Source organism: Cenococcum geophilum (genome assembly GCF_001692895.1).
Source record: "Cenococcum geophilum 1.58 unplaced genomic scaffold K441scaffold_46, whole genome shotgun sequence".
Taxonomy (NCBI): Eukaryota; Fungi; Ascomycota; class Dothideomycetes; order Gloniales; family Gloniaceae; genus Cenococcum; species Cenococcum geophilum.
The window spans coordinates 1,217,381-1,288,539 of NW_027137604.1; the positions used below are offsets into that span (position 1 = coordinate 1,217,381).

Sequence of the window (71,159 nt, forward strand, 5' to 3'; positions counted from 1 at the left end):
ACAAATGCTTCTAACCACTTCTATTTAGAGACTAATCGCTAGTTCTTCTCTAGAGGAGAACTAGCTCCCTATATAATCTTTCTAAGACGCCAGTAAAACCCTTTACCCCTTATCTGTCTAATTATATCTTCTAGGACGTAGATAGAATATAGGTAAGACCTCCTTCTGGAATATAGATAAGACCTCCTTCTAGAATATAGATAAGACCTCCTTCTAGAATATAGATAAGACCTCCTTTTATCTTATCTAATATATACCTTCTAGGGAATTCCGTTATAATTGCCTCCCCTTTAAGGGTCTTAGTCCTCTAAGACTTTGCCTCTACTAAGCTTTTATAAAGTTCTGGCTAAAACCACTAAGGAAATTCTTAGTAGAAAGGTACTCTATAATGCGGCTTATAGCTAGTTCTTTACTAGCATAGAACCTTACTTTATCCTTAGTTCCTCTACTCTTTTCCTACTATAGTTCCCTATAATGCCTTTATAATAGAACTAAAATAATAATAATAAAAATTAGATAGGATTCACCTTTCTTATTATAAGAGTTTGTCATAAGTTAATCTAGAGGTTATCCTATGCAACACGTCCACAAGCCACTATCCCCATTCACCTAAAATGGATTCTAATAATAACGTCTTTATTTTAATTTTCTTCCAGTTTATAAGCTATCGCCTCTTACGCGTCTTTTTATTAATAACACCATTTATCTCGTCTTTTAGCAGACTATTTCCTCTATATCTCCACTTTTAGCTTCCGTGTCTCCAGCTATTCTTTTATAGCTACTTTATTCTCTTTTTATAACACGTCTATAAGTAATAGGATCCCTACCTTATCTTCTTATAATAATACTAACTTCTCAGAGTATTCTCTCACAATGGCTCATGGTCCCTAGACCGGCGGCAGTATTATTAATCTCCTAGTGACGCCCCAGATAGCGTCTGTTACTCCTACAGCAGTTTCCCTAAAATACTATTATTACTACGTTTATGCTCTTACGCAGGATCCTTCCTACGTCTATAAGATGCCTCGCTCTAGTAAAAACAAATCCAAGTACTTCTATTATCGCAGTAGGAGAAAGACCTGCGTCCTAGTATTTCCCATTCCGTCCTATTCTAAATTTCGCTAATTATATTAGATCCCCACTATCCATGTGTATGAGACTCATAGGCTCCAACACACTATCTAAGATTTCCGCTAATATCCTAATAGTAATAGGCGGGGACAAAAGGTGTCTTCCCTTGCTTATAGACTCTTTAATTCTATAAGGGTTTCTACTACTATAGAGACGCAACATTCTCGGACATATAGTGTCTAGGAGCGTATATACAAACAGCTTGTTCTTATTAATAATAACATTTATACTCTTGCGCGGGTTACTTTAGCTAGGTAAGTTTCTCTAGTAACTTGCTTAGGAACTATGCTAACTCCTTTAGCCAATATCTCTTTAATCCCTACTTAGACGCCAATTTAGAATCTAGGGATACTAAGGATAGCGATAAAGGTTAAGATAAACATTCTTCTTGCTAGTCTCCCGCCTATGCTAGTCCTTCTAGTACCCGTTGTTCCAAGAAGAATATTAGTGGAAGTACTAATACTTCTGGGGATAGAGGAGCTAATAATACCGTTAATAATAACGTTAAGATGGAAGAGGAGGCTCCTATTACTGCTACTGGTGTTTAAGTTATTACCTAGCTCTTTCCTTCTTATAGAATAGCTTTATATAGTGCCTCTCGGGTGCCTTCAGGATGCCCTATTATTAGGAATTAATTTTATACTTTAGGGATGCCTTTATTCTAAGCTTTAGTAACAATCTATATAAACGCAGTGTACTACTATAATCCCCATATATAATAAACGGGTAGTGTTCTTATAGGTGCCTTATAATTCCTTAAAATTTCTAATTCTTTATAGGCTGTCCTTTTACTCCTCTTCGTACCATTAACTCTACTATATATCTCCGGTACTAGGCCAGATACTCTCCTTTTATCCCTAGGGGATCTTACTAAATCCCTAAGGCTACTTCTTATGGTGCTACTACTCCTTCTCATATAGCGTCTTCTTTAAATAGTATCCCTAGTGGTTCTCCTATAGATCCCTATAGGCTTCCTCTTATAGGATTTTAGGATCCCTATTATAATAGCGAAACATTTCCGTTCTTAATGCCTGTACTTAATTCTATAGTTTTAATTTATAGAGTCTTCCCTATTGTTTTACCTATAGTATATCCGGAACCATTTCTAAGTCTTTACCTTTGGTTTTTAGGAAGGTTTTAATTGCGGTGTTGCATCCTAGCTAAAGGTACTCCTTAGGTTCCTAACTATTATACGCCTAGGAGTATCCTTCCTAATAAACTAAAAATTCGCGCTTCTTCTGGCGCCATTTTTGGTCTAGAATGTCTTTTATATTCTATTCTAGTTCCCTATTAATTTTGCTAGGTAAGGGCGGTTCCGTACTATCTCTTCTCCGGTATAGCTCTAGTAAGAAAACATAAAATATGGAATATATTAGATAAGATTTCGGTAATTCTAATTTATAGGCTTAGTTTCCTTTGGTTTTCTTAACTATCTTAAAGGGTCTAAGCCACCGGTAATCCAGCTTCTTCTTAATGCGTTTTATTTGGATATTTTTTATAGATAGTAAGACTTTATCTCCTATCTCAAATTCTTTTAGCATATATTTTTTATTATAGTACCTTTTTTGCATAGCCTAGGCGTCTAGCAAGTGCTTTTTAAGTTTCTCTCTACAAATTCTTATTTGCTTAATTCTTTCGGACGCCACTAGTGCCTCTCTTTTGGGAATGATGTCCTTAACGTTTTAGGGGTTATTTACTTTTACCCCAAATAATGCTTTATAAGGGGTCATTTTTATACTACTATGGATACTTATGTTATATACGTGCTGCACTAAAGCCAACTATAATGTCCAATCATCCTGTTAATAATTAATATAGCAGCGGAGGTAGTGTTCCAATAACGCATTTAGACGCTCTATTTACCCGTCTATTTATAGGTAGAAGATAGTACTTATCCTTTACTATATTTTTAATAAGAGACAGAATAAAGACCAAAATGCACTATTAAATACGGTGCCTCTGTTAGATATAATTCCCCTTAGCATACTAAATAAGAGCCACTATTCTAAAAACAGGTCTGCTAGTTCTGCTACTATAATCGTTATTATAACAGCAAAGTATCCTAAAAACTTTATATACTTATCAATGATTACTAGGATAGTGTTAGCAACCTCTCCAGTTCTTATCTTAGTAGGGGGTAAGCCTATAATAAAATCTATTATTAATTCTAATATGGGTCCCTACGGAATAGGAAGCACTAATAACTCACCATATAGGCGATACCTAGATATCTATATCCTTTGGCACGTATTATACCTTAATATATAGTCCTTAACCTCTTTAGACATTCCGTCCTAAAAGTATTTCCTTTAAACAGCCTTAAGGGTTCTGTTAGCACCGTAGTAACCCCTAAGAGGGTTATTATGGAAGACCTTTAGAATTTTATCTTAAATTGCTTGGTCCTTTAGAATATATACAGCACCCTTAAAGCGTAATAAACCCTTTTAGTCTTGCTGCTATAGCTTCTTAGTAACTTTAGCTAAGTTAGTCTCTACTATATCTTTCTACCTCTCCCTAGAGGCGAAGGCGTCCCTTTATTAAGCTTAAAGAAGAAGATCTAGAAAGGTTTTATATAGATCGCTTACTTCTATTTCGCCTGCCGCTATTATAGACTTAAGGCGTAGCACGAGACGTTTTAAACCATTAGTGCTAGCAGATTCTCCTACCGTTATATAGTATACTATGCTATAAATAGGTATCTCGCCTATCCCCCTTAAATCTAAGAACTCGCAGCTAATACGCCGTTGAGTTAAAGGTGCCGTAATACCTCCAGCACATTCTGCAGAATTTTTACTAATTCTAGGGTACGCTAACTTTGTAATGTCTACTTGGTCTATAACCTAGTCTATAACCATATCCTACGGCTCTATAATTATATTGCTTCGTAGCTGCATCACCAGGACCTCTGCCCTACCGCGAAATTCTATAGTTCTAGGAAAAGAGTCTTCTTTTTTCCTAAGCAAATTTTATAATATAGGGATTATTTCCCCTATGCTGTCCTAGATCCTCCCTATCTTATAATCCGGATGTCTTAATAACCCATTAGCAGAATTTATCTTTCCTAGGCGGTATATAATCTTAAAATCGTACTGCAATAGTGCCTCTACCCACCTAGCTTATCGACCGCTTAACACCTTCGTAGTTATAAAGTATTTTAGGTTATTATAGTCTATAAGGACTTTAATAGGATAATTACTTTCTATATAATAATGTCGCCAGTGCTTTATTACTGCAATTATTGCGAGCAGCTCCTAGTTGTGCGTTATATAACGCTGCTTTATAGGGGTTATTTTCCTTAACTAAAACGCCACAGGATGCCATTTTCCGTCTTTTAATTAAGATATAATTGCCCCTAGGGTAAAGCCAGATATATCCGTTTTAAGGTATATACGTAGCTCCTAGTAGAAGTATATTAGGATAGGCGCCAATATAAATAAATCCTTTAACCGGTCTATAGCCTACTTAGTAGCTTCCCTAAATATAAAGGGTCCTAACTTCCTGCCATTCTTAGATCCTTTTAGTAGATTGGTAATTAGAAGTATTACTTATAAGTAGTAAACAATAAACGTTTAGTAGAAGTTCGCCATGCCTAAGAAAACCTATACTTCTCTAAATGTCATAGGGTAGGGCCATTCCCTAATAGCGTCCACCCGACTTTTCTCTATTAACACTTTATTAACGCTAATAATAAAGCCTAAAAAATTAATGCTAGTAGTATAGAATATACACTTTTTTAGGTTTATATAGAGCTTATATTCCTATAGTCTTTCTAGTACTATTCGCACGTGGTGCGTATATGCTTTATAGTTATTAGAGTAGACTATAATATTATTAAGGTAGACTATATATATCGTGTCTAATAGGCCCAACAATGCCTTATTAATATAGGCCTGAAATATTGCTAGTGCGTTAGTGAGCCCAAATAGCATCACTAGGTACTTAAAGTGGCCGTACTATATTTAGAACGCCGTTTTCCACTTATCGCCGGCTTTAATCCGGATTTAATAGTATATATCTTTTAGATTTAATTTCGTAAATATCTTTACGCCTAATAGCCTGTTAATAAGCTCCCCTATTAAGGGTAATAGGTAGCGATTCTTTATAGTAATCTTATTTAGCGCCTAATAGTTAATATAGAGGCGAAGTGTTAGCGACTCAGTCAATCGAGGCACGAGCACGGCAAGAGGGGCGCGCAAGCCTATACGATTGGTAGTCTATAAACGAGGATCTAAAGCTAGAGAAAGGAAAGGAGAAGAAGAGTAGCGCTGGTTAAAGTAGGGTTCTTTTTATGCGGTCTTCTAGTTACATAACCGCGAAGTTCTGCCAAGTTCTGCCAAGTTCTGCCAGGTTCTACCAGTGCCGTAACATTACCCCCCCCTCCGCAAAAGCCTGCCCTTAGGCTTTATAGTCTGTATTATACTTATAGGGCGTTCTTATCTTTATATTCTTCCGGTAGCTTATTGTCTTCGCTATACTAGCACTCCATCCACTCGTCTAGGTACTTTAGGGGTCCTGGTTTATTAGGGTAGCGGTTATAGAATTCTTAAAGCTTATAGGGACTGCTAATAAAGTTCCATATAGGGTACTAGGTAGGATCTGGGTCATAGCCTTTCCAACTAACGCAGTACTTTAGCGTTTTCCTTACTAGTTTACAGGCCAGTACTTCTTCAATTTCCCATTTATTGTCGCTATTAACTTGAATCGGTAGGGGAGGTTCGTTCTTTTATCTAGGCAATAGGTCGTTCGCAGCTTTCCGTAGCTTATCCAGCAAGAAAACGGGGTGAACCTTGATCAAATCCGGGAGCTTTACTTTATATAAGTTACCTATCTTCTTAAGGACCTTATACGGTCCCGCCATCTAATAGTCTAGCTTACGGCTAGGCCGTTCCGTCTTCTAGTTCTTTGTTATAACCTAGACTATATCGCCTACAGTAAAGTCGGGTTCGCGCCTATACTTATTTGCCTACTATTCCATTAATTTCTAGGCCTTTTCTAGATTTATACGGGCTACCGTCTAGGCTTCCTCTAAGCGCTTAGCGTACTGCTAGGCTTCCTTATAAAACAGTTTCTTGCGTACAGTCCGTGGTCCTTCTAGTCTATCCCAATCAAAGCTTATTTGGGGTAAATACCCTATTTCTAGTTGGATAGGTACAAATCCTGTAGAGTTATAGGGTAGGGTCGCCTAGGCGTAGTCTATTAGGGGTAGCAGTTCGCCCCAGTTGTCCTAGAAGTAGTTAACAAAAGGCCGGAGTTTCTAATCTAAATATTGATTTACAATCTCCGTCTAGCCGTCTATCTAGGGGTAGTATACTATAGAGAGCTTTAGCCTAATACCTAGGATCTAGGTAAACTCGTTCTAAAAGGCCGATATAAATTGCGGGCCGCGATCGGATATAATAGTATCTAGTAGTCCGTAAATGCGGTAGATATAATAGATATACAGTTAGGCCGCCTCCTTGGCATCAATATTCTTATAATAGGGAATTAAGAATAGGCGCTTACCAAAGCGGTTAACTAGAATTATAACTATATTATATCCGTCGCGGTCTGTTAGTAGCTTATAGAAGTCTATAGAGATATGCTACTAGGGGCGGTTGGGTATTGGGAGAGGTTTTAATAGTCCTAGGGTCTTATCTCGTGGAATTATAGATCTACAGCAGCTATCGCAGTTCTATATATAACGGTTAATATCTATAATCATTCTGGGCCAGTAGTAGCGGTCACCAATAATCTTATAAGTCTTATTTTTTCCAGGGTGGGCCGTAAAGACCTAGGCATAAGCTTTGGCAATAAGCCAGGTCCGTAAGTTCTGTTCCTTAGCTACTACTAGCCGTTCCTAGTGCTTAAGTAGTCCGTTTTCAAGGGACCATGGGCTAGCAACATTCTTTGCCTTTTCACAATATTCCTATAGAGAGGGGGTCATTCGGTTGGCCTATAGTAGTTCATTAATAAGGTCAAGTTCGGAGGAGTTAATAGGACATATCTCGGCGCCTAAGGAGTCTATGCTTAGTTCTGCCTATATCTAGGGGTCAAGGTGTTCTAGTTATAGTAGCGTCTAGGTCTGTAGTGAGATCTTCATAGCCGTCTAGTCATTTAGGTCTTGCTTACGCCTTATAAGAGTATCCGCACGGTTTATAGCGCTTAGTCTATATATAATTAAGAAGTTAAACTAAGATAGGGTATCCGCCTAGCGTGCCTACCGGGCCATAAGGGCCTTAGTTATTATAAAGTATTCTAGGGCCTTATAATCTAAAACTACCTTAATCGGCTTAGGGGTCCCCTCTAGCTATACACGCTAGTGCTAAAAGCTAGAGATAATAGCCAGCATTTCTTTATCATGGATGTAGTAATTTAGCTTAGCATCTATTATAGTCTTCAAATAGTATACAATAGGGTACCACTCTCCGTCTAGTTACTTCTAGGAAAAAACACCAGCTATCGCGCCGTCTAAGGCATCAGTTTCTAGTATTAAGGGCCGTTTTAGGTTAAAATAGGCAAGTAGGGGAGCCGATACCAGCCGTTTCTTAAGCTTATTAAAGGCCTGCCTATATATAGCGTTAAAGTAAAAGGGCTAGTCTTTTCTAGTAAGACGGTTAAGAGGCTAGGCGATCCTACTATAGTTCTTAATAAAGCGTCGGTAGAAGTTACAAAACCCTAAAAAGGATTATACCCCCTTTATGGTCCGTAGGGGTGTCTACTAGTTAATTACAGCCGTTTTCTCTAGGTTAGTTTTAATTCCGTCTGTACTAATAATAAAACCTAGGTACTTTATACACTTAACACTAAACTCCGACTTCTTAATATTAACCTAGAGGCTAGCCTCACAGAGCCGTTATAGGACTTTATAGACGTGCTCCTTATATTCTAGCTCGTTCTTAGAGTAGATTATAATATTATCCAAATAGGCTATACAGAAATCGTCAAGGTAGTTAAAGAGTACATCATTTATATACCGCTGGTACGTAGCTAGTCCATTAGTCAGTCTAAAAGGGAGCACTTTATATTTATACGTTCCGTAACAGGTCCAAAATATAGTAAGATCTTTAGACCTAGGGTCCATCCTAATTCGGTAGAAGGCCTGGCGGATATTAAGCTTTATAAAGACCTTAGCTCTACTTATTTAGGCCAGAGTCTCATTAAGTAGGGGCAGCGGATAGCGATCCTTGTGGGTTATATTATTTAGCTTATAGTAGTTAATGCAGAAGCGGAGTCCTCTATTTAGCTTTTTGATAAAAAGAATAGGCGAGGCAAAAGGGGCTTAGCTAGGCTCAATAAAGCCCTTATTTAGGTTATTAATAAGATACTACTTTATAGCCTGCAATTCAGTAATAGACTGCTTATAGAGGGGGCTAAAGCTAAGGGTATTTTCTTTGCCCTGCTTAATCTCAATCTTATAGTTATACGGTCGGTGAGGTGGAAGTATATTAGACGCTACTTTAGAGAATACGTCCTTGAATTTCTGGTGTCAATAGGGCAGCTTTTGTTCTACTAGTTCCTTATCCGTAAGCTCGCTTTCTTATCCACTAAGCTTATTTCCCTTTTCCTCAATTATTTAATTAATTTTGTATAAGCTCGTTATAAAGGCAACGGTATTAGGCTAAACTAAGTTCCGGTAGAATCCTACGGCACTAATATAGCAGACATTAACTAGTGGGAGGTCCGCTGGTTTCCTTACAGCCGTTTTCTGGACCGTATTTTACGGTCTAGGGTTTATAATCTTTCTTAGCTCCTATTCTATCTTCTATAGGTTATCCCTCCGATCTATTAGTTTAGTATAATATCTAACGTCCCTTACTATTCTTTATGGCTGCATAGGGCCTAAGCTCTCTATAGGGGGCTTTTCTGTGTCACTACTAACTTCCTAGGTCTTTAATGCGGGTGGCGTAACATAGGTAGTCTGGGGGCGACGTAGTATACAGATCCGTTGCGAATTAAGCTATATATCTTTCTTAAAGGCCTAGTCCCTACGCATAGCATCGGCCTGGTAAATAGTATTAATCTAGGGCCGTATGAGGTTTTCCATTATAATACTGATTTCTTTTATAAAGGAAGGGGTTAGGGGTAGGGTTTTAGGCTAGGTAAGCCGTTTACTCCGTATATTAAGCTGTAAGCCTAAATAGGCTAGCTATTTTCGCCCTAAGATTATATTATAGCTACCTAGGTCCGTAATAAGGAAGGGGGCGTTATACTACCTTTATCCGTCAACACAGAGGTAAATCCGCAAGATAGTCGCAATAGGTGGTCCTATCCGCCCATTATACCCGCGGATAGGAATTAGTTTAGGTAGTTCTTTAATAGGTATATTTAGAAAGTTAGCCAGCTTTACGGCATACTAGGTGTCTATTAAGGCGAAGGTATTTACTCTAGAGTTAGCTAAAGCAGAGGTTAAAACTTAATATCTATTGCGGAATAAAGTATAAGGGATAGTATAGCTTCTTCTACTAACTAGCTAACCTAGATTAATATCTAACATATTAATCCCTTTTAACCCTAGAGAGGAGTCTTCCTCTAGGGTTCCTCTTTTTCCGACTCCGCGCTATCCTCCTAGATTAATAGAACCTCGTCCGCTTTCGCGTTTATCGGGCAATTCTTTATATAGTAACCTTTCTATCTATAAGAGAAGCAAGCTCCTTAATCACTAAGGGCCTATATATAGAGGTTACTATACATAGGCTAAGCATTCGCCGGACCCATGGCAGGGCTGGCCGTATAGCTAGCTGCTAAATTGGCGGTAGGCTATATGGGTGGTGCTGCGGGGGTTGCTAATTATGCCGGGGCATTATAGGCCATTCTTATATTGCTTATAGTCTGATTTAAAGGGTTTTTGGCTTTATACTGTTCGGCGCGTGCCTTAATTCGGTAGAGGCCTTAGTTAATAGCCAAGCACTAGTCTATAAGTTCCTTTAGCGTCTATATAGTAGTAAAAACTAGCAGTATAGCTCGCTACAGGTTTAGGGTAAGCTTATTAAATAGGTCTAGTATTAGATCTTCCTGGGGAATTTAAGCCTAGCTGGCTAGGTACAGAAAGCGGGTCTAAAAGGCCAAGAAAGTCTCTATCGTTTTTATATTTAGGCTTTTATAATTAAGTCAGGCATTTTATACTTTAAAGGGGTCCTTATAAATAGAAGATAGGTAAACGATTATCTCTTCTTTAGAGAGGAAGGGCTTTGCCAAGTCCTGTGCGTACCGTGAACGTAGGTGCGTCTATACGTCCCCGCCGGTACGGCCGAAGACATAGGCCATTTTAGCCTAAGTAGTAGGGAAGTAGTCCGCATTAACTTCAAGCTTATCCTGTAATTAAAGCTTCCAATTATTAAATATAGGGTCGGTTCCGTCTATAAGCAACGGGGGGTCTATGACCTTTGCGGACCGCAATAATGCTAATGCTATACGTTGGGCTAGAGCCTTAAGGACTATAGTAAGTCTCTAGGTGTCTAATAATTCCTTGCTAGGCATAGGGGGTTCTCTGGCTTTAAGCAGCTCTTAAAGTCGTTTAATTTCGGCATTGGCTGCTGTAAGCTCCACTTGGGAGTTCAAGTCAGTTGCTGTTTCACTATCGGAGGTATTTAAGGGTCCTGCGGCTGCTTTGCCGGCTGCTATATTTCTTAGCATCGTGGTATAGTTATTAGGGTAACCTCTAGTAGGATTCTGCAGGGGTTTTGGTCTATACATATTCTATAGGTCTTATTATTCTTTTCTATTCTTCTAGTTCTGGTAATATTCTTTAGGTCTAATTCTATGTTCTGTTCTAGTTTGTGGTCCGTAAATATATTTAAGTTCCTTTTTAGGAAGAAAGGGTAGTTAAGCTTTAGATAATGTTAGCGACTTAGTTAATTAAGGCACGAGTATGGCAAGAGGGGCGCGCAAGCCTATATAATTGGTAGTCTATAAACAAGGATCTAAAGCTAAAGAAAGGAAAGGAGAAGAAGAGCAGCGCTGGTCAAAGTAGGGTTCTTTTTATACGGTCTTCTAGTCACGTGACCGCGAAGTTCTGCCAAGTTCTGCCAAGTTCTGCTAGGTTCTGCCAGTGCCGTAACACGAAGGGTCCCGTCCTTCTTAGGTACAAATATAATTAGCACCCCTACCGGGCTTATAGAGGGCTAAATCCATCCTCTCTAAAGATTGTCCACTATATATTAATATAGTACCGCTAGCTTATTTTCTAATAGGTTATACAGCGGTTTAAAAGGAGGTTATTTATCCCCTATATCTATTTTATACTTAACTAATATAGGGTTAAGTAAGGTTTATGCAGCCTCTTTACTAGAAATATCCTCTAAGTCTATATATTTCTGTAGAATCTCTAGTTCCTTAACTGTGTATAGCCAGATATCCGAAAATAAATATCCTATATCTCCATTTTTAGTATTAAGAGTGGCATACATAGCATATACCCACCCTTCTTCTTATATATAGTTTAAGAAAGTCTCTTAATCTTTAACTATAATACGCGGTTAAAACTTCTAATGTTGATACAAGGCTAAAGGCCAATTAATATCCAGATTAACTTGGCGAAGCTATAGGTATCCCAAAATAAGGTTATACCCCTTGATTTCTACAGCATAGAAGCGCATCTCCTACGTATCCCATAGACCATCGCGGTCCTAGCTAGCCACGGAAAAAGCCTATTCCCCGTAGTATAGAATCCGGTGGCCTCTAATGCTTCAAATAGTGCGCACCTATAAGCCGCTAAGGTCTAAATCTAATTCTTTCACTAGTAATTAAGAAATAAACCCTATACTCGCGCCGCTGTCTATAAGGCAGTCTTATATTACCTATTCGTTATTAACTTAAATAGAGATAGGAATAACCATACGGCAGTTTACTCCCTCCTTCTCTTGCTAGCCTAATATAAGGGAGTAAAGATCTACTAGGCTGTCTCTTTTCCTAATTAGGCTAACTCTTACTTCTTCTGCTAGCAGAAGCGGCTTATATGGCCCTTTTTACTACAGTTATAACAAGTGCGTGTCTCCCAGTTCCCCTCCTACAGATTAGGTCTCTACTTATTATTATTTTAGGGTTAACTAGCGTTACTCTAGGGCTGCGAGGCCTACTTATATTGTCCTTCCATAGAGCGGTTAGGTTAGAATCTACCCCTATTATTAAAGCTAGGTCTAGTCCTACGCTCTTTATTATTAGCGTCTTATTTCTTTTACTTGCCTAAATAGTCTCTTTTAACACTCTTAATCTGAGTAGCTTCAGAGATAAGCTTTTCTTAAAAGGTAGGAATTTCGCCCTTTTCTTATATAGCCTGTTAAATCTTAGGTTATAGCTTAGTAAGTAGCTAGTGAAGTTATATAGCGTCATCCTATAGATCTAAGTAGAGTATATTATCTTCTAGTTCTTCTAAGTAGTTTATAAATTGGACTACAGTCTAACTATCCCGCTGTTTGGCGTTATAGTATCGCTGGTTATAGTCCATCCCTTAATTAGTAGGGTCTTGGACCTAATTAACCAACCAGGTCCTAAGTTCGCTAAATTTAAGGGGTATAGTAAGTTTCTTCTTATAGCGTGTCTATAAACTCTTAACAGTACCATATAGGAAGGTAAAAGCAATTAGTGTCTAATTATACTCATTAAAGTAACATTTCGGATCCAGCCGAAACTTAGTTTCGCATTATTAGATAAAACAATTACAGTTCCGAAGACTATTACTATAGTACTTATTAGGTTCCTTTATGCGGAATTTAGGTTTTTCTAACNTTATAGNATAGTATAGNGTTACCCCTTNNAGTCCGCTTNNTATCTAGGGTNTNTATACTTCCCCTAATTGTCCTTATAATTGTTCTTAGTAGTCTTAATATACTTATCTCAATCATATCTCTAACTCCTTTATTTTTTATAGGGTCTTATATAGCAACCGCTCTAATAACTCCCCAGCGGTAATCGTTTCTAAAGGTCTCGCAAGGTTAGACGGACCAGCCGTGGCTTCTTTATAGGAAGAGGGAATGCGCTCCTCTGGGGAAACTCTTTAAGCCTCTTATAGTAAGGGCGTTGCTTTATAAGATATAGGAGTATAGTTTATTATTATTAATTAATAGCCGTACGTTCCTAATAGATTATAAGCGATTAGAATTATAAGAGGCTAGCTTAACCAGAACGTATAATTATCTAATTAATAGTATTACCGGTAAGTAGAAGGTAAGTTAAAGGTAAATAAAAGGTAAGTTAAAGGTAGAATAAGTTTTACGTATTAAAGGACAAATGCTTCTAACCACTTCTATTTAGAGACTAATCGCTAGTTCTTCTCTAGAGGAGAACCAGCTCCCTATATAATCTTTCTAANACGCNAGTAAAACCCTTTNCCCCTTATNTNTCTNACNGTGTCTTCTNGGACGTAGATGGAACATAGGTGAGACCTCCTTCTGGAATATAAATGAGACCTCCTTCTGGAACATAGATAAGACCTCCTTCTATCTCATCTGATATGTACCTTCTAGGGAATTCCGTTACAGTAAATTGTATTCTATAGCTGTTAGGGATATATCTCTAAGCTAATAGCATTAAGCGCCGCGTGCTTTCTGTACTCTATAGGCTTAGATTAATTAATAGTTATACTACTCTAAATTGGCAGAAGGAGCGGGTAGCCTAGGAGTTAAGGTTTAGCCTATAATCTCCGCGGTACGGGCGTACACTAACCTATATATAGGTAAAAATCCATTTAATAGGTGCCGCTTCTAATACAATTATTATCTATAATAACTTCGACTACCTCTAATAAGTTTAGTATTAAACACTTAGGGATACTAGGACGTTTTATTCGCGTATAACTAATAAGCTTATTTTTGGCGTATATATACCTAATAGTGGGCTTTAATAAAGTATGCTTTATATAGATATCCTAATTAAGTTCTTAAATATTACAAAGGCTCTAGGTAATCTACAAAATGAGATATAAAAGCAGATCTTAACAGCTTTAATCTATAAAGCTATTATAAAAGCGTACCCAGGCCTTAATATATTACTTAGCAAAAACCTACGGTTTAAACATCTATATATACCTACTATTAATATAATACCCGCTACGCGGACGTCTAGGCTTAACCTAGAACCTATTATAACTAAAGAGGCTTTTATATCTAAAACCTATAGGGTACTAGACGATATCTTTCTCTATTAAATAAATCTATAACACACTAATAAAGTATTTAAGGAGTGACTGTTTCTAATCTATAGTAATTAAAAGACCGTAAAGCTTATTTAGTTGTGTTAGGGAGAACGTATTAAGTCAATATCCGCCTATAATAGCCTATGTTAGGCTCTACCTATTCTAGCTCTTTGGCACCTAAAGCTAAACTACCTATATATAGTTATACGGTATCACTATAGTGGCGAGCAATTAGCCTAAAAGTACTCTATGCTATATACCTATATAAACCACCTAGGCTAAAGGAATATCCTAGCTAAGCGCGCGCTATTTTATTATATAGAGGAGCTAATTCTCTATAGCTTTAACGCTCGTATTATAGCGTTGCTCTATACTTAAATTAAGGACTCCTGTAATACTAAGTCGCCTATAAATATTAAGCGGTACCTTAAGAGTTTATCTCCGCAACGTTTATTAATAGTAGTTAAGGATATCCGCACAGCTATTTTCGGTTAAGAAGTCTCTTAAATAGCTAACTATACTAGCTAGCCTGCGGAACCGCGGCAAAAGGGTTACCCTAAATAAACTAGCAGTGCTATATTCTTATAAATACTTCCTAAGCCTACTAATATAGAGTTTCTAACGCATGTCCGCTTCTTATAACTAGTAGAGATATATAAAGTCCTTAAGCACGCTATTAAGCTTGCGGATATCGGCCTGCTTAGCCGTATACTCCCCCGCATCTATATCTATTTCGTAGGTAGTTGGAATAAGAACTATCTACTAGAGATATTACGTTTTTTCTAGTTAACTTTAACAGATACCTATTCCCCTAAGCTCTAGTAAGCTATCCTAGTAAATAGTCTAGTAAATAACCGCGGCAAATAGAATAGTTACTACCTAATAGATCTTGATAATAAGTTACTTAATAGGGAGCTAAAGTAGCTTATACACGCTTATAGCAATTTAACGTTTAACCTAGACTCGCTCTTCCGCTAGAGTATTTATATAACTAATTATATAGGGCCACTACGTATAAAGTTTAAGATTATGTTTAGTAAACGGATGTCTACTTAATATACTATTAAATCTGCTACGGTGGATATTTAATCGCTTACTAATACAATTGCTATAGGCTCTATTATTCGCCATTAGGCATAGCAAGTAAAGATAAAAGCGCCGCCTCTATTATAACTAGGTATTAAACGGCTTAATTAATCTACCCTTAACGAGTTTAATTTACGGCTAGGTAGTGATCTTTCCGCCATATTTAATAAGCTTAATCTCTATAACGATAATAATAAGTTAAATGGCTTTATACTGCCTACCAACTTTGCTTAAACCTAGCTTTAACCTATATATAAGCTGCTTAATAAGTAATATAAGATATTAGCTATAAGCTACTACTATAACCATTTAATATCTGCTATAGTTAGTAGCACTAGTACATATTCCTAAGTAATTAATATTATTAATTAATTAATCTATTTAGTTTCTGGGCCGCGCTTACTAGGGGTATAAGGTAGGAGGGGAAAAAAGGGTTGTCCTAATAGATATTAGCTACTGTGGTTATAATATCCGCTTGGTGGATATAAGGTAAACTTACCTAGTATTAGCTAACCCCGCCTAATATTAGCTAACCTCGCCTAATATTAGCTAACCTCGCCTAATATTAGCTAACCTCGCCTAATATTAGCCCGCTATATACTAATTGGCGTTGCCGTTAATTTCCTATAGTGCTCTTTATATACGTTTACCTCTATTTAATCGCGCTAACCGCCTCTATAGTACTAATAAAGACGTATCTAACTGGTAGGTTGCTGGCGGTAGAGATATATCTAACGGCTGGTATAAGGGTAATAATAAAGTAGGAGCTGGAGACCTAAAAGTTAGCGAAGGTATAGGTATATCCTCTTTCTAAGTTATTAGCAAGAGGTCTATAGCTGACTGTTAACTAGCCTATAATATATTAGCGCTACGGCGAGGTGCTAATTACTACGGCGCTAATATTTTAAATCTCCTATCTAAAACCTGCGAAGCCTGTATAAGAGCTTGTGATAAGCGCTTATCCGCAGTAGCGTGCTGCTCTAATACTTAGGAAAACCGCTCTGATATCTATATAATTAACCCAGAAGGACCTAAGAGTTGCCCTATTTTTTCCTATTTCTACTTTTATTCCTTATCTGCTAAAAGCTTAATAAGGGACGGAAGCTCCTTACTAAGGATATTAGGATCCCACTTAGGCATTACTTACCTTAATAATGCCGTATCTGGAACCTACCCTATGTTATAGAGGCGATAGAGCTACTTATCTAGTATAACGCAATTAACTATAGGCGTTTATAGTATATCCTAATACCTAGCCTCCGCCTATTATATAAACTACTTTTGTATATTGCTTAATATAGGCTCCCGGCGGGTTTTCGCGATATCCGTATTATGGCTAGTGTGGATATTATACTCGCAATTTGTGAATATTATTAGGTTATAGTTACTATAACATAAGTCTTTACTAATAGTAGACTGTGGGTCTCTATAGTATATAAGTTATATCTTTTATAAGCATACCTAATCCTTATTAACTAGCCGCTATAGGGTGAACAGCAGTTTACTACGCAACTATACATTAGTTAACCGCTTCTTTAGGTATAGGGTTGGTATAATAAGCTCTTTAGGTAGGCGTACTATAGAACCACTAGGGCTTAACCTACGCTCGCTTCTTATATCTACTAACTGCTTAATACTAACTGACGCTATAGATAAAGCATTACCTATAATATCCGCAGTCTCTGCGTTTTGTCGCCCGCGGATATTATTATACAGCGCGCTTACGCGAAGATCGCCTATACACTAAGGTTGTATATGCTTAGAACCACCTAATTTATTATAAGGACCCCGCTAGCGGCTCTTAACTATAAAGATTGCTTCGCCTAAAAGGCCTTCTTCTTAGCCTACCTGGCTAAACCGCAGTGTTAGTATATTATAGGATTTATAGCGAGGTATTTTATATTGGATTAAACGGTAGATATCTAGGATATCTATACTATATGCTACTGCATCTAATATAACGAAAATTTAAATTCGAGACGTTGGGCGCGCGTATTCGGCGTATAAGTAGTCTTTATTAATATCCGCAAGCGTTATATAGTAGCTCTAAACCGCTTCTCTAGCAATAGTAGTATTATAGCCGTAATAGATTAACCAGCTGCGAATAGTATCACAATAGGCAGCTATCCACTCCTTAAAATTAAAGAAGATGATTATCTTTAGAATTAGCTGAAGTTGATTAAACTATTAGCGGTGTGCGGATATTAAGCGGCTTCTTAATTACTCGCCCTTTTCTTAGTTACTATTACTAGCAATATACAAATATACTAGAGTAGCAGCAATAGTAAAGTAAAGAGCTTAAAAGTCCTTCTTTTTTGGCGCGGTTATAACCCTCCGTATAATCTTTAGCTCTGGCCAATTAATTAGGGTTTTAATAACTTATATATTAGGTTTAAACCTAGCTAGCTTATATACAATCTAAAACGTAGAGGGGTCTAGCGTTGCGGTATATATAAACTAAGGCTTATTAACTAAGACCGAACGTACTTTAAAGAGTTATACGTACGCTATACGGAAGGTCTCTCCCTAATTAGCAAGTAGGTATACTTTATTAACCACTATAAGGGCAATATAAGAACGAAATATTAGGTCTATTAGAACCTTATATAGCTTATTACTAACTAAAAGCTCTAGGGAGATAAGGATATATGTGTAGCTGCCCGTACAGATATCCTTAATCAGCTTAGCGGATATTGTCTTCCCCTATATATAAACAGGTCAAATATAAGGTAGCTTTATAATCTTTTTTACTTACTCTAACCTAATCGCGTTAAGTGGAAGAATAATAATAATAACTGCATTAGGTATGAGACATAGTAGTACTTACATTATTATACTCTTACTAAAAGACGTCTTTGCCATAAGTATAAGATCTTACCGCTTAAATATTAGCACCCTTAGGGCCTTAAGCTGCTCCATATAACCGCGGTATAGATATATCTCCGTAATAGCTTTATTTAGCTTGCTTATTTAAAGCTAATAAAAGCTGTTTATAAGCTGGGGTAGCTCCCTTTATAGGCTATATAGCCATAGAGACCGCTAGGGATCCATTTTAATGTAATCCCTAGCCTATTATATACTGCCAGCTTATTAATCTGCTTAACTAGCTTGTGGTTTATAACCTCTTTGCCTTATTTGCTTTAATAGAGGCATTAGTAGATAGTATTTAAAAGCAGTAAAGGGAGAGTAGAGGGTTAAATAAAGTTAGGGAGGACTTAAATACGTTATAATAGATAGATCTTAATAGGTTTTAATTATTAGATTATAGATATAATAGATAGAAAGTAGGTAGTTAAGATTAACGCGTCGTTAGTGCAAATATTACTAATTATTTACTTTAGCAAACCGCGTCACGGCTATTTTAAAATTAATATTAGGAACGGGAAGGCGGGGAGACTTCTTACGTAAACCATTCAATTCGCCGGAGCTTAGTATATAATTAATGAATTTTTCAAGCTGCCTAAACTTGTCGTAAGAATAAGAAGTGAATATCCGTAATATTTGCTATGCGGATATCGCGACGTGCGTTACAAACGTCGGCTAAAGTGTCTCAGACCTTACAGGGACAGATGGCCTAAACTGGTTTAGTGCCATCGGGCCGGATTTATCCGGCCTCCCTGTGGTCTGAGCATGCTGAGACAAGGAACGGTAAGGAATGCTGCAGCGAACGCTGACTGGACCGCCATTTTGCAAACTCTCAAGGCTGTCGCATGCACCTATAAAATATCTCTATGACGTGGTGGAGAAGCTATTGGCGTGCTAGGGCTGCCCCTGTCGGTATGAGATATTGGGAAGTTAGTTGCATGAAGATAAAAAGGATTAGGTAAGTCTTTGAACTGATTCCTAGGTGCGAATGCCCGAGTATCTGGTCGTGCTTCGCTTTGCAGTCTAGACATTTCAGGCAGCCGTTGTAGGATGGATTCTAACCCTCGAGGGTGCAGATATATTCTGCAATATGATCAAAAATGCATCTTTCTTGAAGAGTTAAAAGAGGTGTGTGTGTGAGTGACGGAAACAAAAGTGGAAATCCGCTATTTTCTTACATCTGCCTCAGCTGGACCAGTTCGTTCTCGAGGCATTACCGAGCCTTTAAAGTCGTATTCAGTATTCGAAACGCGTCACAAGCCTGTATATATATGTAATTGAATCTATAAGACTGAAATGCACGATAAATTGCAAATGTAATAAAGGTTGAAACGGCGGGCCGAAATTTGCATGCACGCTGGTTCTTTACAGAACAATGGAATGATAGCTGATGATTGAACGTACCAAAGAGGCTCTGATTTGAAGAATATGGCGCTATATTAATCTTCGGCGAGTGCATCATGTATCGGGCGTCGAGGCTGTGACACGGGTCGACGAGTTTGTTTTGGAATCAACCCTGTCCCCGCCAACACCCAAAACGACACCCCACCTGAACCTTTTTACCTGCTCATAGCCTGTTCAACCGTCGCCCTCTACGGACCGGCTGTTCGCGCTCTCTCTCTGAACTTCTCGAAGGTAAAAGCTTTTGGCCACTCACCTCTGTAGGCAACAGGAGGCCGATCAACGAAAACTTGGACCTATCGTGGCTCAGCAGTAGCCCTTGTTGACATCACGCGAATACCCACGGTTACCTACAGACTATTTATTTGATACCGCTTTTCACAAACAGACCGACCCTACTGACGCAAGTCACACCGTTGCTACAAACGGCCATCTACCCTTCTCCCTTCTGCTTGGTACAACCAGCAAAGCCAAGGGCCAACGGACTTGCGGCGCAAGCCAGGCGCGGCACTCTCAACGACATTCGTCCCCCCGGAAGGCCCGCCTACCGGCCGCTATTGTCGTCAAAGGATCTGCCGAGCGGAGTTTTCGCCGGACAGCTCCTAGCTAGCTATCATCATGAACAAAGACGAAGTCGTTAGCAATGTCCACCGCAAGATCGACCGGGAAAAGGCGCTTATCAATGCCGCAAATGCTATGCGCCAGTCAACCAACAACCCGGCCGTTCTTTCGCGACTAGATGCCCAAATCCGAGATGGACGAAGAAACATTGAATACTTTGAGGGGACGTTGCGAGAGCTGGAGATGCGGAGGGATATGGAGAGTATGAATATTCAAGGTGGTGGGGGGCCTGGGCCTGGATCTGCTGGGCAAGGACTTCCTGGATCTTCCCAAAGCCAGCCGAGAAATCCTTTGACCCCTCCACCTAAAGATGGCTGGAATGGATACATGGGTGATGGTGGTGGTTACGGTGATTCTAGCCAGGGTGGATATAGCCAGATCAGTGGAGGACACGGCCTGATGCCACCAAGGGCTCCTTATGCCGCACCCGGGCCCAACACAGGACAACCAAAACGGCCGAATTATAGTAGACTTGGTGAGTCTTCCTTTTTTGAAGGCTATGGGATATTGAACTAATGGTTCTCTCCTAGATTTGATTAAATATGATACCCCGCATCTCGGTCCTCGGATTCAGCTCATGTTATCACAACTTGAATTTAAGCTTAGTGTAGAGAAGCAGTACAAAGACGGTATTGAGAAGATGGTCCGGTTGTATCAGCTTGAAGGAGACAGAAAGAGCAAGGCGGACGCCGAAGCTCGCCGGATTGAGAGCAACCAGAAGATACAGCTCTTGAAGCAAGCTCTAAAGCGGTACGAAGATCTTCACGTTGATATAGAAGTTGGTGGAGATGGTGGTGATGGTACGATCCCTGCTCCTCTGATTGTGCCTTAAAGATATGCTTATACATCCATTTACAGATGACAGTCTTAACATGCCAAGCCAACGGAAACCGCTCACGGGTCACTTATCTCTGCGTATTCATGCTGTCGCGGACGTAGATCACGCTGCAACAGGCCGATTTAGTAGAGGTCCTGAGACTTTTGTAATCATGAAAGTTGAAGATAACTTCAAGGGTCGAACAAAAGCAACAAGGACTGATAAATGGACTGATGAGTTACATGAGTTCGACATAGATAAGGCCAACGAAATTGAGCTCACAGTATATGACAAAACTGGCGACCACCCGCTACCCATTGGCATGCTCTGGGTTCGAATCTCGGATATTGCAGAAGAGATGCGCCGTAAGAGGATAGAGACTGAACTTCAAAACTCAGGCTGGGTTTCCGCCGACAAAATGGGTGATGGAGGTCAACCTCGACCTGATTTACAATTTAGTCCTCCCCCAGGGCAGAACTTCCAGCCGAGTGGCGGCGCTGCTGGTGGTCCTGGAGGAATGGGTCCGGAAGGCCCGAATTCTAGGCCAGTGCCTCAGACCGGGCCAATCTATATCGACGCATGGTTTTCTCTGGAGCCTGTTGGAAGGATTCAGTTAACGATGAGTTTCGGTAAGGAATGGTTTAGCTCATGTAGTCTTCTTTACTAACACTTTCTAGTCAAACAAAGCAAAGACCGACGACCCTTCGACGTCGGTTTGAACCGGAAAGGTGCCATTCGACAGAGGAGGGAGGAAGTTCACGAACAGTATGGGCATAAGTTTGTCCAGCAGCAATTCTATAACATCATGCGGTGTGCTCTGTGCGGAGATTTCCTAAAGTACGCGGCTGGAATGCAGTGCTCTGACTGCAAGTACACGTGCCATAAAAAGTGCTATGGCAAAGTGGTCACCAAGTGCATCACACAGTCTAACGCCGAAACCGATCCGGATGAGGCGAAACTCAACCACCGGATTCCTCATCGCTTTGAAAACTTCTCAAACATGGGTGCCAATTGGTGTTGTCATTGCGGTTATATGCTTCCTCTTGGAAGAAAGCAGTCTAAAAAATGCAATGGTCAGTCTTTATATTCAGATTTAGAGGAATTCTGCTAATTATTTCCCAGAATGCGGTCTCACTTGTCACGCACAATGTGTTCACTTCGTACCGGACTTTTGTGGCATGTCTATGGAAGTTGCTAACCAAATTCTCTACGAGATCCGGAATACAAAAAAACGACAGACCTCATCAATTTCATCTATGAGTTCACGAACTTTGAGGCCTAATACTGGTAGACCAACACCTCCACCTTCTCAACCTTCGTACCCACTACCACCAGGTCAGGAGCAGGGCGGACAGCCAGATCAGCGATATTCCTATGGGAAAGACCAGCAATATCAGCCGCCACCTAGGACCCAATCATACCCAACACCATCAGCCACGTCTGTCGATGCGGCTCGGGCATCATTTTCTACCACAAGTTCCAGTCCAACCCCAACATCCCCAACGCAACAAAGACCGCCATCTGTACGTACTCAATCATCTTCTCAAGCACCACAGGTAGCAAACATAGCAGCAACTGCAGCAATGACTGGTAAAACCGCAAGTCCTGGGCCCTACCAGAGGTCTTCGTCTGATTATCCCCCTCCGACCACACGAACATCCATTGGCTATCCCCCTCCTGGGGGCCTCGCAGCAGAACAGCGCATTCCCCAACAACAGCAACAATTACCGCCGCAACCCGAATATAATCCCCAGAACTATGCAAATATACCAGGTTACGGTTCGCTATACCAACAACCTGCTCCTGTAATTCAGCAGCCGAAACAGTCATATGCCATACCTCAGCCTCCACCGATGCAACAACAATCACCGCCTCCGCAGCCAGAAATGCAGCAGGCGGCTCAACTACCGCCTCAGCAGCAACAGCAGCAGCAGCAACAGCCACAACCTGCTTCGGCTCTGACTAAGGCACCTGAGCACAAGCCCACCCCACCTGCTCACACCCAGGGTACCGGAAGGAGGATAGGCCTGGACCACTTTAACTTCCTTGCCGTCTTGGGTAAAGGAAATTTTGGTAAAGTCATGCTGGCAGAAACTAAGAGCACGAAGCAACTGTATGCCATTAAAGTGCTGAAGAAGGAATTCATTATTGAAAATGATGAGGTCGAGAGCACGAGATCAGAGAAGCGGGTGTTCTTGATTGCTAATAAGGAGCGACATCCGTTCTTGCTCAATCTACACGCTTGTTTCCAGACCGAGACAAGAGTTTACTTCGTCATGGAGTATATTAGTGGCGGTGACTTGATGTTGCATATCCAGCGTGGTCAATTTGGAACGAAGCGAGCACAGTTAGTTATTTTCTCACTTATGTCTGAGAATGTTGGACTAAATGCACTCTAGGTTTTACGCTGCGGAAGTTTGTCTCGCGCTCAAATACTTCCACGAGAACGGTGTCATCTACCGCGATCTGAAATTGGACAATATTCTGCTAACCCTAGATGGTCACATCAAAATCGCCGATTATGGTCTTTGCAAAGAAGAGATGTGGTATGGCTCGACCACTAGCACCTTCTGCGGTACTCCCGAATTCATGGCTCCCGAAGTAAGCAGCTCCGCTTATTCTCCTTCTTCGCCTACTGCAAAATATGCAATTGACACTGACAATCTTTTTAGATTCTACTTGATAAGAAATACGGTCGTGCTGTCGACTGGTGGGCTTTCGGCGTGCTAATCTACCAAATGCTGCTCCAACAATCTCCTTTCCGCGGTGAAGATGAAGATGAAATCTACGACGCCATCCTAGCAGACGAGCCGCTGTACCCGATCCACATGCCACGCGACTCCGTCTCAATCCTACAAAAGCTGCTGACAAGAGAACCCGAGCTCCGACTCGGCTCTGGCCCCACCGACGCCCAGGAGATCATGAGCCACGCCTTCTTCAGGAACATCAACTGGGACGACGTTTACCACAAGAGGATCCCAGCGCCCTTCTTGCCGCAAATCACTAGTGCAACGGATACGAGCAATTTCGATTCGGAGTTTACCAGCGTCACCCCGGTTTTGACTCCTGTACAGTCTGGCATGTCTTCCCCCTTCTCCTTCTCCTTGCCCCTCCCCACTTCTCATACAACCTGTCGCTAACATACTATCCCAGTCCTCTCGCAAGCAATGCAAGAAGAATTCCGCGGCTTCTCCTACTCAGCCGACTTCGCATGATCGCGCTCTTCGATACCTCTTCACCCAGCCATACTTTTTATTTTCGGGACGCCTCTATGGTGCGGCGGCGCTTGGCTGCGCTAGAACCTTTGTATCTCGCTTCTTCTTCTCCTTCCTCTTCTATTTCTTCTCTTCTCTTTAATTGGCTTTTTCTTCTCCTCCTCATGCGGGCGCTTGGGGGCAGGCGTTGTTACCACTGTCGTTGAGGCCTGGTTTGCGTTTTTTTCCTCTTCCTCTTCTTCTCGCGTAGTGATGCCAGTGGAAAAGGGATGGGCTTGATGGAGTGGGGCGAGAAGGAGGTTTAGGAAGTGGTTTGGCGCGATGCGGGGGTTTAGGTTGTGTGAGCGCGGCGCGGTGGGGGAAGAGTCTGGGTTTGGCTGTTGTTGCTGTTGCTGTTGTTTCGATTACAGATGAAGCTAGGTTAGGGGATTGGAAGGGGAATGGAAGCGAATATGAATGGTGGGGAGGAAACGCGATATGACAGGGTGGGGATTGGCAAGGTGGATGGGAGGAAAACTGATATATCATAGACGAGACGACCCAAGTTTATTCTTATCTCACATGTGGATCCTGCAGTTACTTGGTTCAGGCATTGATGTTTCCCTTCGCCTTAGTTAATCTTCTAAGAAATAGCTTTGTTTGGACGGGTAAGTGCCCAAGTTTAATATACCGTCTATTCGGTTCTTCGTAAAGAGGAAAATTCAGGCAATGGGATGGATGGATGGATGGTGGAAGCAGCCGCTACTGCTGCTGCTCCAGCTAGATTTCCGGGGTTTGGCAAAATAGCTTTCTTTTTTTTCTTTTTCCTTAGACGCCATAAATGGCTCTATTTTAGATACCAGTAGATCATCCCTCTATCTTTCTCCATCTCTACCACCTCCTCCCTGCCACCTTCTCGCGCCATCGCTATGTCATCCCCTTATTCTCCGCCGCCGCTCGCTCGGCCTCCACCTCCGCAACCACAATGCGCCTCACGCCCTCCCAGCCCTCTCCTTTCTTCGCAACCGTAACCCGCCCCGGCTTATCTTCCAGCCCGCGGAACTCCTCCGGTAAGACGGCGTCGAAGCTAAAACCATACGCACCCTGCAACGCCATCTCAACCGCCCTGCTGAACTTCGCCGGGTGCGCAGTCGCAAGCGACACGTGGTGCGTCCTAGGCACCGGATTGCGAGCAGCGGAGCGCAGGGCGGCGGTGATGCCGACGGCGCTGTGCGGGTCGAGGGTGTATCCCGCGCCGGTGGTGCCGGCGGCTGCAGTCTGGGCCATCGCGGGGGACGGAGCATTGTAGACGGCGGAGGTGGTACTGAGGGTCTCTTCGTCGCTGACGCACTCGCTCTCGAAGTCGGCGCGGGCGGCAGCCACGATGGCCTCATCGACGGCGAAGCCGCCGTCAGTTTTGATGGCGGAGAGCCGGCTGCGGACGTGGGTGCCGGCGGTGGCGCGGCGCTCCGGGGTCGGGGTCGAGGGCGTGTTGCAGACGCTGTAGGCGAGGTACCAGAGGAGGCGCTCGAAGTTGGAGGATACGAGGATGTCCATAGCGGGGCTGAGCGTCTCTTTCACACCGTCTCCATGGGCCTGGGCACCGTCTTCCGGCAGCCCGCCTGCGGCATCCGCGCCGTGGAGTGCTTCTTCTTGTACTTCCCGCTCTGCCAGAAGCGGTGCAGGATGTCGTTTGCGTTGGTGGCGATGGCGAGTTTGGCGGAGGGAGGCATCCGCTTGGCGAAGTAGCCGGCGAGGATGTCCTAAATAGAAGCGTTAGTGATATATACCTATACCCTCTCGTAGGAGCTCGGATTTTAAAGGGGGGGTACTATTACGGGACTTACCCCCAAATTGCCTGTGGGCACGACGTAGCAGATTGTGGCGCCGGAGACAAAGGAGGGTGAGCGGATGGGTGAAGTAATAGGTTATTTGGGCAAGGATGCGGCTAAAATTTATAGAGTTTATGGCGGCGAGGCGGTGGGTTTTGTTAATTTTAGGGTCGGCGAAGAGGGCTTTGACGAAGTCTTGAGAGGTAATTAGCGACTTAGAGGGATGAAAGTAGGGAAGGGAGTGGGAATACCTGGCAGTCATCGAACGTGCCGTCTACGACGAGATTGTGCACATTCGCGTCCATGACCGTAGTCATCTGCGCCTCTTGTACAGGGCTAGCTTTGCCCTGGGGTGCATGATAAATACTGATACATCCTTCTTCCCTCTTAGACCGTATATAGCTGCTGAGCCAGTATCACCACTTGTAGCTCTAATGACGGTCAAATGCTCCCTGTCTCTGCCAGTTTTCCCTGATTCCTTCTGACAAGGAAGTATTCGAAAAGATTTCCCAAGAATTGCAGAGCAACATCCTTGAATGCGAATGTGGGCCCATGGAAGAGTTCCAATAAATGTATATTTTTTTCTTTGTCCAGAGTCACAATGGGTGCAACTCCCGGATCACGGAATGTTGAGTAGCTTCGTTTGATGAGGTCTTTTAGATCTGCGGAAGGTATTTCGGAAGGTAAAATGTAGAGGGAGAAGACCTCAAAGGCGAGTTCTTCGAAAGAAGTCTCCACTTGGAAGCCCAATCCTCTGGCAGGGAGGGTATCTATTCTGGAATGAAAAGACCGCCATCAGAAGCGAGTCCTTGAGAACAACCTCTTCGAAGGAGAGCTACTCTCATTTCAGCCTTGGCCTAATTGGAGAGATATTGGTTTTCTAAGACAGATTACAATGCCACTAACATCGTAAGAGCCTCCTCGGGTGCTGGGGTAGCGCTGTGAAGCGGTATGTGAAGCCATTTTCGGTAAATGATTCATCCGCGGGTTCTGGAATGAAACGTCCAAGGGTTGGTGCGTTAAGTCGTGGCGGTCGGCGCTGCTAAATTCCGGCCACGATTTAGCGCACTAACCCTTAGTCTATTGTAGAGTGTAGGATAGCACAATAGTTTTATGCTGATCGGTCAAAGCTGTAGTGCCCCACGGAGCCTTAGAGGGGACCGTGGGGAGTTGTCGAGGCTTCACGGACCATGCTCGGCCCTTGCAATTTTCTGCTCCGGTCCTCGGTCAAACTTTTTCTATTTCATTTTTTTCGGGCCTGGCTTCTCGCTTCTGCAATTAGCGCCTTGGCGCCTCCTACAAATACCCGTCGCACTCGCCCTTCTCTCTTTTTTTTCTTCAGTCGACTTTGTGAGTTCTACCCGTACCTCAATACTTTCCCCTGTCTACATTTGCTGACTGCTGCTCCCATAGACTTCATAGAATCACTTCTATAGTAAACGTCCTCTTCTGAGTCTCCTACAAGAGCCACAGAATCTCCAACCTGGCTGATGAGCTTTATCCTCGATGTCCCAGAGTGATACCTTATACTCTTGCTTCGGCGAGAGTGGTGATGATCTCTACCCAGCTCAGATCCTGACTTCGGTCGGTCTGACTGGGAGGACGTTGGGTGAAACCTGACAGGCTGTTGGTAATAAACAATTGTTTGTGTGAGCATCTGGTAGGACTGGAGGGAGGATTGGATGGCCGGCTTGTCTATGACTGTAGCTATAATATTTGATAATTTGCCTGATGCTTTTCATGCTCGCTGGTGCTGTGATTGACGATAGAATGTTATGTGAGTGATATTGTGTTTAACAACTTTGCCCACTCTTCATAGTTACCCGCCATACTGATAAAGTGTACCCTTCCAACGCGATATTGTGCTTCAAAGATGACATGATTTTTGCGCGCTGATTCTTGTGTTGGTCTTATTTAATAGTGCGGATGAGTCTTGGCGCAGCATGCTTGTATTCCCGCAGTTCTCTTTGGCAGGCTTCAGATCTATATCGGTAGCTAAGGTCCAAGCCAATTCAAAGACACCAGCTAGCCCAGTGCGCAGCTATCGAGGTTTTGATGCCATTTCCCTTCAAAACTACGTTACCTATGCTTTGGAGGGGACATTTTCCTGACCTGCTTCTATGTTGACAACGCCTGCAATCCGTCTGTCTCACAGATGTAGCAATCTACCTCTATTTCCATCCTACGTGTTTTCCACGAGCATTATGTCTTACTCAACGGCACTTCGCAACTGTTTCTGTCGCCTACCAGTGTCTTACCCAACAGCCCATCAGTAGACAGACGTCGCTCCAATCCACAAGCCCAAGACAGCTACAGAACGACAACGTGAAGTCCTGACAAACTCGCAATCCCAAAACAAAGCTACCAAACAACCATATAAAGCCTTGAAAAGTCCTTACGCTTCGGGTGGACATTAATTAGTTCGATGAATTGGTGTAACTCAGATTTCCAAGATCCAGATTCACACTATCCTCGAAACCGCCAGAGACGCATTGCAGACCGGAACAAATCCAAGCAGCAAATTCAATTGCTTCAGCAGAACATAGCTGCTGCTGGTGATGATGCCGACCGGTTGTTCTTAAGATTCAAGTCGACTATTTGTGAAGAAGAATTACACTTCCTGGAAATAAAACAACCTTTCGACGTCGTGGATGAAGATCTATCTCAGCTCAGGGCAATATTGAGGAGGGCCCCCACTCAAAAGCTTTATTTGATCTGCGAGTCTGTGCAGCTTCTTGCTAGGGATTTCCGGAAATATCGTAAAGTCACAAGACTTTTCTGACTCCAAACTCACCGTAATGACAGGCTCTTCCGACAGAAAGTGATTTCTGCAAGTATTCCATCCATCATGTTCGCCGACTCTATCAATGGCTGTGCATCAACAATTAACTTACTTGAAGCAAGTACAAGAGGTACTGCTGTAGCGCAAATGCGCATAGTACCACGTTCACCGCTTCAAACAAGATTCACGGGCATTGACTACCTTCAAAAATGAGACTATCAACATATTTATGGCGAGAAACCGAACAAAAGATTCACGCATGTGGCTACATGATTCGCTCTTCCCCATAGTTTATGTTCTTGCGAAATCTCGCGATACCCAGAAAAGTATCAGCTCTTTCACGCAGCAAATAGCCAGGAATAAATACATGGCACTACCATGGCGTTTTATTCGGATTTTAGACCATTTCCAGGAGGGATTTGCTTTGTCTGTACTCCGGATTTCTGACTGCACGAGAATCTTGCTGCGTCATAGAATCTCAAAGCTCTCAGAAAAAGAGCTCGCAGCTGAGATCGCATCTGCGAAAGAATACATGCTGAAATGGGAAAAATTAATGGAAATGCCATGCAAATGAACAACATAAATGACGATCCGATCGCAGCCATGCTTACGAACATGGCACCAAGAAGGACCAGAAAGGAAGGGTGGATTGTATGAGAGTCGCTTGCAGAATTGTAGCTTTGGCCCAGGAGTGAACGCGCATCATTCCACCTTCGGAATATCTTACCGAGCATGTCGACCACCGTGTTCTATTCTAACCACCATATTTGAGATCACCGCCTACAGTGGATGGGCTGCTCCCATCAGACCAGCCCACCAAGCGGTCGTCAAACCTACTCCTATCGCCCCAATTCTATCCCTCCTTTAAGCTAGCTACGGATATCGGAGTTAAGTTTTATAAGCCTAGTGTCAATTGTTCAGCACGGGAATGCGCCTTTATTCCGGGTCGCAAACGTACACTCGTACCTGAGACTTCACTATCACTGAAGTGGCGGACGTGGCCTTGGGCCTTTATCTTCGGTAACGTCTGTTGATATTGTGGCCTTCATATGGATAAATCTACCTTCCTGGGTCGGTGTATTGGTAGTGTTCTCCATGATAGGGCTTATGTTGGATTTAATCAGATATGGCATAGGATATGATATCAAGCCTGACCCGAAGATACTAGAGAAGTAAGAGTTTAGGGTTCCTCTTACGATATGGCTGCAACCTAGAAAAGTACTGTGAACGTGCGATGTAGAAGCATACTGTGATACCGGCTGAAATCTTGCGGCCGGCCCCGTCAAACGCATAGTTGTACTGGGGATAGGAATCAAACTCATCAAGACTAAGACTCTATGAATTTTCTACGCTTTGGTTTTTCAACCTATGATATGAAGATTAGTAAATTATCACGAGGGTCCATAAGCATGGTAGTGTGTACGACGAACCTATATGCCAGTAACGTCTCAGGAAGCGCCGGTGTATGTCCCTCAACTCATCAATAGTAATGCATATCTGGTTGTGCCGAGTAAGATGTTGGAGATCGGGATGCAGTGCTAGCGGATGGATATGAGGAGTTTCAGGACGGAGGATTACCACAATTAGGAGAGCCGACGCATGGGAGTGTAGGAAGAATTAGATTCATAAAGGGTCAGACGCTGAAATAGTTTAATCTACGGAGTTCCAGGATGCTTCATAGCATGGTCTAGTTCCGTTAAGCTCTTAGTCTTCTTCAAGTCATAGCCACCGTAGATGCTTCTCGTTCAGCCTAGTTGATGTTCTCTACCACCAGGCTTTTGGGTTGCAAATCGCAGTCCGTTCAACACCATCCATACTTCTCATTCCCGACCCAATCGATAGACTCTGCGACTAGCCCTTTGTGCGGCGGGTGCCACTTTAAACTGGCAATACTTTCTTCATCTCTGTTCACCACTGCAGTATTAGGATCCAATCGCTGAGCAGCAGACACCATTACTGAAGTAGGGTTCCAAGTCCCTATCTCAGCCATATTCCATTCTTGAGCCTCACGCTGCGCCATTAGCAGTAGAGAAACGATGGCGGATTCGTGGTACGAAGACCGCCCGTCACCATTTTGTTGGTGGCTTTTTCCTGATCCATTAATGTGATTCCCACCTGAGCCTTTCCAGCTTGAAAGGCCCTCGTCTTCAATCACCAACCGAAGCACATGCAGCGTGTTGCCTTTGCTCTCTTTGGGGTCGTTGTTGTACCACATTCTTGTCCAGTAGCACCAGACACGTTTACCTTTCTCGGACCCGACAATTGCACCTTTCACTTTCGGCGCCTTGCCGTGCAGTTCCTTACCGACATAGTCCTCTCGAGCGTGGTGCCACCGAATGGTGTCCACATTAGGAATTAGAGCGACGGCCGTGTTGCTATCCGCCGGCCGTGCCTCCAGGCTCTTCCGGAGCATTGCCTCATCGATCTTGCACAACTCTCCAAGATCGCCTTCATACAATGGTTGAGCAGTTGGCAAGTCCTTGGTATCTATGATTCTCGAGGTTTTTGCAGGCACGGATATGTGGGAAGAATTGAAAGGCTCCCATCCATGTGCGGCATAGAATTTCTTGCTGGCGTCAGATTCTTGAAAATATCACCCACCTTCACTTGTTTAGTATACTTACCTTCCCGATATCAGAGAACAGCACGGAGAATAGACATTCCTTTCCCTCGGTTTGCCACGTGCGCAGTGCTTCACCAAGTTCTTGCATCATCCGTGCAGTGTAACCCCTCCGCCTTAATTGCGGAGGGCAGAACACACTCCCGATTCCATGAGTAATGGTCTCTTCCACTTTCCCGTTTCGTGCGACCAAGGCTTTCTTTCGGTATGTCTCACAGCCAGACAGTACAAGACGATCATTTGCGGCTGTGTCAATTAGAACCCAGTACGTCAGACCGCCGTCTTTGGTCAGGTTTTGACTGGCAAGAATCTCTTCACGACGAAGATACAATTCGAGAGAGAGGGCCCCTCTCCAGGCAGCACCGTTCTGCTTGAACTGAGCAGTCTTCTCTTTTTCGGTTGGGTGAGCTAAAGCAAGGGTTGGCAAGCTGCTGTCTGGTAAGTTGAGAGGAGCGGATGCCATGATTACGGAAGTGGGTTATTAGGATACGTAGCAGTAAGATGCTTCGATAAAGGGTTTGGTATTGTTCTGGGATGTAGATGGAAGTGTCGAGTTTCTTACGAAATGGATTCGATTTGTCGCCGTAATGGCTTCAACGACCTTTATATACCTGCCCTGTGGTTCCCACTAAATACTTGTACGAAAGTTTGTATATCGACGGCCCGATGCAATCCGGCGGAAAGCGAGCCGTTCGTCACACGTTTGCGTCAAGTAAGGTCATGCGCAAGGCAGGCTGTAGTAAATGCTTGGATCGATCGGTGAGCCTAATGCTGACATAGTGCAGCATCGTCTCTGTTCGCAGTTTCGCGGCGAAGTTAACTGAGACCAGACCTGAGCCTCGAGTCTGATCTAGACGCCTGGCGGCCCTTGTTGAACTACTGGTCGCGCCACTAAGCATTGCGGGTTTCCGGATTGGGGAAGGTGCTAGGGGGCGTGGTGGGGACGTCGGCCTTTCCTCGCAGTGATGATTGAAGGCCAGGTCATTCTGCGAAAGACGGAAACAACTCATTCACACCTACCTACCACCTACTCCTTGAATGCTTTCACGCTTTACCTCTCGTTGCGGCCTCAGCCATCGCACCATTCATTCGTTATTTGTAGATTGCCAGCAATGTTCCGCCTGCCCTTGACTGGGGGGACATCACGCCAGGGCATCAACTAGAGCCGTGAGCATCAAGGACGATTGATTTAAAGTCTAGAACACTACGTGGCCTTCACTTCCACCCCAAGCTGTTCGGGGTAGTCTTTGTACTCATGCTCTGCACTTGTAATACTCACTCGCTATACCCTTCTACCTCTGTCAACGAGCTTCAGTCGGCGCTTCCTAAGACATCCTTCTTCTCCGCATCCCTGCACATTATGCTGCAATAGTCCCTTACGCATATTCTAGACCGCACTTCTAAACAAAACACCAAATTTCAACCTTCAACCTTTTGATCTGGACCGAACAATGCCCGATCATGTGACCACTGGGTCTACGGAGATTATTGTTCTGACCGATAGCGAGAGCGACGATGAAGACGACATCACCCTTAGACACACCCCTATGGAGGATCCCTACCATCCTGATGATCTCTATGATTTTGATGCGGACTGGGCTTTTGCCTTTAACGACCCCGAGGTAAACTTTCCAGATCCGGAGCCCGCATTCAGTCCAATGCCGGAGGTTTTCACCGAGCAGCAATGTCTCCAGAAGGTGTTAGACATATTCCCGGACATTGCACACGACTATGTCCTCAAGCTTTTCAAAGACGGTTCCCAGGAATGCATAACCGGTTCAGCATGGTGTGACAGGCTCATCGTTCAAATCCTTGACTCTGGTGCGTATCCTAAGGAGAGGGATCGTCGGCAAGAACTCAAGCGTAAGAGGAGGGACAGCCAAGAGGAAGATGGGATTGCAGAGTTTGAGAAGGCGGATCGGGAGAATGCTGGCCACGCATACTTTCTGCAAGCGTAAGTCCGATCTGTCTTGGATTATTTCGTTTGCTCTAGCTATACGAATACTTCATTGCATTGAGATGTGTCTCATTCACGATGACACCGTGTTTCGCGCGCAAGAGCAGAGCCGCCGACCTTTTTACCCCTTACTTCAACAACCTTTTTGGCTATCATGACTCCTAAACGTTCCACTACGAAGTCTCTCATCGCCTCATCAAAAATAGATGTCAAAACGACATACTGATATTCGCTTACCCAACACAGTGCCAAAATTCTGGGAGAAGAGTTCCCCGATATCCCCGTGAAACACATCCAAGCGATACTGAGAGCCGACACTACTCTCTTTAAAGCATTTCACACTCTCGACACCCAGTTAAGAAACTACGATCCCGCAAAAGAAAACCCATTTTCTAAAGTCAGAAGTCGCACCAAGCGAACACTAACGAAGACGCCTGCGGATATGACCAAAGACCACCTTCTTACTGATCTATGGAAGGAAGTCCAGGCCGCAAAGAAAAAGCGGGAAAAAGAAGATGGTCGGTTCCTCTTTCTCTTGTCCTTGTTTCACCACAACCAGCGCGGTTTTAGGTCGCCTTATACTTTTTCTACTATGAGTTAAACTCCAAGTGCTAACCCCTGATTTACTAGCTAAACGCAAGAAAGAGGCTCAAAAGGCGATGTCGGAAGCGCAAAATCTTAAACAAGCTCAGAAGAATAAAACTATGACTCAATGGTGAGTCCCAAGCTATGACGGGAATAATGCTCTGTCATTATCTTTGTGAATTAGCATGCCTTCAACAACACTTGGCAGGATTTTTGGAGATGAAGGCTGATCTAGTTGTAGTGGCTGTTGCTTTGACGACTATCCCGCCAACAGAATGACGTACTGCAATGGCCCCACGGCTCATTTCTTCTGTTGGGACTGTGCTCGCCGGTATATCGAGACTCAGATCGGCATGTCCAAATGCCGGCCCGACTGCATGTCCCAAGATGGATGTGACGCCGGATTCACCCGCCATCAGCTCCAGATTTTTCTTGACCCCAAGACATTTGATCGGCTAGAGCGTATGCAGCAACAGGAAGATATTAGACTTGCTGGGATTGAGAATCTTGATGAATGTCCCTTCTGCGACTTCAAGGCCGAATGTCCGCCTGTGTCAGAAGATAGGGAGTTTCGGTGCCGCAACCCGGATTGCGAGAAAGTTAGCTGTAGACTTTGTCAAGCGGAAACTCACATCCCACTATCTTGTGAGGAGTTTGCAAAAGAGAATAAACTTAACGTACGGCATGCAGTCGAGGAGGCCATGACGGAGGCGTTGGTAAGGAAGTGCAAGTATGTGACCACCGTTCTGAAGGGATACCGTCTATAACTATTATGCTGACGGTAATAGTAAATGTTCACACCCTTTCGTCAAGGAATTTGGCTGCAATAAAATGACCTGCTCGCATTGCAGGAATACGCAGTGGTATGTTTCAACTTCACCTCCCCTCCCAATCACAACTCTTCCCCCCAGTATCTAAAAATCTACAGCTACGTCTGCTCCACCAACGTGCAAAACTACGACCACTTCTCCAGCGGACGCTGCCCCCTGCATGACAATACGGAAGCGCGCCATGACGAAGAAGTCAAGAAAGCCGAAACGGCTGCCCTCGCCAAAGTCCGCGCCGAGAACCCCGACCTCACAGACGACGACCTGAAGATCAAAGTCTCGGAGACAGTCAAGCGCACCGAGCAGCGCCGCGCGCAGCGCGCACAAGCCGAGCAGCACCCGCTGGCTGGCATCGCGGTCCTGGGCGGCCCTCCCCCACCGCCACCGCAAGGGATTCACATGCAGCCGATGCAGCAGGTACNCATGCAGCCGATGCCGCAGATGGCCGTCGCGATGGCAATGGGCCAGCCGCAAGGTGGTGGTGGTGGGGGAGAAGGAGGAGAAGGAGGAGACCAGCCCGCCTTCTTCGCCGGCGCCGGCGCGCCCGCGTATCATCACTACCACCAGCATCCACACCAGCGCCCACACCAGCACCCACACCAGCACCCACATCCGCACCCACATCCACACACACATCCGCACACACATCCACGCACACATCCGCTCCCAAATCCGCACCCACATCCGCCACACCTCCACCTGCACCCGCAGCAACAAATGCAGCTGCAGCTGCAGAACATCCAGCCGCCGTACGTCCCCGCCCCGAATTACCATTTCCAACCAGCAGCTCCAGGCTTCGAGCCTCCGCGCGGCTTCCAGGCCATCGGCGGCCCGCTCGGCGGATTCCAGCCTGTCGCGCTGCCTGGCCCGTATCATCCTCCGCCGCCGCAGCTGCAGCAACAGCAGCAACAGGACCCGATGCAGCAGGTTTTTCCGGTGCAGCAGCAGCATCAGCAGGTGTACCAGCCGCGGGTCGTGCCGGTGGAGGCGCAGACCGGGGAGGCGATGAGGCAGGCGAGGCGGGAGGTGAGGAGGCGGCGGTATGAGGGGGAGGGGGGCATGGGGTATTACTAAGGGAGTTTGTTATTGACAAGACGAGACGAGACACGATTTATGACTAGCTACCTATGGGTGAGGTGAGAGGGCCTTCTCCCCGCCCCACCCCGATTTAGCTCCGATTTATTTATTTATTTCTCTTTGGCATTTTGGCGTTTGCATCGTATGTGTACCTGATAGCGTGGCACTGGGTTGGCGTTTTTTGGCATCTGGATCTTAAATTTTTGTACGTGTGCTTTGGGACTGGCATTTGGGTTGAAGGGGTCTTAGCATGGGCGTTGGGTACAGCGGAAGCTTTTATATTGCTGCGGTTGCGGATTGGGAAGTGAGCGAAGGAGAGAGAGAGTGAGGGGTTGGGGATGGGGGGGATGCTTGAAAGCTGGATTTTGCTCGGCGGGGTTGAGGGGAGGAGAAAGGGGTGCCCCGGGGGTTGAGTCGACGGACGCTTTTGATACCCTTATACTTTAGCATTTTATGAAATATAAAAGATAGCTTTCATGACGATCATATGAAGACCTTTTTTTTTACTAATTTGATTCTATTTTAAGTGTATCTTTTCGTCCTGGGAACCCATTTGTGGCTCTTTAGGCGGCTCTGAGCTTTCTGTACCGTTGGCAGAGGCGAAAGGGAATCATGTCTGTGCCCGTCCTACTTTGCGGGAGCGCCTGGGTTTGGCACAGAGAGCTATCTCATGGAACCTAAGTGCTATCAACTTCGGGAAAATGCCTTGAGACCACATGTGGCTGGCATGGGAGGACCCCAGCAATTGCATTAGCCCTCGGCTGATACCACGAGAGCTGGGCGTCGGCGGCATATCCGCTCTCGTGAAGTTATGCGGACCACATTTCCCATTCCTAAGTGGCAGAGCTTGATCCTGTTATCATCTGCAGCGTTTGGTGCCTGGTGCCTGGTGCCTGTAATTACAGGTCTGAACGCTCTCCCACTGCCCTCTCATCCCCCCGAACTCTCCACACTCCTACTCCCCTGCGCTTGCATCTCGAACTTCGCCTTCCCCTCCTCAACCCACATCTCGAACCTCAACACACCCGCCTCGACCGCACGAATAGGCGTCGTGCGCGCGCCACCCAGATCTGCCCCCTCCGCAGGCCCGCTGCTGCTGCTGCTGCTGTTGCTCCGTCCATTCTCGTCCGTCTCCGCGCCCGCGCTCCCGCCAGCCGCCGACCCCGCTTCCGTCCCCCGCGTCTTCTGCAGCGACGGCTGCACCGGGATCCACGGCTGCGGGTGCCCGACGGGCGGGTCCGCGTCGTCCTTCAGCTCCAGCGCGAGCGAGAAGGAGCAGTGCGGTGGGAGCGGCGCCAGGCGGCCGCAGCGCGTCGTCAGCTGGATGAGCGCGGCGCGGAACTGCTCGGCGAGGTCGACGGGGGTGTCGGCGTCAAGGGGCTTGGGTTTCGTCTTGGTCTTTCCTTTTGTCTGGTCGGGCGCGGGCGCGGGCGCGGGCGCGGGCGCGGGCGCAGGCTCGGCGGGAGCGAAGACGATGTCGGTCTCCCAGTCCTGCTTTGGCACGGCGGGGAAGCGTGACACGTCGATGAGGTGGCGCTCGAGCACTTTTGTGGCGCCGGATGGGGAGGATGGGGGCAGGTGGTATATCACGACGGCGATGCGGGCGACGGTGCCGGCGAGTAGCTCAGTGCGCACGGCGGAGACGGCGTCGGTGATCCAGGTGCAGAGGGTGGGATGGCGCGATTGAAAGATGGGCGTGTTGTGGAAGCGCGCGGTGAGGAAGGTGGCGCGCGGGTAGAGGTCGCGGAGGGCGAGGAGGGTGTGGATGTAGGCGGTTAGGAAGGTGAGGAAGTGGTGGAGATGGGAGAGGTAGCTTTGCGGCATGCTGTGAGGCGGTCGGGTCGGCGGGTTTAGCAATTTGCGGTGGGATTGGGGCGGATTGGAGGAGCGGAGGGCATGGTAGGAGAGGCGGAGGGCGGAAAGTGGTGGTAGTCTGGTGGGGGTAACGACGGTGATGATGGTGTTGATGGTGGTGATGTTGGTGGAGGGACATCGGAGAAATATTCCTATCCTATCGATAAAGCAGCAGCAACAACAACGCGCCTACCAATTTTGATAATTACTGGGAAAAGACGTCGACATCGACAGCTTGCCTTTCCTCAGTATCATCTCACTAAGTTCCCCAACGCCTATCCAATCCCGTCCTCTGCCTCCGCAGCGCATCTATCGCGACAAACAAACCAACACCCCGCCCTCATCCTTGTACCGTTTTCCACCCCTCCATTGCCATCGTCATTCGAAAAAAGACTCCTTCCTCCCACCGCAGCCTCCTCAGCGAACCACGCGTCGACGTGCCAACCCCTTCTCCACTCGAATTCAATTCCCCGCCGCCACCACCAGGCCCACCGACTGTCTTGTCCGCCATGGAGGAGCAGCTAGTGCAACTACTCTCGGCAACGCAGTCGTCATCCGAGGGCCCGCGCAAGGCGGCCGAAGCACAGCTGCGGTCGCTGTACGGGCACTCAGATTTCGCCATTGGGCTGGTGGCCATCGCCTCGCACGACAGCGTGCCGCTGAACACCCGGCAGGCCGCGCTGCTGTGCCTGAAGACGTTCGTGTTGGCCGCATGGTCATCGCAGCTGGACGAGTTCAAGGGCCAAGTGCTAGTGCGGGATGAGGAAAAAGCGCGTGTACGCGCCGCGCTGCTCGACCTGGCCACCAGCGAGCGCGAGGATAGGAAGGTCAAGAGTGCTGCTAGCTATGTCGTCTCCAAGATCGCCAACGCCGATTTCCCCGACGAATGGCCCGACTTGCTGCCCAAGCTGATGCATCTGATTCCCAATGGGACGGATGGGCAGCTGCACGGCGCGCTGAAGGTGCTGGATGAGCTAGTGGATGACTGCTTCAACGAGGAGCAGTTCTTCAACGTCGCTAGGGATCTGGTCAAGGTTGTTTACGATGTTGCCGTCAATGATTCGAGGAAGACAACGCTGAGGGCTCTAGCTGTTTCCGTGTTTAGGGGATGCTTTGATATTCTGGAGATGGTCATGGAGGATCATAAGGCGGCGGTCAAGGCGTTTGCAGACGAGGCGTTGAGTGCGTGGACGCCCTTTTTCATCCAGGTTATGAAATCGAGACTTCCATCTCCGCCGTCCGAGGACGATGAAAACCAGGACACGGGATCTGCGGAGGCGTATCGAGGACTTGTCGCGCTGAAGCTCCAGGTTGTGAAGGTATGCCGTTCGACTGTCATGGATTTAAGACGACGCTTACTCAAATCCATTTTAGGTCCTCATGAGGATACGGTCAGTGTTTCCAGCAATGCTATCACCGCAAAGCCCTGTCTTATTCACTGCAACATGGGAAGAATTATCGTCACTGCAAGGCGCCTACCATCAAATGTATATAGAAGAGGAGCGTCAGAGCCGTCTGGAAGATGCGGATGGCCTGCCATATACCCTGGATTTCCTCGTTCTGGAAGAGTTGGACTTCATGCAAGCGTGTCTCCGAGCGTCTCCTGTGCGAGTGGAGCTGGAAAAGCAACTGCAATCTCAAAATGGTACCGAAGGCACTTGGGTTACCGAAGTTATGAAGCTCGCTGTGGCATACGCTCAGATAACCACGGAAGAAGAAGGTCTATGGAATGTAGATGTAAACATTTTCCTTTCCGAAGAAACAAGCGTCACAGCAAACTATACCCCAAGGACAGCCTGCGGGGATCTAGTCATCAAACTAGGAGAGTGGCTGAACGCGGCTACGGTGGAGGGTTTGCTCTCCTACACACGGTCACTGTACTCAACAACTCAAAGCTGGAAAGCTAAGGAAGCAGCGTTGTATATTCTGAACCAGCTCCTGGGCGATTTCCAAGATGTGGATAAGCAGATCGGCCCGGAAGCCGCTAACGGATTTATCGATTTCATCCGCTATGCTATGCAGCAACAGGACATCTTCCTTAGGGCACGGGGATACCTAGTTGCGGGTAGTCTGACGAGGACTTCTGGTGATGCTCTGCAGCAGGTTGCAGCATCTTTCATGGAGGCATCGCTGCAAGCTATTACGAATGACGATTCCGATGTTGTTCAAGTCTCCTGCATCAGAGCACTACAATACTATCTACAATCAATTCCGCCGGCCGCCACTCTCCCAATGCAGAGCTCAATCATCTCTGCGCTTTCAAACTACCTCCAAACCCAGGATCTCCAGGAGCTTGCTGAAAGCGATGATCTGATGGTCACGCTGGTGGAGACTCTAAGGGATGCTATTCTGCTTGATACAAGAATATGCCTTACGGGTGCTGGCCTGGATCTCCTTTTCACCATTGCCAGTCACGGCGCTAGTAACTTTCAGTTGACTATGTTAGTCAATGAGACCTTTGAAGAGGCTACGAGCACCATTTCTGCGTTAGGAAGTGATGCATACGTGCAGCTGTGCGAAAAGGTCCTCCCATCCCTGACGGGAGCTTTTGATATTGGGAATCTAACGGAAGAGAATGCCCTAACTAACGTAAGTTCATCGATTATCGCCTTATATTAGATTAGTATATGGCAAAGATGTTTAGATTGTTAACATTCCTTCACAGCTCGCTGCCGAACTCCTCTCCGTCCTCGCGGAACACGGCTCTGAGCCTCTGCCGCAGGGCTTCGTGCAAGCTGTAATGCCGAAACTAAACCGCCTCCTCCTCGGCTCCAATGACGAAGAGCTGCTCAAAGCGGCCACAACTGCCGTCAAAAACATGCTCATGCACGACTCCAAACAGCTTTTCGACTGGCGCGATGAAACCGGCAAGGGCGGCCTCGAAGTCGTCCTCGTGATCATTGACCGGCTGCTCTCTCCTGCTGTCGACGACAACGCCGCAGCCGAGGTGGGTGCGCTGGCGGCCGAGGTGGTCGAGAAGGCCGGCAGCGAGCGACTGGGCCCGTACCTGATGCAGCTGCTGCGCGCGGTGGCGGTGCGGCTAGGCAGCGCGGCGCAAGCGCAGTTCATCCAGAGCCTGACGCTCGTGTTCGCGCGTCTGAGCCTGGTCAACGCGCACGAGGTGGTGGATTTCCTGGCCCAGCTGCAGGTCGGCCAGGATACCGGGCTGCAGGTCGTGCTGGCCAAGTGGCTGGAGAACTCGGTCACGTTTGCCGGGTATGATGAGATCCGGCAGAAGTAGGTGCCCCCTTATCCGTTTTCCTTTATCTATCTTTCTTTAGGCGTGTATTAGAGCGAAGTATGTTTGCGTTTGTGGAAGGATGCTAATAGCTCTGACAGTGTCATCGCCCTCTCCAAACTCTACGACCTCAAGGACCCGCGCGTGGCACAGACCATGGTCAAAGGCGACCTCATCGTCCCGCAAAGCGACCGCATCATGACGCGCTCGCGGGCACGCAACAGTAAGCACTTTGTTCTTACTTCCAGCTCTGTTCCCCTGACGCCGTACCCCACAGACCCAGACCAATACACGCTCGTCCCCGCGCCCCTCAAAATCCTCAAAGTCCTCGTCGAAGAGCTCCTCTCCGCATCCGGCGCCTCCCGCGCCATGGATGCCGCCGCAGCCGCCGAGCTCGCCGAAGAGGGCTCCGACGACGGCGACTGGGAGGACGAGCCTAACGTGCTGGACCTGGGGCTGGGGACCACGAAGGCGGACCTGATGGCGCTCACGGAGGATGGGGTTAGCGGCGTGGGCGGGTTCCGCCAGCGCGACGACGAGACGCAGGCGTATCTGGTGGGCTTCTTCAGGGATGCGGCGGCGAAGCCCGGGTTTGCGGAGGAGTTTGCGAGTCTGACGCCCGAGGAGCAGGAGAAGTTGAGGGCGATGAGTTAGGAGGGGGTGAGGGGCTAGTGGGCTCTGGGCTGGGACTAGGGTTGGGGCTGGCTGCTGCTGCTGCTGCGATCATGACTTGGGCTAGGGCTGAGGTTGCGAGGGCGAGGAGAGACAGATGGATGGGTGCGGTTGCATGGTTTCGCTTCATCAGCTTTTTTGTTTTTCCTGGACGGCACGTCGTTCGTCGCGTTTCAGCGCTTTTTTTCTCTTCGTTCCCACATTTACTCCCACCACCTTCACCGCCACACCAAGATGTTTCTGCGTTTTTGCATACTGAGGAGTTTTGTGGATGCTGCTACAAGGCAGAGCGAGGTGGAGTGGGTGGAGCGGTAAAGAGCGTGCATAGTTGGGCTATATAGACTGGGCGAGTAAGAACGAGGGAAGGGGGGCGGGGTGTGTGGCGAGAGTGAGAATCAAAACCGGAGTTTGATTTGTAGGCTTAGATTGGTTGTAGGGATGTGATAGTGTTCTACGCCGTGCTGTGGTGTTAGAGGTAGAGCTGGTTATTCAAGTATCCGGGAGCATATCTGCGCAAGATGCAGTTCAGGGTGTGGATCTGGCGAAAAGGTCTGCGAATTCAGGGGGCCGTAGAAGCAGATATCAACCGTGATACGCATCGATCAAATGTAGACGTCGTTTCGCGAACACTAGATGAGATGTATCCCTGGATCTGAACCAGTATATCACCAGAGTTAGTCTTGGACTTTGTGAGGTAGATAGGAGAGCTAAATTTCAATGCAAAGAAGCCTTTCATTGACTTCAGCGAGCTAACTAATCAAAGACTCATTAATAGTCCACCGATTGAAAATTTGACGGCTGCCTGAGGTGTGAATCACAACCGGGGGTTTCTGATCGGAGCATCCGCACAGAAATTCGACCGTTTTACAGATATATGATCGAGATATCAATAGCAAAATCAACCATTTATTGGAGCGGTGTGAGTACGGGGCAGTCGGCGCCCTCGTAGCGTATTTTCAACTGCGAGACATCAACTCTAGCCCGCAAGCGCACGGAGCGAATGATGGCGGCTCCAAAGGGCCGGGACGCGTTTCCTATGTCAAGGAATCGCGTGAAGATGAGCTTAGTATGCTTGAGACGGTCTCAATGGAGGACTGTCAAAGCTGATACGCGATCATAAGCGCTACCTGCCGCAAATAGGAGGTCGGAGAGAAAAAGAGACATGGGTATGGGCATGATCAAGATCTTCTCCTCTGTGCGACGTAAAGGGAAATATTAGGCAGCAGCAGCGGTGAAGGTAGCGTAAATGGAAGAATGAAATGAAATGTAGTTATTGGACCTGGGTGTTATGAGCACAGGGCAGTGTGGCTTGAAGAAACGAGGAGATAATTTTCAAGACCATGTTCAACCAATCCAGAGGGACGAACCCCACGAACGTGCTCGAGCAGGGAATACGAGTGTGCCCGATGGGCAGTTATCAGTTGTTGGGAAACATTTTACTAGGCGGAAAACTTGATTTGGGGTGTTTTGGTAGTTCTTGAATTCAATACGCGGTCAATCAAAGAGAACAGCTTCCAAATAAAAGTTATGAAACTTTAGGAAAATGAGGCAGCGGCAATAGCTGAAGGCAATGACGTTAAGGAAGCCTGATTGTCCTTCACTGCGCGTTTCGATAGAGCTGAGCCAAGCCACTCGACGTGGACTCATCGAACCAAAACAGCCGCGCCCAAGGCTGAATCCGGTGAACGCCACCGAAGAATTGAGATTCGCATTCAGCGCAGGACTTCTCTTCAGGCTCCTTCGAATGACTGATTCTCGAGCAAGGTGCACCCTAAAACAGCCTGTGACTCAAAGCATCTGAGTCCTACAAGAGAGATATCTGGGATATTCGTCGTCATCCACGGCGTATCCGTCCGAAGTGTTTCTGGACGTTCACGCATGAGGGACCTATCGGTCTGAAAGGTCACCGGACAAGATTTCTACTGCCCCTGACATTAGAGAAAGTGGGAAATGCATCGAAAGCGAAGGAGCAGACTAGAAAATGACCGAAGATGTTCAGTTCCTTTGATTTGATGCTGTCACATGTGGTTTAGCCGAATGAAAATTGAAATATGATGGCGTGTCACTTTACGTTAACACTCGCTTGCCTTTCTAATGTGACTGGACGTTACAGGAAGCCCTGCGACAAAGGTCGACTTCCTTTGAAGAGGCGTCCGGAGAGGTTATAATCCGTGATTCGCACCGGATCCCCTCAACAGACTCGTCGTAACCAGTGTGAAGTCGAGATAACTGTCAGGCAGTGGATTGCCACCGGACTTGCGCAAGATCGCCACCAGCGACGCCTCTTTGTTATCCCAATGAAGGACAAAAATCGGTGGGCCACGTGATCGCGATGCTGCCCGAAAAAAAGTATGAGTCAACACCTGAACACAGCCACAGTCGATTTGAAAGTTTCACCTTTAATTCGACATCTCTGAATTATTTTGGGCGACAACCGAAGAGCGCACGCAGGCTAGCAGCCGAATGCATGCTCAGCCTGCATCGTCATGGCCGAGCAAACGTGGCCTGCCGGATCTTCCGCTATGGACGCAGCTTGCTAGACGCAGCGAATGCCTGGCCAAAATTTCCAAGATTCCGTCATTGCGCCTCGTAGGGCTTGGTCAGTAGATAGCGGTAGACCAATAGAAACAGTATGCAGAGGAAGCACAGCAAAAAAGAATGGGGGATCAGATACAGGTTGACCGGGAGCAATGCGCAAGATGAGTTGTCTTTTGTTGTGGTATGGGATTTGAAAATTCCAAAGTGGGCGGTGGTGGACGGTGATGACCATCAGGCTGGGTGCGCTGGGACGGAAGTAAGAAGAAGGTTCCGCGGATGGGTTTTGGTGGGTTTGGGCCAATGACAACAAAATGGAAGCCAGCCAAGTGACAATATTGTTGTGCGTAGCCAAGAATTACAGTGCAGCAGCGTTGAGCGCTAGTTGGATAGGCTTAATGCAGCGATTGATGGCGCTCCGTTTTAGCCAGTCAGACGTCCGGTTACTTGCAGTGCGGTTCAATATTGCTCCTTCAAGGATAGCAGCTTGACTCTGCGGGAAGATCAAATCCCTGCAAAAGCATGCGTCGTTGCGTTGTCCGTGTGCATCGTCGAATCACCATCGCGCGTCTGCACGACGAGACGCAGCGGTGGGCCTTGTCTACCCCTCCGTCGCTGCTGGTAGAGTTGAATTGAGAAAACCGCGAGATGAGAGGGGATGGCGCTGTTCAATGCAGAAATGCGGTAAAGAAACACAGCATGAACCAAGCAAATATCACAGCAGATCCTGAGACAGGTTGAGAAAAAATTTTCGCTCCCGGAAATTGCTGGCCCCCATACGAGCAGGATGCGACGCCGCGACAAGACAGAGTGCGGCTCAGTTTAAACGGTGACAGGGCTTCCCTAGAATCCCGTCCGTGCCAGGTGAGTCCTTAACCTTGGGGACGCCATCTTCATTCCAGCGTTTCGGACAAGAACTCTAGGCGGCCGCTTGCCGCAACGACAGTGCCAGTGTAGATGGAGCGCTTTGACTCTCAACAGCGCTGGTCTTCTCGATCCGTTGGAATAAGTGGCTCGTCCGGAGCAACTCGTCCAAGCTGAGGAAGCCCCCCGCTTGCGAGCGCGGCCACTCAAATTGTCCCTCGGCTCCCGGAGAGCATGTCAAATGGATGCAGGGACCAAAGTGCGACCCCCAAAGTGCGACCCCCAGCAAGAGAGGTGGGTCGTCGCATGGACGAAATAGATAGCATGACGGTCGCAACGAAGCACTTTCCTAGAGCGTGCTGAAGGAAGGCCTCGCCGCGCAAAGGGGGGACCAGAGGCAAACCGTAGCATGAGTCGTTCGCAGCTGGAGTCCCCCTCGTTAATATTGGCCGGGTGGCACACGGCGAGGAGCTTGGGGGAGTACAGCAGTACAACGGAGGTAACGCTTACAAATTACCTATCAGGGAGAAGTAGCGAGTGGGAACCAGAAGACCCTGGAGTGCGCCAGAGTGCACCAGAGCGTTCTGCCACCTTCCACTAGGGGACTGTTGTGCCTATGGGAGTGCGTGTATAAAAATAATAGCGAGGGATTGTTTCGTACTTTACGCACAAACAGAACGAGAATATAACACGGCACGTAACAGGGTGGGCGTAAGGCATCCTTTCAACCCAAATAATTTCGCTTGGCCCTGGGCCACACACGCGGCAGAGTCAGAGCCTTCTCTCAAATGACGACGACCAGCAACAGCGGCCGCAAATCTCGGTCTCTGACTGCGCCGACTTATGAATAGAAGGGCCAATTTGGAGTCACCTTTTAGTCCGCCCCATAGATTAGGCTTTGCGATCGAGAGTGTCAGGGGTAGGGGGTCGTCGGTGAGGTTGTGGCTTGTTTGTGAGCACAGGGGACTTTCCACCAATAGCAGGGCTGAGTGTGGGTACCGCCGTCGCTTGCGCACACCCAAAGACTATTTGTACCCTCTCCCTCCCTGCCCTCCTGTGCCCTCTTCGAGCGAGCAACTTTCAACATTGTATTAGCAAGCATTTGACCAACGACTTCGTTCACCACGCTTTCTAGGATCTAATCACGGATCCTTCCAGCAATTTCCAGTTGCCATAAAAACGAACAACAAATGTGTGGAAGACAGAAACAGATTTTCCCTTCTTCCTCCGCGACAGAACCGCCCTCTTCTACCTTCACCTTCACCCGCGCTCAAAGACACACCCACTGTTTGCAGTCGCCACGGTGACAGGGCCGCGCTGCCTGATCGAGTTTCGTCTTTCTCATCTTTTTTTCGATATTTCTCAATATAATTTTAAGGCGCCGCGTGGTGCCACCGCATAGATGAATTTCCCACCTCAATACCCCACCGCTCCTCCGGGCTATATGCCCTACGACTACATGCGAACTCCTCCAGTGTCTCCTTCACCCGGAGCACATGGCTACTACTCGCCTCGATACTCTGTTCATACCGCGACACCATCACCTCGAGGCTCACCGAAAACACACGCACGACGAGCAAGCCAACAGGAACCCACATATCCCTTCACGTCACCACGCATGCCTCAGTACTATCCGGGCTACTCGTCACCGCGATACTATCCTTCGCAACACGCTACGCCGCAGCGCAACCCCGACTATGTAAGTAATTTCGATCGTACTCGAACCAGAAGTCGGCGTTTTCGCGATGTGGACGGCACGCCTCTCAAGCACCGCTCCTATTCAAGCAGCAAGCATCGTCCCTCGCAATCGCGACACGTGCATGTCGTTTTCGACGACGATTACGACTATGTCTATGACAATCATGTCTATGACAGCCCGCCGCCGCCGTACGAACCGTACGAATACTATGAAAACTACGGAGGTGCTGATCACTATTATTCTTACGATCAGGTCCCAATCTACACCGAAGCAGAGCCTACGCCACACCGTTCCCGAGCCCGTCGCGCCTCCCACTCGAGCCGACCTCAACCTTCGCCACCCAAGCAGCGACCAGCAACGGCGAAACCGACTCCAAAGGCAACAGAGGAGGACGCGCGTCGAGCCGGTATTCCAGCAGGCTACTCCTACAAGAATTGGGACCCGACCGAGGAGCCTATCATGCTATTGGGTAGCGTCTTCGACGCTAACTCTCTAGGCAAGTGGATCTATGACTGGACCGTCTTCCATCATGGACCCGCCACACCGCTATCCGAGATGGCGGGCGAACTATGGCTTCTCCTCATCCAGCTCGCTGGCAAAGTCAAGCGTGCAGAAGAGTGTATGCCGAAGATCCGAAAGACCGAAAGCAAGGAAATGGTGGAGGATTTCCTGGACAGCGGCGAACGCCTGTGGGTTCGCTTCGCTAAATTACTCAAAGTCTGCGAAGACTACATGTGGAAGGCCGCTAAGAAGGAGAGCGGCGAGAAGAAGCCCGTGAGCATGGGCAAGAACAGTGGATGTGAGTTTGTTGACTCAATCTTCGGAAGAGACCGGGAGTTGGAGAAGACGGAGAAGTTGATGACTGGTATGCGTCTTTGGAGCATGCGGTTCGATGCGAACTGCGAGGAGATCTTGCGTTATCCTTCTGCCTAGATGGTTGAACTGGCGCTGGCGCTGGCGTTTATGGTTGGCTTGTTTGGTCGATTTTACTGGACTCTCACCTTTCCTGCTTGTTTGCTTACTTGCTTGATTGCGAGATACCACTTGCTGCGTTTTCGTTTCTTGCTTAATTGTAATTCTGCAATCCTTTTTTTGCTTTGGGAAATGATCAAGACTGTACTACTAGGTTCCGATGACTGGGAAAAGCATATGCATTGGGCGGCGGCTCTCTAGCCATCACATCACAGGGTCACTTGGAGCATGGATCGATGAGGTTTTTTCACATGATTGTCTCTTTCGAGTCATCGTTCAAGCGGTCCTTGCATTTGCGAAACGCTGGGTTTACGACGGTCAGGAAAAGTTTTCACTGCGAAGGATATTCCCCCTTTTTTTTCTCAACGGTGGTGCGTCTGGGCTGGATTCAGATTGGTTTTTGGGGGTGTGTGGGAAATGGGTTTGACATTTCAGAATTACCTAGAACTGGATTTCAATACATCCATTGGGGCTGCAAAGCCAAAAATCTACACTTCTATTCGTTACAATACTTTGAAAGCTGCCTACTAGTGACTCCTATCTTCAGTGCTTTTTTGATCCGTTGTGTGAACGATACGTTTTTTCCCTCACCCTTTTTTCGCCGCCCCCATCTTACCAAATTTTTGACTCTCCCTTACGCCCGCCGCATNGCATGCGAAACACGTTAAGGAACAGATGGAAGGTGAATCTTCACCGTGCGACCCACCCATCACGATACGGCAGTTAGGCTGCAGCAACTGAGATTCGCGGCCCCTACACCCTCAGGGCCAAGCCCGGTGCGTGCTCCGACAGAGAGACATCTTCACACTTTCTGCGCGCGCCAGCGGTGTCACCAGCGCCCCGACCTCCAGTCACTCGAAACATATCCAACAGCACCTCGGCGGCGCTTCTAGGCCGCTCGCGAGGCTCTACTGGTGCGACAGGGTCTCAGAGGAGCTCAGCCCCCAGCAATCAGCCCTACCATTGCCGCGCTGAAAGAAGGCAGCCTGCAAGTGCGGTCCCGCGCGCATGGAAGCACGCATGGAAGGATACGCAATACGATTATGAAGGCTTATGCGGCGGGCGGATGGGCGGGCTGGCTGGCGGCTCGGGTTGTCAGCTGCAAGTCACGACGATGGTGAGGAAAGGGATCAGCCTTTCGGGGCTGGAGAGAGCGCGGCACAGAGCGAAGCAGAGACGCGAAACGAAGCAGAGCAGAGAGACGATCAGGGCGATCGATACGGTGCGCGTTTTTGCCATTCGCAACACATTAATGTCAGTGCAACGATGATGCCCGTGGGGAGTTAGTCCAGTAGCAGACGTTACTTTTTTCAGGATTGGGAGGCCTCCCACGCCGTTGGTACTACTCCGATACACCATGCTCTGCCATAACTTGCTTTCTAATCTTGGGACGGGCTGGGCATGGTGGTGGGTCACTCCACGGACTTTGTGGGAATCGATATGTCACTGCATGGGGCTCCAATATTTCTGGGTCATTACTAGGATTGGCATTGACGTTGGTGGTGTGTGGCTCATTACAAAGCCCGTCCAGTTAATAATTGCCTGGCATTCTCCGACACCATAGGAAATTTATATTAATGGAACCAGTGAGCAGGTTTTGACAGCTTGCTTGGCGATTGTTCTGCTTACGGGGGCCCTTGCATGAGCGTGCAGGCAGCAACACGGCAAATGCATTCCAAAGATATTTTGGCCCTCCACCGGGGATCTTGCGAAACGCGAGGCAGAAAAGGCAGATTGGCCGTCACAGTCGCACGCGGTACCCCTGGGGCGAGCAGCGCAGCAGGCAACAAGCGGGAGAGCACGAGCCGATCAGTGTTGCCCGGCGTCCGCGCTTCTTTGCATTCTGCACACGCCTCTCCCGGCCTCGTCTGGACCAACCCCCTGCGCACGCTGCTGATTCGACAATTCCAGATTCCTGTTTGAACGGCGTGAGAGATTGTGCCCTGTGACATCTCCAACACCAGATGACTTAGCTGTGCCTTGAAGTGACAGTCTTTGCGACCGTGGGTGCCCGGCCCAAATCCCAGTATACAACTCTACCTCGCGCCGAGGGAACTGGCAGCCCGCCAGGACCCGGCCTGACTCGCCTGTAGGTCTGACTCGCCTGTAGACGTTCCGGAAACTACCACACCCTCACGACTCGTTCTGCGTTGTTTTTAGACGGTAACAGGCGATCACCGCCTACCCCTCCGCCCTTGGTCCTGCATTCGCGGTCGCCGCTTCCGGCGATTCGCAGCCGTTCGCATGATACCCGCCCTGGGGGACCAATTACGAGCGAATTGTGTTTCAAAACGCTTTCTTGTTCCCTCCATCGTGATTCACGCAGGCAACATCACATCTCGCCAACCACCGCCCTCCGTCCTCGATACCTCCCAGCCCCTCACACCCCTCCTTCTCAGCCCCCAAAATAGAGTCCGCACGCTCCGCGAGCCGCCGTGCCCGCGCCTCCCATGTGCCAAACACCCCTCCCCCCTCCTTCGCTTCACGCACGAGTAATCAGCGCGAGAGAGCAAGATGGACGGCCGAAAAGCTGTTCCGGCTCGGCCCTACAGGCCGAAGAAACGGTCAGGCGGACAACCTCGCTCTTCTTTTTGCGCGCCCATCGAAGCGCCCATCGCCGTGATGCCAAAACACCGAGCAAAGGAAGCGCCATGTGCAGTCCCCAATGGCCAGCGGGCGCCGTCAATTGGGGGGGGGCCGCACGGCAGGGCAGCGAAAAACCGGGCAGCGAAAAGCAAAGGTATGGCTCACACCAGCAGCAGCAACCAGCCAGCACCAGCACCAGCAGCCAAAAAAAAAAGCACGCAAGAAAATGCTCCGGAACCTGCCTGTCATAGTTACGCGAAGACGGTGCGGGCAGTTTTGACGACGCCAGGCCACGCCCCTCTGCTGCGGAGCGTGCCAGTATCGGGCGAGGTGCTTAGGCGAACGGGAGGTTTGCTGGGGGTTGGTCGAGCCCCGGCGGGGTTCGTGGGGCCCGGGGTAACCACGTGTGGCGGGGGCGCTGATCTGAGAAAGGTCGGCAGCAAACTGCTTGCGTGCAGCGGGAGAGCAGGCTGCGCAAGTGGGTGTGCGATGGGCGCTTCTGCGGGGCGTTTACAGGCAGAAGTCGGTAAAAATGGTAAAGTCCGTGAACCCAGGCCCGTTTGGGGTTGGTGGATGCGGAGCGCTCAGCGCCCAGCGCTGAGCTTGCATGGGGTGTGCCTTTTTTAAGCTTTGGTTACCATTACGGACTACACGATTACGGCATGCAGGTATTGAACGCGGTGTTAGGAATGGTTGTCAGCTTTTGCGACCAGCCTCAATCTGTCGTTGCTGCATCGGGAAGTGAGGCGAGAGGGGCGCTGATGTAATGGCGGCTGACGCTCAACGTCGAATGGTTGTGGCGTCTTGCCAGCGAATGCGTGTTCTGTACGATACATTAATCTTCGGTGAGCGAGATGCTGGTGCTGATGCTGATGCTTATGTTGGATCGATATGTGGCTTGATTTCGAGAAATGGGCCCAGATCTACTTCCAAAATGGGCACGACGTGATTACTTTTATGGGAAGGAGACTCACGCAACGACCGCAATTGATGAGATAATCCTGTGGGCGGCCACTGGAGTGTCTTGCTCCTAGTTACCATATTGTAGGATTCTAGCTGCAGGAATCGGGGTAATATCAAACATGTCCGGGCATTACCAATCTTATAGAGAACTCTATTTCAATTGCTTTGTGCGTTCTCAAAATCATGTTAGGCGTGGGTTGGTCAGCCCCCAGCTTGTATTAGGATTAATAATTTGCATGTAGATGTCAAATAAATTGTCAATGCCATTTTGGTAGTCCTCCAAAACTGGTGTGTGATTAATACAATATGTTAGATTACATCGAGCATTGGTGTAAACTATATCTAGGTGCGCTACCTCTTTAAGTTTAGCGGGGCCCTAGTACCCGTTTTTAGATCACTCCTTCGCTTAGCCAACCGCCGCTTTTAACGTCAATAAACTTCTGCCTCCATTATATCCTTGCTGTAAGGTCCTACCCTTTATACCCTATACCCGCTCCTTAACACTAAACTTCTAATTGTAACTAATACTAGGAAGCCTTTTATAGAGGCTCTAAATTGTTAATTAATAGTATTTCTAATAATCTACTAATTGTATACTAATTTCCTAACTAGGTATAATACCTACCTACCTACCTACCTATCTATATCTACCTGTCTATACCTACCTATCTATACCTACCTATCTATACCTACCTATCTGTGCCTGTTACGGACGCTTTAAGTACAATATTACGACTACTTGGAGAAGAGTTAGAAGAAGCTAGTTGGTTAATATAAGCACGGTCTAGAATAGAGCCGGTAGAGCCATATGACGAAGAATAGTAAGCGAGTTATATGACATGCTATGTATTAAACGAGAGGAATAAGAGGAACTTACGTACCTTATATATAATACGTATATTATATATAAGAAGGATTTTATAGGAGTACGGTTGTGTATTTAAAGGACTATAGTCCCTACCTAGATAGTTCCTTCCTTATAGTAATTCTTAGAATATAATTAAAGTTAATCTATTAGGCAACCACTCCATTAGTTATTATTACGTTGTTAACTTAATTTGCATTACCTACACATCTAGCCTATTAACAAGCCTATTGTAGTACTTACTATAAGGTTTCATTACATAATTACTACCTAGTTATAGTATTAAATACAAGAAGTTAAATAACATGCTACCAAAAGCAGCCACTATAACGCTATTAACGGCGGCAACTACTTTAAGGTTAGGAGGTGACACCAATATAGCAGATACTGACTTATAATAACCTGTGACGGTTAGACAACTATAAGAGATAGTTAACCAGTTAATAGAAAATAATATAATACTTAAATAAAGGATTAACGGGATAGGGGTAGTAAAGATTAAATTACCTTTAATCGAGAGATTCTTAGGAAAGAGATTAAAGCTTAAGGGATTTCTTATATAAATGCACTTTAAGGTAATATAAGAAGGAGCAAAGCTACTAATATCTATAGATCGAATAGCGTACGCAGGGCTATTCCTGTTAGGAAGGGCGCTTAAGTGGTTTAAGCCCTACCTTATAGAAATACAGGCGAATGGAATAACAACCACTAACTAAGAGGTGCAGTTTATGTTCTTAAGTTAGGAAGGATTTATAGAGCGACTTATATAAATGTTTAGAGATTTAGAGGCAGTAACCATAGCGGAAAGAAAACTCTAAGATATTACGCAACAAACCTTAGTAATTAAGTATATAATATAGTTCTAAACGCTAGCTATATAAGTTAAGTGGAATAATAAGGCTTATAGCATAGTATAAATAAGGACTTAAGGCTAAAGTCTAAAACGTAATTATCCTAATAAAAGATGCGGATACCCTAAAAGATTTAATAGATTAAGCGATAAAGATTAATAATAGGATCTACTAAAGGGAATAGGCCAAGCAAGGCTAGGATAGAGTTCTATAGTTATATAAGACGCAAAGTACGTAACAACTAAAGCTAAGTTAAAAACTATGGTATGGCGTAGAGCTAATAGACCTAAGTAGTATTAAAGAAACCTATAAAAGATGGAATAAGAAATTATAAAAACCTAGAGGTTAAGGATCTAGTAATTATAGGACTAAGGAACAAAGGCTAAACCAGGGATCTTAGTAGTAGAAGATGTTTAGGCGGACTTTATAGTAAAGTTAGTGGTTTAGAGACGGAGCTTATATAAATTGTGGGAAATAAGGTTATTTCGCGAGGGATTATAAAGATAGTCGGAGTTACTATATAATAAAGGGAACTAGACTAGTAATAGAAGACATATGCGTATAAAAGGATAATAGTATACTATAAGGAACAAAAGAGTGTTCAATTAAAAGTTTCGCGTTTTACTATAATAACGCATGCCAAATTTATAAAGACGCTAAGTACGGCGTAAGCTATTAGCTATAGGAGCTAAACCCTATAAAATATAGAGGGACTAACGAACCATTACGTAGATTAGATATTAAAGACGATAAGTTTAATATAGGCGAAACATTTACAGACAATAAGGTAATAAGGGCAGCTTACTAAAAGCGTGTAAACCTCAGAGAAGTTATATTAGAAGTAGAGACTAAAACCGCTATAGAGCAAGGTTTAATAACGGGAATTATAACACCGTTAGATACAGCATCCATCGCTTTATAAGACGGAAGGAAGAGCATTTTATAGAGATTAAGTAAGCAAATGACTGCTAGTGCTAATTCACTACTTAATAAAGGCAAAAGGCCAAAGGCTTAAGATTCTTAAGATAAGATAAGAAATAACTAAGATTCTTAAGACGAGATAAGGCATACCTAAGGACCTATAATAGATAAAAACTAATAGAGTAGGGCAGTAGCTTAGTTTAAAAACATATAAATAAGCTTAGGATAAGAGTTCCTAACGGTATAAGACTCTTAAAATGAGATAAGTAAGATTTAAGACTCTTAAGATAAGATAAGAACACCTAAGCCTAATTAGACTAAGGCAGGAGCTAAACTTAAGTTAGTAAGCTTAGAATTAAAGAATCTAAGGGACTAAAGATTTAGAGTATAAATAAGGGAACCTATAGGCAAGAAGTAAGGAGCTTCTCTATAGATTAGAGAATCTATAATATAAACAGTAGTTAAACTAAGAGATAAGTATATAGACCTAGAAGACTTACTAGGTAAATATAGTATTTAGCCTAAAGATTAAAAAGTTAATATAGAGATTAAGAAGTAAGAAGACTTTAAGGATCTACTTATAAGACGCAAAAAGAAAGAAACCATAGAGGAATTTAGAGCAAGAATTACCTCATAGTAAGAATAGAAACTAGATAAGAGATCTAGCACATTAGGACATATAAGGGATAGAGCACTTATATAAAAGATTACTAATAGGCCTAGAGCAGGTATATTAAGAGCTAAGTAACTTACTAAACTAGAATAAGAGGAGGATTTAGAGATTTTAACTAGATTCGAAGAACGATATATAAAAGGCTGTTATAATATAGTAATAAGAAGATACTTCCTTACGGACGAACCGTATATACTTAAGGGGTTATACTAAAAGTGGTATAGACAATAACACAACGACGAGTAAGAAGATTTCTATATATAGTTGGACGAAAAAGTTATCTAAGACCACCCAATTATAGAAAAGGCTATAAATCACATTAAAGGAGCCTTAATTATAATATTAAAGGATCTAAAGGAGTAATTAGAGGACTAGAGAAGTAAAAGACAAATCTTAGTACCTATAAATAAAGTTACAATGCTTAGATTAACATAAGAGAGGTTTAAACTTAAGGACGAAGATAAGCTAAGGGTTAACCTAAGACACTAAGCACATTACACGTTAGTATAAATTGCATATGTGGATAATATATATAACATATATAGAGCACCTAAGGATAAGAATCGGAAATATCTAGTAAGGATATATTAGTTAATAGATAAGGCAAAATATCAAAACGCTAAGTATATACATAGTTGGTATTTAGTAGAAGTTTAAGAATAAAGGGACTTAATACTTTAACCAGGAAGATTTCTTACGGAAGAATACCTAGATAGACGATAATAGTGGGAATATCTAGAGAATACCTATCTATGGTATATTAAAGACAAAAAGCGAACTAAGTATTGGCCTAGGTTAGACTAAGTATAAATAGGATCTAGCAGCTAATAGTTAGGAAAAGTAAAGACCCACGGGACTAAAGGGAGCTAGTAGTAAAGCCTTAGACCCTTAAAGGAATTTAAGGACAATACCTAAATTTATAAATTAAATGGTAAGATTAGTAGTTTAAGGTACTAATAGATAGCAGAGCAATAAGGAACCATATCTTGCTAATAGCAGTTAAAAGAATAGGGTTACCATATAGGAAGAAAGAACATCCTTACCTATTAATAATAATTTCAGGAGATCTAATAGCCTATAGAGAAGGTATTATTAATCTTAAAATAGGACCTATTTAGTTAACCATTAAAGGAAGATAAGTTAAAATGTCTTTTAATATATTACCATTAGGGAATAATAAGGCAGTATTAGAAATACCTTAGTTATAGAAATACAATCTAAAGATCAATTGGGTTATAGGTTAAGTTAATATTAAGGATACTTAATAATATAAGATGCGACAACAAGCTAAGATGGTATAGTACTAAGTAGGGGCGACCTACAAGGAAATAGAAAAAGGGCTAAGTTATATATTAAAGAGATACTACAAGTACGGCAAGAAGCTGTAGTCACTAGAAAGTGAAAAGCTATTAAAGTATACGGCATAGGACTATAAAATAGAATTAGAACTAGGAATAAGTCTAAGGTTCTTTCCAATCTATAAGCTTACTAAAGAAGAAGGTAGAGTACTAAAAGAGTTTATTTAAGAGAACTTATAAAAGGGATATATTAGACTATTATAGTTATTAGCGGGTTATCCAGTACTGTTCGTACTAAAGAAAAATAGTAAACTAAGGCTATGTATTGACTATAGATAGTTAAACAGCATCACTAGAAAGGATAGGTATCCTTTACCCTTAATTAGTGAAATCTAAGACAGGATAGGTAATACGTAAATCTTTATAAAGATAGATCTAAGATAGGTATACTATTAGATTAGAATTAAGAAAGGCAACAAATAAAAGGCAGCCTTTAGGTTAAAGGAAGGACTATATAAACTATTAGTTATATAATTTAGGCTTATAAACGCACCAGCAACGTTCTAGAAGCGAATTAATAATATATTAGGAGAATACTTGGATGAATTTATTATAGTATATCTTAATAATAATATTATTTACTTAATAACTAAGGAAGAATACGAAGAATATATTAAATAGGTTTTAAGGAGACTACAAGAGGAATAGATGCTAGTAGCAATTAAAAAATGCGAGTTCTTTACTAGGAAGACCAATTTTATAGGATTTATTATTAAACTAGGCTAACTTAGTATAGATCTAAAGAAGATCGAGGCTATAGTAAATTAGCAAGAACCAGAGAACGTTACGCAGTTAAGATTGTTTTTAGGGTTTTATAATTACTATAGAAGGTTTATAGCGTAATGGTTAAAGGATATTAAACCATTTACGCGGCTAATAAAAAAAGAAGAACTATAGGTATAGGGAAAGGAATAATAAAAACTATTTAAGGAAGTTAAAAGGTTATTTACCTAGGAGCTAGTTCTTAAGATCTATTAACCAGGTCTAGAGACGGTTATAGAAATGGACGTATTAGACTTTATACTAGGGGTATGCTTTATATAGAAGTATCTAGATAGATAGCATCTAGTAGCATACTATAGTTAGAAGATAATACTACTAGAACTAAACTACAACATCTATAATAAGGAGTTGTTAGGTATAATTATAGCACTAAAGGAATAGAGAGCATTCTTATAAGGTATAGAGAAACTATTTATAGTTAAGACGGATTATAAGAACTTAATAAGATTCCTAATAATAAAGGAACTTAACTAAAGATAGGTTAGATAGGCGGAGATACTTATAGAATACTATTTTGAGATTTAGTATACTAAGGGTATAGACAATACGCGAGCCGACGCGTTAAGTTAAAAAGCTAAACTGCAAAATAATAAAAAGCCATTAGGGGCTTTACTGCGAAAAGATATAGATAGATTAATTAGATACAATCATCTAAAAATTGCAGTAACTTAGGAAAATAAGTTAAAAAGAATCTATAAGATACCGGAAAGCTTTTAGGCATAAAGGATTCTAAAAGTATAGCTAGAAGATCTATAGATGGATATATACAAAAACCGAGAAGTAAAGTATATTCTAAGAAGCATAGCAGAGTAGTTTATAGAAGATTTCTATAAAGGATTAACTTAAGGACATAATAGAGCTACGGGCTTAGTGTTAAGACTCTAGGAGGAGTATATTATTAATAGAATCTAGAACCTAGCTAGAAGGGTTATAAGAGAATATCTAGATTGCTAAAGAAATAAACTAACGAGGTATAAGCTATATAGAGGGCTATAACCTATTAAAATACCAGAAAGACTATAGGAGGTTATATTATAGGACTTTATTATTAAGCTACCAAAATTAAGAGATCCTATTACTAGATAAGATTATAACGTAATCTTAGTAATAGTAGATAAGCTTATAAAGTAGGGATACTTTATAGCGTATACAGAAGAGATATTAGCAGAAGATGTTACTAGAATCTATATTAAAGAAGTATTCGCAAGATATAGAGTACTAAGTAAGATTATATTAGATAGAGATTTAAGATTTATAGTAGTATTCTAAGAGGTATTTTTAGTAAAATAAGGAGTTAGAGTAGTAACTTCTACTATATATTATCCGCAGACGGACGGTAAAACGGAAAGATTAAATTAGACACCAAAGTAGTATTTAAGGCACTATATTAATCACGTATAGAATAATTAGGTATTATTATTACCAGTTATATAGTTTATATATAATATAATACTATAGGAAGGAATAGGTATATTACTATTTAAGGCGAATTACGGGTACGAACTAAGAACATCGTTATTGCTACGTTAAGTAAAGAAAATAAGTAGTATAGCTAAGTAAAGAATAGAGATATTAATAAATCTTTATAAAAACCTTATAAAAACAGCTAAGGTAGTATAATAGAGAATAAAAAAATACTATAACGTTAAGAGATCTGAGGGACCAGATCTTAAGGAAGGAGATAAAGTATAGCTACTATATAAAAACTTTAAGAGTTAATAACTAAGTAAGAAGTTAGACTATGTTAAACTAGGACCTTTTAAAATTATATAGAGGATTTTACCGGTTATATTTAAGTTAAACCTACTAGCTAAGATAAAAATCTACCCTATACAGTATATTGCAATACTAGAGCTAGTATATAGGAATATTAAGCTACTAGTTTACAAGACAGATATATATAAAGGGTAAGAAGAGGATAAATAGCAAGTTTTAAAGATTATTAGTTATAAGAACGTTAATAATAAAATATAATACGAGGTTAAGTAGATAGGCTACAATAAGACTACCTAGGAACTATTAGAAAATCTAAAGAACGCTATAGGAAAGGTATAGGAGTATTAGAAGAAAATAGGTTAGGCAATATTAATAAAGAAGGATCGCTAAAGAATAAGTTACCTAAGGGGGACCTAGGAAGAGCGACTACTAAACTACTTAGAGTTGTTCCCTTTACTATAGGAAGAAAGTTAGTTCTTTTATTACCAAGTTCCTATAGACCTTATTCTACTAGCTTCTACTCCTTAAAATAGACCTTCTTACGCACTTTCTTAAAACAAAGTAGCTGAATAAACGCCACAATGCGAGCATCTAGGGTCTTCTGTTCTATATCTTAAGAACGCTTAAGCTTAATAAGGGCCTACGCTAGGTTACCATCTAGCTTTATAGTAATAGTTTAAACACGAGACCCTATAATAAATTACTTAGGGAATTTAGAGACTATTAAGAGTTATAGGACGCGTATACTTAGCGTTAAAAGTAGAATAAACGTTATAGGAGGAATAAATGTTTGCTTTAGTACACTCTAAACATAAAGAGGGTTGCCGGGAGGAAGGACTTACCAACGTAATATAAACTAACCCCTCTTTTATATAACGAGAATATAGAGACGGTATTATTTTACTAAGCGATAATATAGCAGTAATAGTACGGGTATAACGTTGCGCGTATAAAGAAGAAGAAGCTTTAGGTATAATAAGTAACGATATTAACTAAATTAATTAGACGGATATTATACCTTTAGTAAATAACTTAGAGATGCTAGGAATCTTTAAAGATAAAGATAAAGAGGAGGGAGATAGTGTTACGGACGCTTTAAGTACAATGTTATAACTACTTAAAGAAGAGTTAGAAGAAGCTAGTTAGTTAATATAAACACGGTCTAGGATAGAGCTAGTAGAGCTATGTAATAAAGAATAGTAAGCGAGTTATATAATATGCCACGTATTAAACAAGAGAAATAAGAGGAACTTACGTACCTTATGTATAATATATATATTATGTATAAGAAGGATTTTATAGGAGTACGGTCGTGTATTTAAAGGACTACAGTCCCTACCTAGATAGTTTCTTCCTTATAGTAATTCTTAGAATATAATTAGAGTTAATCTATTAGGTAACCACTCCACCAGTTATTATTACGTTATTGACTTAATTTACATCACCTACACACCTAGCCTATTAACGAGCCTATTGTAGTACTTGCTATAAGGTTCCATTACAGTGCCTACCTATTTATACCTACTGTCTATATATATCTATAGAATTTAAGAAAAAGGTCGGCCTAATTAAAGGCTCTAATTAATTTAATTAATTGATTAATTATATTAGTTCAAATTGTTCTCTATAGGCGTTAGCTGGCTATATATTTAAATAGTAGTTATCTAGGGTACCTCCCTAGAAGGCCTTAATTTAGTTCAGTTTAGTAGCGGGCTAATATTAAGGCTCTAGTTCGATTTAATCGATCGATTTAATCGTTTATAATATTCGCTAGCTAGTTATTAGAACGGTCGTTATCTAGTTCTAGTAACAGTCGTCTAGTTTTAGCGACGATTGTCTAGTTCTGGCAACGGTCGTCTAGTTCTAATAACAGTTATCTAGTTCTGCGACGGTCGTCTAGTTCTAATAACAGTTATTTAGTTTTAGCTATAGTCCTCTACTAGCTGCCGTTCTAATACCTCCCTAGGTAGGAAGAATATAAGGAAAAAAGGGTAAAAAAATAAGGTAGTATTTAGGTATATAAGGGGTATATAAAAGTACGTATAGAGGCTATTAGGAATATAGTAGGGACTTAATAGGCTAGGAGGACGATTTGGATAACTAGGAAAATTAAAGTCCTACTAAAAGCCTGCTAAAAAGCCTACTAGGAGCCTACTAGGAGGCCTTTAGGGTCTTAATACCCTAATAGCAATAAATGTAATAATAATAACAATATTTATTTTATAACTATAAGCTAGCTTATTACTGCAATATATATAATATTATGCTTTACCTAATATACGATTACCTAGCTTATAGCTAAGCTTGAAACTAGCCTTATCTAGCCAGTTAATATAGACGCCCTAGGCGTATAATAGGACACCCTTAGGCTTATACTAGCTCTAAAATTATAGGGACGTAGCGAGGGTATAGGGAACCTCTTTTTATAAGAACTTGTTAAGGTTAACGCATTGCAGAATTATATAAAACTTATTAAGGCCCCTTTATAAGAGCCTATCTAGTATACCTAGGTAACTTAGAAGAGGGTCTTAATAGGCATAGTGCGCGCAACCTAGACGATAGTGACGCGATAGTGACTAGACGGCTTAATAAGGTAGAAATACGGGTAAAGCTCTAAGTAGTGGAAATATAGGCTAGCTTTAATAGCTCTATAGCATTTAATCTATAGTTAACTTATAGGCGACTTATAGGAGGGCCTTAATAGGCGTAGTGTATATAACCTAATATATGCGTATATATATATATATAGGGGAGGCTTTAGAGGAAATATAGGCTAGTTATATAAGGACTTAATAGTTAGAGATATAGGCCAGCTTATAAAAAGGGGGGATATAAGCTTAGTTAGTAAAATAGGGTAGGTGTTATAGGACATCCCTATAATACCTTATGCACGTCTACCTATTTCTACTAACTTAGTAACTAAAGACTAACCACAAAACAGTAATCTAATAGCAATTTACGGCAATCTAACGGCAATCTGCTATATTCTACTATATTCCGCTAGGTTTTACTAAATACTGCTAAGTTCTGCTAGGATTACTACCTAAATCCTATTCTGCTCTATATATATATTAACTAAGTAACTAAGCTAATAATATATACCCTTTCTTCCTATTTTCTTACCTTCTCTCCTTACGTAATGTTTTAATTTTATTATACAGTTTATATATATAGCTTAATAATATCTACTTTGCTATATATTATCGTCGTTTATACTTACTCTATAATACTATATTACGTTAAATCTATACTTTATACCGCTATAACTAGCATATAAAATAACCTAAAAGCCCCTATATTTATAAAAGACCTATATACTATATTTACTAAATAAATAGAAACTCTATAATAGGCTTTTATAAATACCCTTGCCTATTAAAAAGCCTAATATTATAAGTTAATTAAATCTCTAAAAAAAGAAATTAAAGAGATTCGCCGAAACCCACTATCTACTACACTATTACCCCTACTTACCCCTACTGGTATTAACCTATAAATACTAGGTAGAAAGAGCATATTTAAAACTAGCTTAACCCCAAATTTGCTAACTAGTTATTAGGTAAAACCTGAGTAAATAGTTATATAGCTATAAGGTATGGGCGACCCTGGGGCAACCTAGGGGTAACTCGCCCGTAAGGCATGTGCGCTATATATGCCTAGGGAAAACCCTTCCTACCTCGCATATAGACTCCTCCTTTTCCTTAAGGATTCGTCTCTATATATATAATATACCCTATTATTCTATTATTAAACTCCCTATCTATATCCTTACCTTACATTTAAGTCCTTACTAATCCCCTTAAGAGGATAGCCGGTTTAATTTTTCTATAATACCTCTAAAAAGAAAACTAACGCCTATACCTAATAGTAATACGCTAGCAATATAACCGCAGAACGCCTTAAGATCTAGTATAGATAAAACCGCTAAAAGCATACTAGTAGCATCTAAGCCACCTTCTAAACCTTAAAATAATTAAATATCTATAAACGTTAGAGACTAGTTTAACTTATATACCTAGGCTTAATAGGAACTTAGTAAAGTTATTAGCGTTCTATCTAATACCACTAATATAAAGGAGCTAGATAAGCTAGCTAAGAAAATAGCTAACTTACGGAGCATTATTAATTTAATAAAGCCCTTTTATCGCCTCTCTAATAAAGAGTATAAGTTATATAGCAAACGCATACGCCGATTAAATCTTAACGCCCTAGTTAAGAAGTTACCACCTAATATTAGTAGTACTACTTAATAGCATTTTAACCGGCAAATTGCTATAGTTAAGAACCGATTTAAAGTTAATAACGCTAACTACAACTATAAGCGACGCACGCGCTAGGCCATTAAAGGTCTTATAAAAGAAAAGATAATCGCCCAACTAGTTTATTACTAGTTAGGTATTAAGGGTAAGGGTCCTTTACTATAGGATAAGTTTAAAACTATAGTCTAAGACCAGATTAGGAACCCTATAGTAAACCGCTTTAATAACACTATAATATACTATACGGCTGTTATAAAGGAGAACTAAAGGTTTAACGTCTTCCTAGCCCGTATATATAGCTTAAAGTACCTCTTCTCTTATACCCCTTTTATTAATCCTAAATAATAGGTAGACTTTTAGTTCTTATATCTCCTAGCCTACCTATAAGCAAAGCTCTTTTACTAGAACTTTGCCTAACAGGTAAGAACTAATAAAGACCTCTTTAACAAAATCCGCTATATAGAGCAATTACTTAATACTATAAAGCTCGCGGAAGATTGCGTAAGTAGTAGCGGCAAATTATCGCGTATAAAGCGCGGTTACAGTATAGGCTCCGTAGAGTTAGGCTTAGGAAATAGAACCTAAAAAGAGCAACGCTTTTCTAAGTAAACTCCTAGGGAGACCACCTAAAAGCTAGATGGCTTAGGGGACCCCCTAGTCGCTAGTGCTATATAGGTAAGTTAAAGAACCGTAGGCAGCTACTATAAGGAATACTAGAAGCAGGCTAATAAAGAGAAGTTAGCTTAGCCTTCGGAAAACCTAAAGCCCTAGTAGCGTATCTCTTTTAACTATAACTAGGGCCTAATATAGAGGGAGAGAAGAAACGCATTATGGTATATATTGCGATGGATACGCCCTAGGGTAAAGTCCGCCTACGTACTTTATATAACAATAGGTACTAAATTAACCTTATTAATTAAGACGTTGTCTATAGGTTTAACCTACCTATACACTACGCGCTATATTTACGTAAACCTATTATATATTTCCTTAATAGCAACCGGATAATAATCTAGGATACTTATAATCTAATAGTTACTACTAGTAACTCCTAGGGTACCTCTCGCACTATTAGCCCGCAGACCTTTTAGGGCAGCTTATTTAATAGTTATAATATAATTCTTAGATAGGATTAGCTCGCGGAAGTAGATCTATTAATTAGCTTCCGTTTTAGATAGTTTATCTAGGGTACTTTAGACCCTAGATACCTCTAGATAGTTACCCTTAACGCTCTCCTAGCAGATATTAAGGCTGGTAAAATAGTCTATTCGCTATAGTTAGAAGACTCCTTTTTTACGCCGGTTATAAATATAATAGAGGACCTATTATTACTAGCAGTAAGTACCCGTGTAGACCCTTTAGATATAAAGACACCGGTTATAAATACAGTAAAGGACCTGCCGTTACTAGCAGCGAGTACCTATAAAGACCCTCTGGTACTGGTATAGATTACCTATATATAAGGGGAAGGTAATTAAAACCCTGAAACTATTAAGTATACTATAGCAGAGCTATATACACTCTTAGTGCGAGTATACCTATAAAACGTATATTAGCTGCACCCTTTTCTTTACTAGCTCCTAAAAGTATACTACTATATAATAGTCGCTTTGACCTCCGTAGCCCCTAGCTTACCAAATATATATAAGGAGGAAATTAATGTCTTTTTTAATAAGCTAGCAAGTATGCTACCGTAGAACTCTAAGTATAACTATATAATCAACTTAGAAGAAGGTAAAATATTACCATAAATACCCCTCTATAACCTCTTATAGAAAGAGTTATAGATCTTATAAAAGTACCTAGACAGTGCTCTTAAAAAGGGCTAAATTAGGCCCAGTAAGTCGCCTACTAGAGTGCCTATCCTATTTGTGCTAAAAGTAAACGGTATAATGTGGCTATACGTTAACTATAGACGCCTAAATAAGATTATAATTAAAAATCGGTACCCCCTACCGCTAGTCGGCGAGCTTTTTAATAGGCTTAGCTATATAAAGATATTTATAAAGCTAGATCTTTATAATGCGTACTATAGGATTTATATTAAAAAGGGAGATAAATAGAAGACTGTATTTAAGACACGTTATAATTACTTTAAGTACCTAGTAATGCCCTTTAGTCTTACTAACGCCCCTATAACTTTTTAGAGCTATATTTATAAAGCTCTAGAAACCCTAGTAGATACTATTTATATAGTTTACCTAGATAATATTCTTATCTACTTAAATAATAAGGATAAGCACGTTAAGCATGTTAAGTAGGTACTATAATAGCTCCGCGCTTAGGGCCTATATGCTAAACTATTAAAATATATCTTTTATACTAAGAACGTTAAGTTCCTAGGCTTTATTATTACCCCTAGGGGTATTATAATAGACCCTAACTATATAAAAGCTATTAAGGAATGGCCTAAGCCTAAGTCCTATAGGGACATCTAAGTCTTCCTTAGCTTTACTAACTTTTATAGGCAATTTATCTGGAACTACTTGGATACTATATACCCCCTATATATATATCTTGCATAGGTATATTATAACCTAATATTAGATAGGGAGAAGAAGTAGAAGCGTAAGTTAAAAGGGCCTATTAAATAGTATTAACCTTAGTCCTGGCCTAATAACGCTTAGTAGGCGTTTTATAAGCTACGCGCTATATTTATATAGGCTCCGCTACTTTGCTACTTTAACCCTAATCTACCCTTAATAGTAATTACTAACGCTTCTAACTATACCTATAGCGGTATACTTCTATAGCCCTTAGGATAGGGAGATTAACTCCACTAGCACCTAATTGCCTATTATAATTAGAAACTTACTAGCCTAAAAATATGATATAATACGTATAATAAGGAACTGCTTGCTATAGTACAATACTTTAAGATATGGCGCCACTACCTTAAACACGCCGCGTATATAACGCGCGTACTTTACGATTATAATAATCTTAGGTATTTTATAACCACTAAGAGCTTATCTACTCGCTAGGCCTAATACGCTAAAAAACTAGCTAAGTTTAATTTTAAGATTAAATATAAGCTAGGTAAAGTAAATCCTACTAATATACTATCCTGGCGCCTAGATTATACTAAAGACTTTAAAGATAGTAATAAGAAGACAATCCTTAATACTATACTGCCTATATTATAGTAAAAGTTACGGGTTATAGGCCTTATGGGCGGCCCTAGTGCTACTATACTAAACTAGTAAGTAGTATGCGTGTAGTATATAAGCGACCCTTATAAACTTAGCGCCGGCGGACTAGAGTATCCTACTATTCTCTTTAAAACCACTTTAACTAACCTAATAGCGCTTAACCCTAGGGAAGACCCCTTAGCCTAGGCTATAGTCCCCTATAACAACCTAGTAAGTTACCTATATATTATATGTTACTTCGCTAGCACTAACTTTACGCAAAGTCTCGTACTATAGTAAAAGGTAGTAGTAGCTACCTTAGCTGAAACGGCGTTTATGGAACACCCCCCTAAGTTACTAGTTAATTTTATTTATAGAGTATAAAAAAGGGACGCCTTTATACGCTCTATATATAATTAGTTAACCTAAAAATAAGTTCCTACTAGTAATAAGGACTATACCCTTAATAATTAAGGACTTTTAAGGCAAAATAACAAGGTCTAGGTACTAAATTATATACTACTATAATAGAAGATCCTTAAGCAGAATTATAATAATCCTATAGGCGGTCACTATACTTTTAACTATACTTTTAAGGTAATTATACGGAAGTATACTTAGAATGGCCTTACCTAGGACCTCCGTAAATACCTAGATAATTATAATACCTACTAATGCTCTAAATCGCGCCACTATAAACCCTATAATAAGCTATAGCCTCTCTAGGTCCCCACCTAAGCCTAGCGGCATTATTTACTTAACTTTATTATAAATTTCCTAAAGTCTAAAACTCCTAATAGCGTAGAGTATAACTCCATCTTTATCCTTATAGACCGTTTTATAAAGCTAGTACGCTACTATCTAGTGCGTAAAATAATTAATGCTACGTAACTTATAGAACTCTTATTTAGAGTCTTTATATAAATAGGGCCTTTAGATAATATTATCTCTAATAGGGGTAGTATATTTATAAGCGAGTACTAAAGCACTATATACTACTATCTCCGCGTTTAACATAAACTTAGTACTATATTTTATTTACAGATAAATAGTTAGATAGAGTGTTAGAACTAGGAGCTTAAGGTATACCTATATATATTTATAAACTAGGAACAGTCTAATTAGGCCTCCCTACTTAAAGAAATAGCCTTTACCTATAACTCTAAGGTCCATACTATAATAAAGCGTTCCCCTATTAAGCTCGCCTATAGCTAGCTACTAAACGTCCTAGATAGAGTCCTAGGTGGCGTCTAAGACGCCTAGTAAGGTAGGGAGGGGTCTAAGTTAATAAATATCTAACTTATAGAGACGTATTTATAACGCCTACGCCTTATATATAAGGCAACGGCGGCGTTAATAATGTATACCTAAAAGCTTTAGGTAAAATACTATAATCGTCACTACCTAGCTAAGCACTTCGCCGTTAATAAACAAGTCCTACTTTCCTCTAAAAATATCCACACAAAACGTCCCTATAAAAAGCTTAACTATAAGTTTATAGGACCGTTTTAGATCTTAAAGCTCCTACTTACTATAGTATAGCTCTACCTAGTCTTTTATATCTCCCTACTAGAGCCTTATAGGTTACGCCTTAGGTTTTAACCCCTAGTAGTAGTAGAAGAGCTTAAGGAAGGCAGCTAGGAAGTAGAAGTAATTATTACCTACTAGGATTATACTAGACAACCATAGTACCTTATTAAATAGCTAGAATAGCTAAATAAGTATAATAAATAGAAATACGAGATAGAACTTAAGAATTATTAATAACTGCTAAATAAGTACCGTAAGCGGAACACCTTAGCCTTATAGCTAAAGCGCAGGCAAAAAGTAAGCGCTACTATTAAAATATAACCTGTATTAAAGCGGAGCAAAGGACGTTCTAAGGGATTAAAGAATAAGTAACAATTACTGTAAAAACTGCGGCATACATATAGGGTAAAGTTTTAATTTATTAATATCCTATATAAGCCACACCCTAACGCAACCTGGCGATGCTAGCGACTTATAGGCGAGGCTACGGCGTATACCGGCAACAAAGCTTAATTTAGAAAGCACCCTTCCTAGATCTAGTTTATTACTCTATACTAGCTAAGCAGATTATTTATATATTAGAAAATAGGCCTATTTATAACTAGGGTCTATTTAACTAGGGTTTATAACCTACTAATAACTCACTAGTGATAACATATACTAATAACTTATACTATTCTATATATATACTATATAGATAATGCACAAGGCTAAAATATAGGTTAGTAGCGGATTTAACGGGTATATAGCCTTGATATCCTAAACCTAGCTATATATAAGTAACCTATAACCTACCCGTAAAGTATATACAGTACTATACCGGTATAGTATAAGGCTAAAGCAGGGTCAGCGGTAGATTTAATAGGCATATAGCCTTACTATCTATAAATCTGGCTATATGCGAATAATCTATAACTAACCCGCAAGGTACTAGCAACCTACCTATATAAGTAAGCTTTTAGAATATTTCTAGTCTACTAAATTTAGGCGACGGTATTAAGCTCTACTAGCTCTACCTATTAAATAGACCAATTAGGATTTTCTATATTAGGTATACAAAATTACTACTAGCTTAGTTAAATGCGGAGGAGTCTTAATAAGGTAAATCTAACTAATTAAACAACTTTAACCGCCGGTTAAAGTTCCTTAACATCTTCGCGCCGCGTATATGTACTACCCGTCTCTCTATACACAAAATTAAAACGCTCTTTCCCCTTTAAATTTTTTCCTTACTAAGGTTTTTTATAGGGTTTTATTAAGGCTTAAGTATATAAAGGATTAGGGACGACCCTTTTTAAAGGGGGGGGGGCATTATTAGGTAAAACCTAAGTAGATAGTTATATAGCTGTAAGGTATAGGCGACCCTAAAGTAACCTAGGGATAACTCGCCCGTAAGGCACGTGCGCTACACATACCTAGGGAAAACCCTTCCTACCTCGCACACAGACTCCTCCTTTTCCCTTAAGGATTCGTCTCTATATATACAATATACCCTATTATTCTATTATTAGACTCCCTATTTATATCCTTACCTCATACTAGTGCCCCTAAAAAAAGGTAACTAAATATCTCCTTAATCCTCCCGCCTATTTAAGTAAAGGAGTAAACTACGCTCCTTTTTTAACTAACTTAAGAATAAGCTAAATAGTAATATTAATTGCTACCCTACTCCTAATAGCTAGTTATATTACGCTATAAGCCGCCTAATAAAAGACGCCGTAGAAACTATATACCTATTTTAGCTAAGCATTATAGAAGAACTAGTTACTATACTAGAGGTATTTTATAGCGACCTTAACTAAATTGCTATAGTATAAAGAAAACTAAATAAGATAATATAAGGCTTTAAGAGCTTTCCATTATACTTTGCCAAATTTCACTACTATACTAAAGAGACTAGATAGGATAAACCAGCCTTAATTAATTACCTAGTAGAGTTACTAAACTCTAAACTAAAGGCTTCCCTTATAGGAGTTAAGCTGCTAAATACCCTTACCGCCTATACTAATATTATTAATGGCTTATATAATAATATACTACGCCTTACCCTAAAATATATACCTTAATACTCTACCCCTTAGCCGCCTAGGACCCGTAAGAACTTAGATACTATAAATATTAACGCCAGAACCCTTTTTTACGCCCTAAAAGGGTCTATTAAATATAAACAACGCATTAAACATAGCCTTTATTTTAAGTGTGGAAGCGACGCTTATATCTTAAGCTACTGCTTTATCTCGCTGCCCTAAATATATATACGGATAACTAGTATAGGTAGTGTACCGCTATCCTAAATATATAAACGGATAACTAATATAGGTAACTAATTGCCTTAAATAAGCCCCGTTTACTAACCCTAATTATTATTTAGTTCTAACTTATTATTTAGTAAATACTACTTATAAGGATGAAGCTATAACCAATACACTATAAGAACTCCGCTCTAATTGCCTTTAAAAGGAAGATTTTAGAGCTAAGTTGCTTTCCAAAACGGCTCTGCTTTAAGATCTTATTAAATACTTTAGATATTATAAACTTTAACCTTTAAGATTATAGCATAACCGTTAACTATCGTTTATAGTAGAACGATTAATAGGTTAATGCTTAAGTCTTAATTAATATAGGAGCTAGCGGTATAGAATTTATTAATAAGATAATGGTTTTACCCTAAACCCCCTTAACCGGCATATTAATATATTTAGATTTAATAGTAAACGCATTGTCTTAGGCTATATTACCTATATAGTATTCCTAAAACTCTAATACCTAAACTATAAAGAACTAATTAGGCCTTTTATTACCACCTTAGATTGCTTAGTAATTCTTAGATAACCCTAGATAAAGCTATATAAGGTAACTATTAATTAGAACAACTTTAAGCTTCTATTTACTGCTTCCTATTATAAGCAGAAGTGCTATATAACTTACTGCTTAGACCTAAAACCTAAATATAAAAAATCTACTAAGATCTACTAGTCTAAAAATTCTATTAACGTCTACCCTATATTTAAGAAGTCTACTAAATTCTACCGAATTCTACTAATATAAGACTTTTACTAATATCTATTAAGGATCTGAAAATTCTACTAAACCCTATAAATAGACTCTAAGTACTATACTACCCCGCGTTAAGTAAAAGCTTAAGCTTACTATACAAAAATACTAGAAGGACTAGTACTCTACTATAAAGAGTGTACTTAAAGAACCTAAACCTAAATCTAATACTAACTCTATATTTAATACTAAACCTAAAGCTATATAAGAAGCTATATAAGAAACTATAGACGACTTAAACAAGCTTAATACCCTAGATATCCGCATAATAGGAGCTACCCCGCTAGTATAACTTGCTAAAAAACCTAAATATACGATCTTTACTATTACAATAGCCGATATTAAGAAGGCCTTAGTACTAAAAAAATACACTAACCCTGCTATAAAGGTACTAATAGAGTACTATAAATACCTAAATATATTTTTATAAAAGGAAGCTAATAAGCTACCGGAATACTAACTATACAACTATAAAATTATACTTAAAGAAGGAAAGTAACCTAGGTTTAGACCCCTATATAAAATATCCTAAAATAAACTCTAAGTGCTATAGAAGTATTTAGACAAGAACCTAAGTAAATGGTTTATTAGAGTAAGCTCTTCGCCTATAGCTATATTAGTAATCTTTATTAAGAAACCTAGTAGAGGTCTACGCTTTTATATAGACTACTAAGCTTTTAACGCCGTTACTATTAAGAACTAATATCCAATTCCGTTAATATAAAAGACGCT

At 42.8% G+C, this 71,159-nt stretch overlaps 9 protein-coding genes across 9 annotated transcripts; 6 read left to right on the forward strand and 3 right to left on the reverse strand.

Annotated features, from left to right (window-relative positions):
- Positions 1–19,742: 19,742 nt before the first annotated feature.
- Positions 19,743–24,223, forward strand: K441DRAFT_699053 (calcium-independent protein kinase C). The gene is made up of 7 exons (XM_067653120.1): positions 19,743–20,687; positions 20,743–21,012; positions 21,071–21,658; positions 21,707–22,102; positions 22,152–23,376; positions 23,429–23,630; positions 23,702–24,223. Exons 1-7 carry the CDS (start codon positions 20,210–20,212, stop codon positions 24,167–24,169), a joined length of 3,627 nt encoding a protein of 1,208 aa, XP_067500181.1. The 5' UTR covers positions 19,743–20,209; the 3' UTR covers positions 24,170–24,223.
- Positions 24,224–25,150: 927 nt separating this feature from the next.
- Positions 25,151–27,018, reverse strand: K441DRAFT_707690 (tryptophan synthase beta subunit-like PLP-dependent enzyme; the record flags this gene model as incomplete). The annotated part of the gene is made up of 6 exons (XM_067653736.1): positions 25,151–25,890; positions 26,071–26,269; positions 26,307–26,395; positions 26,449–26,533; positions 26,584–26,774; positions 26,958–27,018. 6 exons carry the CDS (start codon positions 27,016–27,018, stop codon positions 25,151–25,153), a joined length of 1,365 nt encoding a protein of 454 aa, XP_067500182.1.
- Positions 27,019–27,660: 642 nt separating this feature from the next.
- Positions 27,661–28,236, forward strand: K441DRAFT_665996 (uncharacterized protein). The gene is made up of 2 exons (XM_067649591.1): positions 27,661–27,832; positions 27,977–28,236. The coding sequence occupies exon 2, from the start codon at positions 27,999–28,001 to the stop codon at positions 28,164–28,166; it is 168 nt and encodes a 55-aa protein (XP_067500183.1). The 5' UTR covers positions 27,661–27,832; positions 27,977–27,998; the 3' UTR covers positions 28,167–28,236.
- A 2,402-nt stretch (positions 28,237–30,638) lies between these two features.
- Positions 30,639–32,534, reverse strand: K441DRAFT_689403 (uncharacterized protein; the record flags this gene model as incomplete). The annotated part of the gene is made up of 3 exons (XM_067652290.1): positions 30,639–31,403; positions 31,462–31,892; positions 32,513–32,534. 3 exons carry the CDS (start codon positions 32,532–32,534, stop codon positions 30,639–30,641), a joined length of 1,218 nt encoding a protein of 405 aa, XP_067500184.1.
- Positions 32,535–32,908: 374 nt separating this feature from the next.
- Positions 32,909–35,900, forward strand: K441DRAFT_680278 (uncharacterized protein; the record flags this gene model as incomplete). Its single annotated transcript, XM_067651355.1, has 6 exons — positions 32,909–33,411; positions 33,661–33,932; positions 34,045–34,129; positions 34,241–34,729; positions 34,788–34,862; positions 34,928–35,900. The coding sequence occupies 6 exons, from the start codon at positions 32,909–32,911 to the stop codon at positions 35,898–35,900; spliced, it is 2,397 nt and encodes a 798-aa protein (XP_067500185.1).
- Positions 35,901–36,398: 498 nt separating this feature from the next.
- K441DRAFT_699057 (DNA-binding protein) lies at positions 36,399–38,066 on the reverse strand (the record flags this gene model as incomplete). Its single annotated transcript, XM_067653121.1, has 2 exons — positions 36,399–37,914; positions 37,951–38,066. 2 exons carry the CDS (start codon positions 38,064–38,066, stop codon positions 36,834–36,836), a joined length of 1,197 nt encoding a protein of 398 aa, XP_067500186.1. The 3' UTR covers positions 36,399–36,833.
- Positions 38,067–38,266: 200 nt separating this feature from the next.
- On the forward strand, positions 38,267–41,649 carry K441DRAFT_689405 (ARM repeat-containing protein; the record flags this gene model as incomplete). Its single annotated transcript, XM_067652291.1, has 4 exons — positions 38,267–39,076; positions 39,132–40,346; positions 40,423–40,994; positions 41,097–41,649. 4 exons carry the CDS (start codon positions 38,267–38,269, stop codon positions 41,647–41,649), a joined length of 3,150 nt encoding a protein of 1,049 aa, XP_067500187.1.
- Positions 41,650–47,299: 5,650 nt separating this feature from the next.
- Positions 47,300–48,172, forward strand: K441DRAFT_666004 (uncharacterized protein). Its single transcript, XM_067649592.1, has one exon. The coding sequence runs from the start codon at positions 47,321–47,323 to the stop codon at positions 47,696–47,698; it is 378 nt and encodes a 125-aa protein (XP_067500188.1). The 5' UTR covers positions 47,300–47,320; the 3' UTR covers positions 47,699–48,172.
- Positions 48,173–50,251: 2,079 nt separating this feature from the next.
- Positions 50,252–51,090, forward strand: K441DRAFT_680282 (uncharacterized protein; the record flags this gene model as incomplete). Its single annotated transcript, XM_067651356.1, has 2 exons — positions 50,252–50,935; positions 50,992–51,090. 2 exons carry the CDS (start codon positions 50,252–50,254, stop codon positions 51,088–51,090), a joined length of 783 nt encoding a protein of 260 aa, XP_067500189.1.
- Between the last annotated feature and the right edge of the window lie 20,069 nt (positions 51,091–71,159).

Coding starts and splice junctions, on each gene's coding strand:
- K441DRAFT_665996 (XM_067649591.1), top strand. CDS start 27,999: ATGCTTGTATTCCCGCAGTTCTCTTTGGCAGGCTTCAGATCTATATCG.
- K441DRAFT_699053 (XM_067653120.1), top strand. CDS start 20,210: ATGAACAAAGACGAAGTCGTTAGCAATGTCCACCGCAAGATCGACCGG. Junction 20,688..20,742: donor GCCGAATTATAGTAGACTTG/GTGAGTCTTCCT, acceptor GTTCTCTCCTAG/ATTTGATTAAATATGATACC. Junction 23,377..23,428: donor TTTGGAACGAAGCGAGCACA/GTTAGTTATTTT, acceptor AATGCACTCTAG/GTTTTACGCTGCGGAAGTTT.
- K441DRAFT_666004 (XM_067649592.1), top strand. CDS start 47,321: ATGGCGGGCGAACTATGGCTTCTCCTCATCCAGCTCGCTGGCAAAGTC.